Source organism: Bufo bufo, chromosome 3 (assembly GCF_905171765.1).
Source record: "Bufo bufo chromosome 3, aBufBuf1.1, whole genome shotgun sequence".
NCBI lineage: Eukaryota > Metazoa > Chordata > Amphibia > Anura > Bufonidae > Bufo > Bufo bufo.
The window spans coordinates 88,177,463-88,238,410 of record NC_053391.1 but is presented as its reverse complement, the minus strand read 5'-3'; the positions used below and the strand labels follow the sequence as shown (position 1 = coordinate 88,238,410).

At 44.6% G+C, this 60,948-nt stretch overlaps 1 long non-coding RNA gene across 1 annotated transcript; it reads left to right on the top strand.

The window, feature by feature from the left end:
• Positions 1–249: 249 nt before the first annotated feature.
• On the top strand, positions 250–16,567 carry LOC120993231. The gene is made up of 3 exons (XR_005777175.1): positions 250–353; positions 8,558–8,561; positions 16,557–16,567. It is a non-coding gene; the product is annotated as an uncharacterized LOC120993231 (long non-coding RNA).
• The last annotated feature ends 44,381 nt before the right edge of the window (positions 16,568–60,948 follow it).

Below are 60,948 nucleotides of genomic sequence, written 5' to 3'. Positions count from 1 at the left end.
ACCAAGCTGACCTTACCTGCTCCTCAGGAGGGCGTAACGTCACTCTTTGGTAACAAGTGACCATACGGCGTCTCGTGAGCTCGACATAGGTGACGTCAAGCAGGCACGAGGCGTGGTATTCGTCACACTAGGCCACGCCTAATTTCGCAACAATCATAATTACTGACTTTGCAGCAGCTGGGGATCGGTTAGGAAAGTATAAGTTCCTTTATTTTTTTTACAGCAAGTGGAGCTTCTGGGACAAATCTTTTCTTGCGCTTTAATATCCAGTTAAATATTAGCTCATAAATCATCGGATTATAGATATTTTAGGGTCCAAATTGCACCAAATAATGAAGTTATGGTCTAAGACAGTGCTGCCCAACCTACGGCCCACGGGCCAAATCCGGCCCGCGAGGCTATGTCACGCGGCCCGTGTGACTCCTTGGAAAAATTCTAAGGCGTACCAATACACCTTAGACTTTCCCCCACATTCATCAGCACAGCGAGCACGGTGAATGGCACAGGCAGCGAGGCGATGCTGCTTGTACCTCAAATATCCAATAACAAAGCTTATTACAGCAAGGAGCTTTGTTATTGGTTTGGTATTAGCGCGCGAGAGTGATACAGGTCGGATTAGGCAGGAAAAGCCGGTGGGAGCTGGAAGGAGGAGGGTCCAGCTCCTGGGGGTGGCTGTAGTAAGGAGAGTGGGGCGTGCTGCCCAAGGACCCCAAGAACCATGATAGGGCCACTGGAGAGGTAAGGAGCCACGGACTTGCGTGACTAATCTGAGAGAAGAGCTGTTCCAGGCCTGTGACCTATAGTCACCCTACAGGGAAGAAGCTGAACAGACTCCACCGACTATGATGGGATACATTCAGTTTCCATTCAGGATCCTGTCTTTTTACCAGACACAAAAGTGCTGCATACAAGGCTTTTTCGTCTGGTCTTTCAATAGAATCTGCAACAGAGGCTCCAAAAGCAGCCTCCAATGATTTGAAGGCCTACGTATTATGTATTTTAGTAATGCTCACATGTACCCCCTCACAGTGTTTGCATTTCTTTCTGGCAAAGCTACCTGGTTCTGTTCCGCAAAATTTATACCATGTCTAGTGCGGCCCTCAGACGAAAAATGGCTGGGCACCACTGGTCTAATATACAAGTAGAATCCATACAGATAGTTTAAAGAGAAGCAATTTAGTAAATTTAATAATGCACATTTATGCATTAATTCCCCAGGTCAAAAAGAGGGACAATTAAGGATCAAAGAGGGACTTGGGTCAAAAAAAGGGACAGTCCCTCCAAAAGAGGGACACTTGGGAGGCATGCTAAGGCTACCTTCACACTTGCGGCAGAGTGATCCGGCAAGCAGTTACGGCAAGCAGGAACTCCGGCAAAACGTATGCCAACTGATGGCATTAGTAAGACTGATCAGGATCATGATCAGTCTTAAAAATGCCTGATTAGTCAAAAAAATGCATTGAAATGCCGGATCCATTTTTCCGGTGTCATCCGGCATTTACTTTTATTTTTACCTTTTTTCGGTCTGCGCATGTGCAGACCGGAAGGACAGATCCGGCATTCAGGTATTTTGAATGCCGAATCCGGCACTAATACATTCCTATGGGAAAAAATGCCAGATCCGGCATTCAGGCAAGTCTTCCATTTTTTTTCGCCGGAGATAAAACCGTAGCATGCTACGGTTTTCTCTTTTGCCTGATCAGTCAAAATGACTGAACTGAAGACATCCTGATGCATCCTGAACGGATTACTCTCCATTCAGAATGCATGGGGATATGCCTGATCAGTTATTTTCCGGTATAGAGCCCCTAGGACGGAAGTCTATGCCGGAAAAGAAAAATGCTAGTGTGAAAGTACCCTAAGCCTTGTAACGTCCCCAAAAAATAAAATGGCATTCACAAAATGATCTAAACATGAAGTAGACATATGGGGAATGTAAAGTAATAACTATTTTTAGAGGTATTACTATCTATTATAAAAGTAGAGAAATTGAAATTTGGAAAATTGATAATTTTTCAAAATTATTGGTAAATGTTGAATTTTTTTATAAAACAAAATTAATTTCTTTGAATAAATTTTACCACTGTCATGAAGTACAATATGTGACGAGAAAACAATCTCAGAATGGCCTGGATAAGTAAAAGTGTTTTAAAGTTATCACAATATAAAATGACACATGTCAGATTTGCAAAAAATGGCCTGGTCCTTAAGGTGAAAAATGGCCTGGTCCTTAAGGGGTTAAAAGTGACTTTCACAGTAACCGCACCTTTAACAGTGACTTTCACAGTGACCTCCCCTTTAACAGTGACTTTCACAGTGACCGCCTCATTAACAGTGACCGCCCCTTTAACAGTGACTTTCCGTGGTCGCCCCTTTAACAGTGACTTTCACAGTGACCGCCCCTTTAACAGTGACTTTCACAGTGACCTCCCTTTTAAGAGTGACTTTCACAGTGACCGCCCCTTTAACAGTGACCGCCCCTTTAACAGTGACTTTCACAGTGACCGCCCCTTTAACAAAGACCGCCCCTTTAACAGTGACTTTCACAGTGGCCGCCCCTTTAACAGCGACTTTCACAGTGACCACTCCTTTAACAGCGACTTTCACAGTGACCTCCCTTTTAAGAGTGACTTTTACAGTGACCGCCCCTTTAACAGTGACCGCCCCTTTAACAGTGACTTTCACAGTGACCGCCCCTTTAACAAAGACCGCCCCTTTAACAGTGACTTTCACAGTGGCCGCCCCTTTAACAGCGACTTTCACAGTGACCGCTCCTTTAACAGCGACTTTCACAGTGACCGGCCCTTTAACAGGGACTTTCACAGTGACCGCCCCTTTAACTGTGACTTTCACAGTGACCTCCCCTTTAACAGTGACTTTCACAGTGTCTGCCCCTTTAAGCAGTAAAGAAAAATGGCTGGGTTTTTATGGGAACCTGGAGTAAAACTGTGTTTATGGCAGTTGAGATTTGAAGAGAAAGACTTGCAGGCTTGTATTGGCTAATGTGGGTCATTTTTTGGGAATATCTCAGAAACGGTATGTCCTAGAGAGCTGAGACCCGGTCTAAAACCTTCCCGGACACCTGATGTACCTGTGTGCCAAATTTGGTGAAGATCGGTCCAGTCGTTTGGTCGCGCATAAAGAACGTCCAGACAAACGTCTAGACAGACAGAAACACATTTTTATATATATATAAGAGATATATATATATATTATTATATATATACCTATGGGCAGCCACCCAATGGTTATGTTGAGTATTGAGTATATATAAACAATAAAAATCCACAGCACTCCTTGAAAGATGAAAAAATTTGCTATTTATTCACACATGTCCAAATAGTAAATTTTTTCATCTTTCAAGGAGTGCTGCAGATTTTTATTGTTTATTTAACGTCCTGAATCTAGGGATTGCCACGAGCACCCTTCTTTTCAACCTTCAAGGGAGTGCTGCCAGACCTTTTGTATGGATATATATATACACTGCGTGCAGAATTATTAGGCAAATGAGTATTTTGACCACATCATCCTCTTTATGCATGTTGTCTTACTCCAAGCTGTATAGGCTCGAAAGCCTACTACCAATTAAGCATATTAGGTGATGTGCATCTCTGTAATGAGAAGGGGTGTGGTCTAATGACATCAACACCCTATATTAGGTGTGCATAATTATTAGGCAACTTCCTTTCCTTTGGAAAAATGGGTCAAAAGAAGGACTTGACAGGCTCAGAAAAGTCAAAAATAGTAAGATATCTTGCAGAGGGATGCAGCACTCTTTAAATTGCAAAGCTTCTGAAGCGTGATCATCGAACAATCAAGCGTTTCATTCAAAATAGTCAACAGGGTCGCAAGAAGCGTGTGGAAAAACCAAGGTGCAAAATAACTGCCCATGAACTGAGAAAAGTCAAGCGTGCAGCTGCCAAGATGCCACTTGCCACCAGTTTGGCCATATTTCCGAGCTGCAACATCACTGGAGTGCCCAAAAGCACAAGGTGTGCAATACTCAGAGACATGGCCAAGGTAAGAAAGGCTGAAAGACGACCACCACTGAACAAGACACACAAGCTGAAACGTCAAGACTGGGCCAAGAAATATCTCAAGACTGATTTTTCTAAGGTTTTATGGACTGATGAAATGAGAGTGAGTCTTGATGGGCCAGATGGATGGGCCCGTGGCTGGATTGGTAAAGGGCAGAGAGCTCCAGTCCGACTCAGACGCCAGCAAGGTGGAGGTGGAGTACTGGTTTGGGCTGGTATCATCAAAGATGAGCTTGTGGGGCCTTTTCGGGTTGAGGATGGAGTCAAGCTCAACTCCCAGTCCTACTGCCAGTTTCTGGAAGACACCTTCTTCAAGCAGTGGTACAGGAAGAAGTCTGCATCCTTCAAGAAAAACATGATTTTCATGCAGGACAATGCTCCATCACACGCGTCCAAGTACTCCACAGCGTGGCTGGCAAGAAAGGGTATAAAAGAAGAAAATCTAATGACATGGCCTCCTTGTTCACCTGATCTGAACCCCATTGAGAACCTGTGGTCCATCATCAAATGTGAGATTTACAAGGATGGAAAACAGTACACCTCTCTGAACAGTGTCTGGGAGGCTGTGGTTGCTGCTGCACGCAATGTTGATGGTGAACAGATCAAAACACTGACAGAATCCATGGATGGCAGGCTTTTGAGTGTCCTTGCAAAGAAAGGTGGCTATATTGGTCGCTGATTTGTTTTTGTTTTGTTTTTGAATGTCAGAAATGTATATTTGTGAATGTTGAGATGTTATATTGGTTTCACTGGTAAAAATAAATAATTGAAATGGGTATATATTTGTTTTTTGTTAAGTTGCCTAATAATTATGCACAGTAATAGTCACCTGCACATACAGATATCCCCCTAAAATAGCTAAAACTAAAAACAAACTAAAAACTACTTCCAAAAATATTCAGCTTTGATATTAATGAGTTTTTTGGGTTCATTGAGAACATGGTTGTTGTTCAATAATAAAATTTATCCTCAAAAATACAACTTGCCTAATAATTCTGCACTCCCTGTATATATATATCTTATATACAGTATATTCTATCTATCTATCTATCTATCTATCTATCTCTATATATATATATATATATATATATATATATATATATAAAGAAGGACGTATATATATGTGTGTGTGTGTGTGTATGTATGTACGTATGTTCCGCAATCACTCAAAAACGCAACCATCGATTTCAACTAAACTTGGTATACACATCCCTTGCTACCTGGAAAGAAATGCATGGAGTTTGTATGCTCCAACTGTTTTTGCTACACACATATTGCTCTGTAACGCAAAAACTCATCGATTAATTTCTACTAAACTTGGTACACATATCACTTACTATCTAGGAAAGAATACTGTGGAGGTACACAATGAGTTTCCGTCTGTCCCAACGTCTGTCTGTTCTTTATGTGCGACCAAACGACTGGACAGATCTTCACTAAATTTGGAGCACATGTACATCAGGTGTCCGGGAAGGGTGTAGACCGGGTCTCAGTTCTTTAGGACATACCGTTCCTGAGATATTCCCCAAAAAAGACCTGCATTAGCCAATAGAATCCTGTAAGTCTTTCTCTTCATATCCCAACTGCCATACACACGGTCACATTTCCCTTATCAGCCAATAGAAGCTTGCAGGCCCTTAGTCTCCACATACACACAGTTTTACTCCAGGTTTCCATAACAACCCAGCCATTTTTCTTCACTGCTGTTGGTCAGCTTTAGGCTAGGGCTACACAACGACAAAAAGTTGCACGACACATAGGGCACAACTACAATGCTACATGTGCCGCGCGACATTGATGTTGCACCAATGTCACGCAACAATTTTTATAATGATAGTCTATGGTGTTGCACCGTGACATGCTGCAACTGCAACGCGACAGTCACAGAAAAATCCATCTTGGATGGATTTTTTGCGACTGTTGTGTCGCAGTCGCAACATGTCACATGTCGCAGTGCGACACTATAGCCTATCATTAGAAAAATTGTTGAGATAAAATGTTGCGCGACACATGTCGTCATGTAGCCCTAGTATTGAAGAAGGGGCGGGCACTGTGGAGGTCACTGTTAAAGAGGCGTTCACTGTGGATGTTACTGTTAAGGGGGCAGGCCGTTGTGGAGATCACTGTTAAGGGGGCAGGGGCCACTATTAAAGGGGCAACTGCTGTGGAGGTCACTGTTAAGGCAGCAGGGTACTGTGAGGTCACTGTTAAGGGGGCGGGGCACTGAGGAAGTCACTGTCAGGGGATTTGGGTGCTGTGAAACTCACTGTTAAAGGGGCAGGCTGCTGTCAAGGTCAAAGTTAAGGGGATGGGCTGCTGTGGAGGTCCCATTTTAAAGTGGTGGGGCACTGTGGGGAGGTCAGTATTAAGGGCTGTGGGACTCTGGAGCTCAATGTTAAAAGGCCGGGGTGCTGTAGAGGTCACTGTTATGGGGGATACTATCGATATCTTTTAACGACACACACAAACATTAAATGAAATAAATGAAATATACCCGGTAGCCGGGTCCTTCTGCTAGTATATATACAGTCAGGTCCGTAAATATTGGGACATCAACACAATTCTAACATTTTTGGCACTATACACCACCACAATGGATTTGAAATGAAACGAACAAGATGTGCTTTAACTGCAGACTGTCAGCTTTAATTTGAGGGTATTTACATCCAAATCAGGTGAACGGTGTAGAAATTACAACAGTTTGCATATGTGCCTCCCACTTGTTAAGGGACCAAAAGTAATGGGACAGAATAATAATCATAAATCAAACTTTCACTTTTTAATACTTGGTTGCAAATCCTTTGCAGTCAATTACAGCCTGAAGTCTGGAAAGCATAGACATCACCAGATGCTGGGTTTCATCCCTGGTGATGCTCTGCCAGGCCTCTACTGCAACTGTCTTCAGTTCCTGCTTGTTCTTGGGGCATTTTCCCTTCAGTTTTGTCTTCAGCAAGTGAAATGCATGCTCAATCGGATTCAGGTCAGGTGATTGACTTGGCCATTGCATAACATTCCACTTCTTTCCCTTAAAAAACTCTTTGGTTGCTTTTGCAGTATGCTTTGGGTCATTGTCCATCTGCACTGTGAAGCGCCGTCCAATGAGTTCTGAAGCATTTGGCTGAATATGAGCAGATAATATTGCCCGAAACACTTCAGAATTCATCCTGCTGCTTTTGTCAGCAGTCACATCATCAATAAATACAAGAGAACCAGTTCCATTGGTAGCCATACATGCCCACACCATGACACTACCACCACGATGCTTCACTGATGAGGTGGTATGCTCAGGATCATGAGCAGTTCCTTTTCTTCTCCATACTCTTCTCTTCCTATCACTCTGGTACAAGTTGATCTTGGTCTCATCTGTCCATAGGACAGAACTGTGAAGGCTTTTTTAGATGTCGTTTGGCAAACTCTAATCTGGCCTTCCTGTTTTTGAGGCTCACCAATGGTTTACATCTTGTGGTGAACCCTCTGTATTCACTCTGATGAAGTCTTCTCTTGATTGTTGACTTTGACACACATACACCTACCTCCTGGAGAGTGTTCTTGATCTGGCCAACTGTTGTGAAGGGTGTTTTCTTCACCAGGGAAAAAATTCTTCGGTCATCCACCACAGTTGTTTTCTGTGGCCTCCGGGTCTTTTGGTGTTGCTGAGCTCAGCGGTACGTTCCTTCTTTTTAAGAATGTTCCAAACAGTTGTTTTGGTCACGCCTAATGTTTTTGCTATCTCTCTGATGGGTTTGTTTTGTTTTTTCAGCCTAATGATGGCTTGCTTCACTGATAGTGACAGCTCTTTGGATCTCATCTTGAGAGTTGACAGCAACAGATTCCAAATGCAAATAGCACACTTGAAATGAACTCTGGACCTTTTATCTGCTCATTGTAATTGGGATAATGAGGGAATAACGCACACCTGGCGATGGAACAGCTGAGAAGCCAATTGTCTCATTACTTTTGGTCCCTTAACAAGTGGGAGGTACATATGCAAACTGTTGTAATTCCTACACCGTTCACCTGATTTGGATGTAAATAACCTCAAATTAAAGCTGACAGTCTGTAGTTAAAGCACGTCTTGTTCGTTTCATTTCAAATCCATTGTGGTGGTGTATAGAGCCAAAAATCTTAGAATTGTGTCGATGTCCCAATATTTATGGACCTGACTATATATTATATAAAGCTGAGTGTATGAATGTGTGTATGTATGTCCGCTAAAGGAATCCGCACCGTCGCATTTACAATCACAAAATTTGGCACACAGGTACATCAGGTGTCTGAGAAGGTTTTAGACTAGGTCTGAGCTCTTTAGGACATACTGTTCCTGAGATATTCCCAAAAAATGCATTAGCTAATAGAAGCCTGTTCACATGACCCTTTTGAGCCAATAGAACCTTGCAGGCCCTTAGTCTCCACATACACACAGTTTTACACCAGGCTTCCATAACAACCCAGCCATTTTCTTCACTGCTGTAGGTCAGCTTTAAAGGGGCAGGGCGCTGTGGATAACACTGTTAAGGGAGCAGAGTTCTGTGGAAATCACAGTTAAGGGGGCAGGTAGGGTGGCCATTCAGGCCACCCTCAAAAGACAGACTTAAAAACCCCACTCCCAGGTCCCGCTAAGCCGTGCCCCTGACTTGGTTAGGCCACACACCTTCCCACTCCACAGCTGACAGGGATTTTAAAAGAGTGAGCTGTTCAAAAGGACATCCCTGTGTCCGTTGAGGCCCTGTGCTGGACAAAGGACAGGGAGTCTGAAAGACAGACCTCTGGCCACCCTAGGGGCAGGCTGCTGTGGAGGTCACAGTTAAGGGGACGGTCCGCTATGGAGGTCAGTGTTAAAGGGCTTCTGTCACCCCACTAAACCTTTTTTTTTTTTTTGCTTACTTATAATCCCCACACTGCGATTTATGCCTACATAATCAAATTAATCATTTTGGTCCTGTAGATTTTGTTTAAAACATGCTTTTAAAATATGCATATTACCTTGCTACCAGCAAGTAGGGCGGCTACTTGCTGGTAGCAGCCGCATCCTCCGATCCTAAAGACGCCCCCTCCGCATTGTGATTGACAGGGCCAGGGAACGGAATCGTTTTCTGCTGGCCCTGCCTGTTAGCATTCAAAATCTGTCGCCTGCGCCGCGGCCGTACCTGTCTTCAATCGGCGCAGGCGCACTGAGAGGCGGCCGCTCCATCCTCAATGCGCCTGCGCCGGGTGTAGATGTGACGTCATCGGCGCAGGCGCATTGAGGATGGAGCGGCCGAGCGAGCCGGCGCCTCTCAGTGCGCCTGCGCCGATTGAAGAAAGGTACGGCCGCGGCGCAGGCGCCAGATTTTGAATGCTAACAGGCAGGGCCAGCAGAGAACGATTACGTTCCCTGGCCCTGTCAATCACAATGCGGAGGGGGCGTCATTAGGATCGGAGGATGCGGCTGCTACCAGCAAGTAGCCGCCCTACTTGCTGGTAGCAAGGTCATTTGCATTTTTTAAAATCATGTTTTAAACAAAATCTAAAGGACCAAAATGATTAATTTGATTATGTAGGCATAAATCGCAGTGTGGGGATTATAAGTAAGCAAAAAAAAAAAAAAAAGGTTTAGTGGGGTGACAGAAGCCCTTTAAGGGGCATATTGCTGTAGACGGTGGCGGATCTAGAGCCTGGTCTCAGGAGGGGCACTTCCAGATTGTTTTGTGATGGACAGAAAATAATGTGGTGCTTATAAAATAGACTGTTATTTAACCTATCGTACAGCTCTAACCTTATTTAAAAACAGTCACATTTGTCTTTCCAAATTACAGATTTTAAAAATTACAGACAAATAGGTGACATTTAACCACATATAACTTTATTATTTATCAGTTTTGGAGACATTTGGGGCATCAGTAGATGACTCTGTTATGGGGAAGGGGGACGAGGAGAGAAAAGATAAGAACTTGTGGAGGGGCCAGGGGTGTCCTGGATCGGCCAGGGGGTGTACTGGAGCTAGCCAGTCCCCTCTTCACACAGTATTTATTAACCGCTTTCAGCAGTCCCCCGAGGGGTTAATAACTACTGTAAATGGGGGACTGCTGAAAGGGGTTAATAACTACTGTGAAAGACCTTTCACAAGTTATTAACCCCTCTCAGCAGTCCCCCATTCACAGTATTTATTAACCCCTTTCAGCAATCCCTGACCAGTTAGTAGTACCTCATTTCCCCCCTACCCTAGTTATTACAGTCAGTCCCCCACTACTCCCCACATGAACAAACTTCCCCCCGGCCCTTTCAGTTTCAGCAATCCCCATTCCCTGGCCACAGCAAAGTCTTCAGTCTCAGTCTCAGACCAAGTTGACAGTGACACTACATCAGCGCAGCTGCTCTCCTGAGAGTCCTGAGACTGAGTCTGTTCCTCCTGCTTGGAGTTGCTCCTTCCTTCCACTTCCCGCCGGGCCGCGTGCCTGCAAACCAGAATTGACTGGTCTGGCGCTAATCTGCAGGCCGTGTGTGACGTCAGTGCGCTCTGCACTTGATTTGGATAATCGGATCATGTGAGTATATGGGAAGCCCTCTCTCTCACTATATTCTCGGGGAGGCAATTGACCCGTTGCCCCCCTCCAGGTCCGCCAGTGGCTGTAGAGATGGGGTACTGTGGAGGTCACTAATAAAGGGGCGGCCACTGTGGAGGTCACTGCTAAAGGGGAAGGCGGCTGTGGAGGTCACTGTTAAGGGGGGAATGCTGTAGAGGTCACTGTTAAAGAGGTGGGCGCTGTGGAGGTCACAGTTTAAGGGAACGGAGCTCTGTGGAGGTCACTGGGAGGGGGAGGGTTATTGTGGAAATCACTGTTAACGAGATGAGGTTCTGTGAGGGTCACTAATAATAGGGTGGCCGCTGTGGATGTTACTGTTAAGGGGGCAGGCCGCTGTGGAGGTCACTGTTAAAGGGGCGGAGTACAGTAGATGTCACTGTTATAGTGGATACTGTCATTATCTGTTAACGACACGCACAAACATTAAATTAAATAGATGAAATATACCCATGTGAAGCCGGGTCCTTCAGCTAGTATATATATATATATATATATATATATATATATATATTTAAAGAAGAAAAAGAAAGAAGCAGCACTCAAAGAATATATGCGGGTGCAAAAAGTCCTCCTTAAAAGACCTGTGACCAAGGTCCAATTGTGAACATACAGCAAAAACGAAGGCAGCACTCCAGGTTGTGAAAAGAAGTGGAAGGTTTATTCACCCAACCAGCAGCAACGTTTCAGCTCTCTCTATGGAGCCTTTGTCCAGCTGAGTAACATGTGCATAATGGCATACATAAATAGTGACAGTAATTAACATGATTACAAATCAATTCCAATAGTCATAGACATAAATAAGATGAATATAAAAATAACAATCATGTAAATGGTATAATTCATCCATACAACTAGTATATATATAGTGACAAATAGGTGCATATAAAAACATACATGGTGTAATTCATATTGGGTACAATATGCCCTAATCTTGCATAATTGGTGATTATTACAAATGTGAACAGATGTGTAAGTATATTGAAAAATTACTTAAAAACCTTTGAATGGGTAAGAGGCTGAAGCGGCATGGTGGAGACTGCTGGCGTCCGGAAACCGCAGCGGCGCATGCGCCGCACCGTATATTATCGCGAGACTTGTACCAAAACTGAGTGACGTTGCTGACCATAACAAAGATGGCCACAATGGAAACATGAAGTAAGGGCGCATGCGCCACAAGGCTGTGTCAAGCTGGATGGGCGTCAACGCCTTGTGGCGCATGCGCCCTTACTTCATGTTTCCATTGTGGCCATCTTTGTTATGGTCAGCAACGTCACTCAGTTTTGGTACAAGTCTCGCGATAATATACGGTGCGGCGCATGCGCCGCTGCGGTTTCCGGACGCCAGCAGTCTCCACCATGCCGCTTCAGCCTCTTACCCATTCAAAGGTTTTTAAGTAATTTTTCAATATACTTACACATCTGTTCACATTTGTAATAATCACCAATTATGCAAGATTAGGGCATATTGTACCCAATATGAATTACACCATGTATGTTTTTATATGCACCTATTTGTCACTATATATATACTAGTTGTATGGACGAATTATACCATTTACATGATTGTTATTTTTATATTCATCTTATTTATGTCTATGACTATTGGAATTGATTTGTAATCATGTTAATTACTGTCACTATTTATGTATGCCATTATGCACATGTTACTCAGCTGGACAAAGGCTCCATAGAGAGAGCTGAAACGTTGCTGCTGGTTGGGTGAATAAACCTTCCACTTCTTTTCACAACCTGGAGTGCTGCCTTCGTTTTTGCTGTATATATATATATTTATATATTAGAGATTATCATGAAATCAGGTTGTTTAGAAAAGCTGGTGGCACACATATCAGGACATGTCCAGCCAAGAGGAATGGTAATGCCGTACTGTAACTTGCTGCAGACTTCTATGGGATTTCAGCCTGATGCATCTGAGCTACAGGCACTGAGTATATGCAATGTTCTGTCCCACTTTGTCTCCAAAATATCATCTGCTCCACTTTTTATATAAATAACCCCAATGTCTCTAAATCTCATTTTCACTCACCTGACATAATGTGCAACTCAGTTTAAAAAGTTCCTTTAACTCGTGCTGGACTTTGGATTACAGATGGTCGCGTTTGGTCCCGTACCATAAAGTTGTTACTGAAGGCACCAGTGCTATTTGATGTCTGTGACACCAGAATCAGGGCATATGCAATATTGTCCCCCACTTCATCTATAGAATATTGTCCGCTCCACTTTTTTTTATATAAATGAACCTAATGTCTCCACATCTCTCCTTCACTCACCCCACAAAATCAGTTTAGACAGTTCCTTTAAGTCTTGCTGGACTTCAGTTTACAGATCTGGTCACATTTGGTCACGTACCATGAAGTTGTTACTGAAGGCACTGGTGCTATTTGATGTCCTGGACGCTGGAGTCGGGGCTGAGGACGTGTCCTGTTTATTCTATCTGACAAGCAGAGGCTATTTTTGTATGTCACTTCCTAACCCACATCTGAAAGGCATTTTGTGAATGGGAAAGTATGCACCATGGAGAAGCCCGTCTTACTGCTTCACATGGATTTTTTTTGGAACCTTAAAAAAATAATAAATAATAATTACCTATGTCGAGTAATAAATGTCATGTTTTGTGATCAGACCAGGCAGACCATCTGTCAATTTAAAGGGGCGTTCTGTATGCAAATTCTTGGTGTCTGCTATTGCCAAAGAGAATTGGAGTTGGCGGTGTCTAACCATTAGGATGCTCACTGGTCCCTAGAAGACACAGCAGTGACCTTCATCTTGCTACTAGCAATCATGGAGGTCCCAGTGGTCATGGTGCCACTGATGATTAAAGCTTACCTCCAGTAAAAAATAAAATAAATACTTGGCAGTGCTCTTAGAGTTTCATGTGCAGTGATTTTTTGAAACTTTTATCCTTTAAGAAGTCCTTATTATTGTCCCTCATCATGTTATAGATACGTTGGAGCTGCAGCCCGGTCACCGGTCACTCTATCTACAATTATGCTTACCACTACTCCCCTCGTCTTCCTCGCTTCTCCTCTCTTTCTCACTAGAGTATTGCAGATTATCATCCATGCACCATATTATGCTCAATTCACACGTCTGCAAGTGTTGTCCGCACCCGTTCCACAATTGTGCGGAACGGGTGCGGACCCATTCATTCTCTATGGGGACTGAATGGATGCAGAGAGCACACTATGTGCTCTCCGCATCTGCATTTCTGGAGCGCGGACCCGATCTTCCAGTACGCAGCTCCGGAAAAAAATAGAGCATTTCCTGTTCTTGTCCACAATTGCGGACAAGAATAGGTATTTCTATGGGGGTGTCGGCCGGCACTACGGACATGTGAATGGACCCTTAAAGTACGGTGGACTATTAACCCCTTGCTGACTGCCCATTGACTATATACTTTACTTCTGTGGTGGTTGACTTATATATCTGCACAGAGAAGGCAAGGATGTTTTTTCACCGTCCCTGCCTTCCCCGCTGCTCTATACACAGCACTGAACGAGTGCTGTGTATAAAGATCAGGAAGTGGCAATGGGGTTTCCTTCTCCGGTCTCAGCAATCTGCTGGAGGCTGGGAGTCAGCGCTGCATTGGGGTTGTGCAAGCTTGTACAACCTATCTGGGGGATGTATTTCCCCTGAAATCGGCAATAAAAAAAATGTCAAATGTCCACCAAAGGTCTTGTATGACTTTATGGAAGGAGGGGGCACTGAGTCTAAAATAAAATAAAAAGAGACAAAATAAAATAATAATAATACTAAAATAATAATAATGATAATAATAATCGCCACCACATGCCGCAAAGCAGCTTCTAGCCCAGCCCCCAGCCACTATAACCCATACATCCCATATATCAAACTGAACGTCATGGAAAGGGCAAACGATAAAAAAAGCATTTTAGTTGCACATTGTGCTATTAACAAAATGTGAAAAACAGGATATTTTTTTTTACCCTTTTATAACATTTTTCCTTTTTCTAAACAATAAAAACAAAATAATTCTAAGATACAAATGACATAAAAAATAAAGCTCTGTGCTTCACCGAATAAAAGGTGCAACCAAATGGGGGGGAAAAGTTATTCAAGCATGTATAAAGAAATTTGCCTGGTCAGGAATGAGTTAATCTTCAAAAGTGAACAACTAAGGGCTCATGCACACAACCGTATGCCCTCGGAGACATACGGTCCGTGAGCGGGCCATATGTCCCAGAGCGGCATACATCGTGCGCACGGGAGCACACAGCATCATAGGTTACTATTGTCCCGCACTCATATGATATTATAATACAATAGTCCCGCGGGCGGCCCGATGCACACAGCATCATAGTAATCTATGATGCTGTGCGCTCCCGTGCGCACGATGTATGCCGCTCTGGGACATATGGCCCGCTCACGGACCGTATGTCTCCGAGGGCATACGGTCGTGTGCATGAGCCCTAAGGTTAATGCTACTCAGAAAAAACTTGCTATGGCTGTGTGCAGATTCCCTTTCTCCCTTTCTGTTCTTTGACTGGTGGACAGATAAAGGTTAGCTTACCCCATTATGAGTAGCACCCCTTCCCAGGTGCCCCGTCATTCTTCTGAATGCACATATCTCTGCCTCCACAAAAATCTGGCAGAGTTTTGCAAACAGGAAAAGTGCTGATCAGGGGTCTGGCAATGGTCCGACGGATAATAATGCACAGGAAGGATGTTTTCAAACTGTCGTACACTCTTTAAATGAAACATTAATTAATTATCAAGTAATGTTCAATTATCTGTACAAAACAACCACAAGTTACACTCAAGGATGTCACAACCCGCGCTGATTGCTCTGTCGCCTGCTCTGCTGTGTCTTTCGCTACAATTGCTATGCTACACTTGCATCCTATATGTAGTTGCATCCTGTAGGTATGTTCTGGTCCTGGAACTTGAATTCAGAAAACTCTTTGTGCAGTGACCCAGTGGATTACTGCAAAAAAGGGGTTAAACATGTAGGATTTTTTATGACTGTGTTTTATATCAAACTGTTATACTACTATTTCACCTGAAGGCTGTGTTCATAGCATTATTTCTCATCGTGGTGACCTGCTCCCCTTGCGTCATGACATTTGGTCTTGTGGAGTGGAGTAGGTCACCGCTGCAGCCATGCGATTGGCTACAGCGGTCACACATGCCCACATTGACTCACATTGATCTCAAACTGGCAGGGAGTGGAGCGTTAGAAACCTAACCCAGTGGCAGGATTGGCCAGTCTGGGAGGTCTTACTCTTGGATAATCCCTTTAACCCCTTCAGGACACATTTTTTTGCAAATCTGACCAGTGTCACTTTAAGTGCTGATAACTTTAAAACGCTTTGACTTATCCAGGCCATTCTGAGAATGTTTATTCGTCACATATTGTACTTCATGACACTGGTAAAATAAAGTAAAAAAATATTCATTTTTATTTATAAAAAAATACCAAATTTACCAAATATTTGTAAAAAATTGCAAATTTCCAAGTTTCAATTTCTTTACTTCTATAATACATAGTAATACCTACAAAAATAGTTATTACTTTACATTCCCCATATGTCTACTTCATGTTTGGATCATTATGGGAATGATATTTTATTTTTTGGGGATGTTACAAAGCTTAGAAGTTTAGAAGCAAATCTTGAATTTTTTTTTTTTTAATTTTCAAAAACCCAATTTTTAGGGACCAGTTCAGGTCTGAAGTCACTTTGCGAGGGTTACATAATAGAAACCACCCAAAAATAAACTACACCCCTCAAGGTATTCAAAACTGATTTTACAAACGTCGTTAACCCTTTAGGTGTTCCACAAGAATTAATGGAAAATAGAGATACAATTTAAAAATTTCACTTTTTTGGCAGATTTTCCATTTTAATAATTTTTTTACAGTTACAAAGCAAGGGTTAACAGCCAAACCAAACTCAATATTTATGGCCCTGATTCTTTAGTTTACAGAAACACCCCATATGTGATCGTAAACTGCTGTACGGGCACACGGCAGGGCGCAGAAGGAAAGGAATGCCATACGGTTTTTGGAAGGCAGATTTTGCTGGACTGGTTTTTTTGACACCATGTCCCATTTGAAGCCCCCCTGATGCACCCCTAGAGTAGAAACTCCAAAAAAGTGACCCCATTTTAGAAACTACGGGATAGGGTGGCAGTATTGTTGGTACTAGTTTAGGGTACATATGATTTTTGGTTGCTCTACACTTTTTGTGAGGCAAGGTAACAAGAAATAGCTGTTTTGGCATCGTTTTTATTTTTTGTTATTTACAACATTCATCTGACAGGTTAGATCATGTGATATTTTTATAGACCAGGTTGTCACAGATGCGGCGATACCTAATATGTCTACTTTTTTTTATTTATGTAAGTTTTACACAATGATTTATTTTTTTAAACAAAAAAAAACATGTTTTAGTGTTTCCATAGTCTGAGAGCCCAAATTTTTTCAGTTTTTGGGCGATTACCTTGGGTAGGGTATGATTTTTGCGGGATGAGATGACGGTTTTATTGGCACTATTTTGGGGTGCATGTGACTTTTTGATCGCTTGCTATTACACTTTTTGTGATGTAAGGTGACAAAAAATTGCTTTTTTTACACCGTTTTTATTTTAAAAAATTTACGGTATTCACCTGACGGGTTAGGTCATGTGATATTTTTATAGAGCAAGTTATTACGGACGCTGCGATACCTAATATGTATACTTTTTTTTATTTATGTAATTTTTACACAATAATATCATTTTTGAGACAAAAAAAAATCATGTTTTAGTGTCTCCATATTCTGAGAGCCATAGTTTTTTCAGTTTTTGGGCGATTAGGTAGGGTCTAATTTTTTGCGGGATGAGATGACGGTTTGATTGGCACTATTTTGTGGTGCATATGACTTTTTGATCACTTGCCATTACACTTTTTGTGTTGTAAGGTGACAAAAAATCATTTATTTAGCACAGTTTTTATTTTTTATTTTTTACGGTGTTCATCTGAGGGGTTAGGTCATGTGATATTTTTATAAAGCCGGTCGATACGGACGCGGCGATATCTAATATGTATAGTTTTTTTTATTTATGTAATTTTTACACAATAATATCATTTTTGAGACAAAAAAAAATCATGCTTTAGTGTCTCCATATTCTGAGCCATAGTTTTTTTATTTTTTGGGCGATTGTCTCAGGTAGGGGCTCATTTTTTGCGGGATAAGGTGATGGTTAGAATGGTACTATTTTGGTGGGCAAACGCCTTTTTGATCGCATGCTGTTTTACTTTTTGTGATGTAAGGTGACAAAACAATTGTTTATTTAGCACAGTTTTAATTTTTAATTTTTTACGGTGTTCATCTGAGGGGTTAGGTCATGTGATATGTTTATAGAGCCGGTCTATACGGACGCGGCGATACCTAATATGTATACTTCCCCCCCTATTCTTTACCAATTTTTTGTTACTTTATTTGGGGAAAATGACGTTTTTGTTTATTTTTACTTGAAACTTTTAATTTTTGGGGGGGGGAACTTTATTTTTTCTACTTTTTTTTTCACTTTATTTTTTGTCCCACTTTGGGAATTGAACTTTTGGGGGTCTAATCCTTTACAATGCATTCCAATACTTCTGTATTGGAATGCATTGGCTGTATGAGTAATACTGTGTATTACTCATACAGCTTCTGGCCTGTGAGATCCAGGGGGCTGGATCTCACAGGCTCGTCACCGGAAAGCAGCGCGATGCCTTCCTTAGGCATCGCGCTGCCTTCCATGCCATCGGGTCCCCCCTACAGCCGCATGGGGACCCGATGGCACCGCCGATCGCCGCCGCAAACTGCAGGTAAAGCCGCAAACCGCAGGTCTGAATTGACCTGCGGTTTGCGCCGACACGGGGGGGGTTACGGGACCCGCCTGCGCATTTAGCCAAGGTGCCTACTCAATGATTTGAGCAGGCAGCGGGTTCCGATCACCGCCCGCCGGGCAGCGGTGATCGGAAATACCCAGGACGTACCCGTACGCCCTGGGCATATCGGTACGCCCTGTGTCCTGAAGAGGTTAAAGAGAACCTATTACCTCTGCTGCTAGAAGTTATGAATGAATTACTAGCAGTTTGCAATGAAGGTCCAGATGGGTGTTACCTGTTGGGGTGTATCCCAGCACATTCCAACACTGGCAGTCTTGATTGGATAGTGTCAGACGGTGCAGGGACACTCCTCCAACTGGTAACACGCATCTGGACCTGTATTGCAAACTGCTAGTAATTCATTTAGCAATTTCTAACTGGAATAACGACATAAATTAATAAAAGTAATGATACAATATAAAGTCATAAGAATAGATGCTCCTGAATTGTTATTACATGGGGAATGCGAATAGTTACTTGAAACAGACATGTCAGGAAAGGTGACAGCTCCTCTTAAATATGTAACATCTTTACTTCCTATGATGTAAAGTCACTGACAAGGGTAATACACACTGTCTTCTTGGTATGTGCATATTATTTCTATCTACTCAATCAGGGAGGCAGAATGGACGCCATCTGCCTATGCTTCTTATGGCTGTACATGTGTGTTAAGTTGATTGTAAATGTCACAACTAGTGTAAGAAGAGGAGCAGATACCTTTAAAACAAGATTACGTAACTGGACATCTCCATAAATCTACTTAGCCTTAGCTGCGACAGGATTACATATGGCAAGGATCTCTGAAAGGATGTGTGTCATTTATACAGCATTTACCATTATGCAATGCTAATCAGCAGACATAATAGAGACTAAGCATGGAGTAGTATCACAAACAGCTCTGCTACGTGTGTGCTTACCTGAATATTCAGCTGCTTACTGAGCTCCTACCTAGATGTTTCTATCCCAATATATACACAGTGGCGATAATGATTTGGATCATGTCATGTGCACAGCGTGTGAAAACTTCCGTAATATATAGCTAGCCAGCAGTATACATCTTGCAAAAACTGCATAGACATCAACACGGGCAATGAGCTACCCCCCATGGGCGATCTGGTCCCTGGGTTTAGGAATGCTGAGTCTTGATGTGGCCTTAATAGTTTGTGTCACAGTGCTCTTACCTGGATACAGTCGCTCCCTGGGTTTAAGCTCCATTGCAACAAAGGAGTTTTAGTTGGTAGAATATGTAGAGTCCAGATTTGGTGAAGTTTAAAGAGTAACTAAACTTTTTTCAATTTTTGATATGTCATAGGGACATATCTTTCTATTGAGTTAATCAACCGTCTCGCGCTCAGCAGCAAGGAGAGGCTGTGCTCAGCTGAGTGCTTCTGACCCCTTGTTTTAGCAATCAGAGGGGGTCTCAGAGCTGGGACCACCGCCGATCAGCACTTCTGATATGTCCCTATGACATATCAAAAATTGGAAAAAAAAAAGTGTCATTTTTTTATGGTTTTACAAGAATAAACTTGCAGTAAACTTGTGTCTACCAAATAATACTAGATCTTTCTCTTGGCTCCAGCAGGCTAAGGGTAAACTGGCAGGTAAACTTGAATACTTTGCTTTCCCTCTCTGCTGTTGTGCTACTCTTTGGTCTCAGGTTGGTTCCTATCGACTTCAGTTACTGTTTATTATGAGAGTGAGTATGGTGTCTTTGGCTCTGTTTTTCCTCTCAGCAGAACAAACTCCTTTTATATATCAGGAATGGGCTGCTCTCCGAGCTACTTTACCAATGCTCCTGCAGCAGTGAGGGTAAAACACTCCTACACCACACCATGCTGCTTCACTCTCTTGCTCCAACTCTCAATTCCTCTACAGCTTCATGCAAACCCCTGCTTGGTAGAAAGGACTAGCCTACTTCTGTCCAAAAGGGGGTAAAATGGAATGGTAAGTTCCATTCTATCTAAGGGAACTCTGCCAGATACACTGCCACCTGCTGGACAACCAGGCACACATGTAATAACAGTTTTGGCATATAACAAAATAATACTTCGCTGGTAGTGGTACAGTTTGTGGTGCAGACCAATACAATGGTAACAAACAGGCTAGCAGTAGGAATATAGGAGTGGTAGTGTCCTTTTGGGCCACTACATAAGCACTGCAACAATTCTCATAGAGAAGCAGGGGAAGCAGCCCCGACACCTTTCATTCATCCAATCAGGGTTGGAATGGCCCACCAGAGTACCAAAGGATGTTCCGGTGGGCCCAGGCTCTCACAATAATGAACCCTAAATAATACAGAGTCCTTAAGGTCCTATATACACAGAGGGCGGGCCCTCACAATCATTTCCGGCATCAGAGCTGCAAAACAGCTGATCGGTGAAAGGGCTGAGGTCGGACCCCTGCTAATCAAACAGTGATGGCCTATCCTGAGAAAATGCCATCAATATAAAAAAAAATCCTGGAAAACCTATGAAAGTAAATATGCAGTGGCTAGGTTTGGGATGGCCTCAAAGCTACACTGGGTTCCCCAGACACCGTCAAGGTGTCACCACGTGTTGCTGCTCTCCGGAGGGTATAGTAAGGCATGGTGCACCCCAATGAGAAATAAGTCCAGAGAGTCAGGGTCTGCAGTAAACCAGTGTGCTTCTTTACTGGAGGAACTCAAGTGAGGAACTCAAAACAATACAGGCGAGGTATAGGGTTGGCTTCTTTAGTCTGCTCCCTGTCCGAAGAAGGTTCTGCGCTGAGGAAAAGCCTAAGCTACTTGTCCCTCCCTCTCTCTCAGAAGGCTGCTACCCTGGCCAAAGGGGCTGGAGGCCCAGAGTCTGTGGTTTAGTCATCTGGTTGGTCCTCTGGTAAAAAGGCTGGTGATCTGGGGTCTGTGGCAGAGTATCCTCATCTCAGCATCTTCTTCTGGTCACTTGTGCAGTATGATATGGCAGGTGTACTACGCTTGGGCCGGGAGTGCATCTCTCACCTTCAGTCAGCCAAAGAGAGCCATGTCCACTGGTTCTAGTAACTGACTGGTGGTGAGAGAAGCCTCAGTCAGTCAAGCTCATGCTCAGATAGCACAATGCTGCTGTCTGAGCGTGAGCTAATGAAAAGGAGGACATCCCTGCGTTCATCCTGGCCCTGTGCTGGATGGAGGACAGGAAGCCAGGAAACCAGATTTTCCCGTCTAAAACCAGATGTCTGGCCATCTTACTGACAGAGTCTCTCCTACTACACACTGTTCCCTATCTGCAGACAGCTGGGGGCTCTGACTGCTCTCCTTATATACCGTTTCTAATTGAACTAGAACCTTCTAGGGTTGGAAAGGAGAAATATAGCCTAAACATAAACAATATTGAATTTCAGTCCATCATAGACTTCTATAGAGTTTCAATACAAGTCTATGGGAATGACTAAGCAGTTTTTCCAGAAATTAACTGGTCTTCAAACTTAAATAACAGTACCAAACAAGAGGGTCAAAAGATCTATGTGTCAGTTTTTTCCCCTCCATACCTTTTTATGGTCCCTTATAGTAACTTTGGAAGATTTCTAACTTCCCAGCGCATAAATAAGTCCAAAGTCTCTCAGTATTAGCTGGCTGTGCATTATCCCTTTCCACAGTGTAGTGCAGATATAGTACAAATGAACAAGATATATTTAAATAAACATATGAAATGCATTTCGACAGTATAAAACAGTATAAGTGTAAACAACGGTGTAAATCATAGTGCAAGTTAACCCTTCTAAGTTCACTAAACGTTGATGGCTTTGCGTAGTATCAATAGGGGTAGATGTGCCATGATAGACCTATCTATCATGATCAATGGCTGCACACTCTCCCCGGTCAACAAAGTCCGCTGCCTTGGAGTGACCTTGGATTCTGCACTTTCCTTCCAACCGCAAATCCAAGCTCTTTCCACCACCTGCCGCCTCCAACTCAAAAACATCTCCCGCATCCGTGCTTTCCTTAACTTTGAATCTGGGAAAATTCTTGTAAATGCCCTCATTATCTCCCGCCTAGACTACTGCAATATTCTCCTCTGTGGCCTTCCATCTAGCACTCTCGCACCCCTCCAATCTATCCTCAACTCTGCTGCCCGACTAATCCACCTCTCACCCTATTACTCCTCTGCCTCTCCCCTCTGCCAATCCCTTCACTGGCTCCCCATTGCCCAGCGAATTCACTTCAAAGTACTTACAAATACATACAAGGCCGTCCATAACCTGTCCCCTCCCTACATCTCTGAGCTACTTTCCCGATACATCCCCACACGCACTCTCCGATCCTCACAAGACCTCCTTCTCTCCTCTCCTCTTATCGCCTCTTCCCACAATCGACTCCAAGATTTCTCCCGTGCATCCCCCATACTCTGGAACTCGCTACCCCAACATATCAGACTCTCACCTACATTGGAATCCTTCAAAAGAAACCTGAAAACCCACCTCTTCAGACAAGCCTACAACCAGTGACCCTGCTGCCTCTATACCGCCATGACCAACTTAACTCGCACCTACTGTGTCCTTCTCCCATACCATGTAGATTGTAAGCCCTCACGGGCAGGGCCCTCTCTCCTTCTGTACCAGTTTGTAACTTGTCTTGTTTATGATTAGTGCAATTGTCTGTATTATGTATGTGCACCGCTTATCATATGTACAGCGCTATGGAATGAATGGCGCTTTCATAATAAATAATAATAATAATAATAATAATAATGTGCCCATACTCCAAAGTGCCCTTGCTTCAGGGCACAACAAACACAAAAGTCTTAACCTGTATAATAAGAGAAGACTTCTAATAATGTGTTTACAGACAAACCTCCTTTTTCTTCACCGAATATAAAAATGGGAGACACACAAAACATTATGATTCAGCCAGAAATGAAACCCTAGGCCTTCAGTCTTAGATTATGAAATAGGATAAGGCCTCTTTCACACGGGCGTGTCCGTATTAGGTCCGGATGCGTCCCGGGTGCATTGCGGCAAACCCGCGCGAGTAGGAACGCAATTGCAGTCAGTTTTGACTGCGATTGCATTCCGATGTTAATTTTTTATCGTGCGGGTGCAATGTGTTTTGCACACGCGTGATAAAAAACCGACTGTGGTACCCAGACACAAACTTCTTCACAGAAGTTCAGGTTTGGGTTAGTTGTAGTGTAGATTGTATTATTTCCCCTTATAACATGGTTATAAGGGAAAATAATAGCATTCTGAATACAAAATGCATAGTACAATAGGGCTGGAGGGGTTAAAATTTTTTTTTAAAAAATTAACTCACCTTAATCCACTTGTTCGCGCAGCCGGCATCTCTTCTGTCTTCATCTGTGAGCAATAGGACCTTTGATGACGTCACTGCGTTCATCACATGGTCCATCACGTGATCCATCACCATGGTGATTGATCATGTGATGAGCGTAGTGACGTCATCAAAGGTCCTATTGCTCACAGCACAGATGAAGACAGAAGAGATGCCGGCTGAGCGAACAAGTGGATTAAGGAGAGTTAAATTATTGTTATTATTTTTTTAACCCCTCCAGCCCTATTGTACTATGCATTCTGTATTCAGAATGCTATTATTTTCACCGCTCGTGTGCACAGCCCCATAGAAATGAATGGGTCAGGATTCAGTGCGGGTGCAATGCGTTCAACTCTCGCATCGCATCCGCGCAGAATACTCGCCCGTGTGAAAGGGGCCTAAGGCTGAGTTCACACGGGCGAGTATTCCGCGCGGGTGCAATGCGGGAGGTGAACGCATTGCACCCACACTGAATCTGGACCCATTCATTTCTATGGGGCTGTGCACATGAGCTGTGATTTTCATGCATCACTTGTGCGTTGCGTGAAAATCGCAGCATGCTCTATATTGTGCATTTTTCACACAACGCAGGCCCCATAGAAGTGAATGGGGCTGCGTGAAAATCACAAGCATCCGCAAGCAAGTGCGGATGCGGTGCGATTTTCACGCACGGTTGCTAGGAGACGATCGGGATGGAGACCCGATCATTATTATTTTCCCTTATAACATGGTTATAAGGGAAAATAATAGCATTCTGAATACAGAATGCATAGTAAAATAGGGCTGGAGGGGTTAAAATTATATTTTTTTATTCACCTTAATCCACTTGCTCGCGCAGCCGGCATCTCTTCTGTCTTCATCTTAGCTGTGTGCAGGAAAAGGACCTGTGGTGACGTCACTCCGGTCATCACATGATCCATCACCATGGTAAAAGATCATGTGACGGACCATGTGATGACCGGAGTGACGTCACCACAGGTCCTTTTCCTGCACACAGCTAAGATGAAGACAGAAGAGATGCCGGGCTGCGCGAGCAAGTGGATTAAGGTGAGTTAAATTATTTTATTTATTTTTTTAACCCCTCCAGCGCTATTTTACTATGCATTCTGTATTCAGAATGCTATTATTTTCCCTTATAACCATGTTATAAGGGAAAATAATACAATCTACAGAACACCGATCCCAAGCCCGAACTTCTGTGAAGAAGTTCGGGTTTGGGTACCTAACATGCCGATTTTTCTCATGCGCGGGCAAAACGCATTACAATGTTTTGCATTCGCGTGGAAAAATCGCGCATGTTCCCGCAACGCACCCGCACCTTTTCCCGCAACGCCCGTGTGAACTCAGCCTAAGTCTGCAGGAGGCACATACCATATGCCATTAAGCTTTATTGCCCTGTAAGGCCTCCTACAAGTGGTTGTATTAGGGCACCAAAACTGGTGCATGAGACCACATTGTAACACCATATGTGTATACAGGAGGCTACTGTCAATTGTTCCTCCATTAAAACATAGTATAACAATGATAGGTAAATACGCTAACATGGAGAGGTAAGCACCATTAGTCAGGTTTTCTTTTCCTCTTATTTATAAATCAGAGTAGTGCTCGTCACCTCATAATCCAATCTGCTTTACAGATTAAGTTGTTAATTGGGGACAGCACGTGCAGCAAAACCTGCATACCGTGTCTCCGTCTGGTCACTAATCGTCAGCATCTTATCTATGACTGTATGTTCCTTTTGTCTAAGGCTACATTCACATGAAAAAAAACGGATGCTAAAAATGGATACACTGTTAGTTTTTCATGGCCATTTTGCATCCATTTTTTGTCCGTCTATCCGTTTTTACTGTCTGTTTTGCATTAAAGGTGTATTCCCAAAAAAAAAAATCATTGAATTGCACATGAGGGAACACTTGCTCCACACTGGATGCACCAGGACTCCTGGTGTCTTCACATCACATCATCAGGTCCTGCTGCCTCTAGTGTGGAGCGAGTGTTCCCTCGAGTGCAAGTGGATAAGGTGAGTATTTTTTTTATACTGATCCCTAATAGGGCCTTTATTTACACAGTAGACCCATTTTATAACTCCCGTTATATGGCTGCACTGTCTGAATGGGTGTTAAAAAAGGGCCCATTTATTTTGACGGGGCTGAGAAAACATGTCCTATTTTTTGATGGCTACTATTGACTGACCTTAAAAAGAAAAAAAAAACACCATGTGAATAGCCCTATAGACTTTAATTGGTACTCAAAATGTCCGACAGCTGTTACAAAAACTGCCGTCACTCATGTGAATGAGCCCTAACGCTCCTGGTTTTAAGCAGATTGAAGCCTCAATTGTTATGTGCATATCGACAAGTGCAACAGTAGAAATGGAGTAAAGGAGTGAAGATTCATAGATTCCTCCCATGATACTCAGGGGATGCTTACAAATGAAGGGACCCCTGGTAGCTTCACAACATTGGCATTATGCATTGCCCATGGTACAAATATGTCCTGGAGAAGGTAATGGAGATGAATAGAAGATAAGGTGGTCACACGTAGAGATTATGCTGATAATTATACAAACTGCACTCACCTAAAGAATTATTAGGAACACCATACTAATACGGTGTTGGACCCCCTTTTGCCTTCAGAACTGCCTTAATTCTACGTGGCATTGATTCAACAAGGTGCTGATAGCATTCTTTAGAAATGTTGGCCCATATTGATAGGATAGTATCTTGCAGTTGATGGAGATTTGAGGGATGCACATCCAGGGCACGAAGCTCCCGTTCCACCACATCCCAAAGATGCTCTATTGGGTTGAGATCTGGTGACTGTGGGGGCCATTTTAGTACAGTGAACTCATTGTCATGTTCAAGAAACCAATTTGAAATGATTCGAGCTTTGTGACATGGTGCATTATCCTGCTGGAAGTAGCCATCAGAGGATGGGTACATGTTCTCATTCTGTTTATACCAAATTCGGACTCTACCATTTAAATGTCTCAACAGAAATTGAGACTCATCAGACCAGGCAACATTTTTCCAGTCTTCAACAGTCCAATTTTGGTGAACTTGTGCAAATTGTAGCCTCTTTTCCCTATTTGTAGTGGAGATGAGTGGTACCCGGTGGGGTCTTCTGCTGTTGTAGCCCATCCGCCTCAAGGTTGTGCGTGTTGTGGCTTCACAAATGCTGTGCTGCATACCTCGGTTGTAACGAGTGGTTATTTCAGTCAACGTTGCTCTTCTATCAGCTTGAATCAGTCGGCCCATTCTCCTCTGACCTCTAGCATCCACAAGGCATTTTTGCCCACAGGACTGCCGCATACTGGATGTTTTTCCCTTTTCACACCATTCTTTCTAAACCCTAGAAATGGTTGTGCATGAAAATCCCAGTAACTGAGCAGATTGTGAAATACTCAGACCGGCCCGTCGGGCACCAACAATCATGCCACGCTCAAAATTGCTTAAATCACCTTTCTTTCCCATTCTGACATTCAGTTTGTAGTTCAGGAGATTGTCTTGACCAGGACCACCCCCCTAAATGCATTGAAGCAACTGCCATGTGATTGGTTGACTAGATAATTGCATTCATGAGAAATAGAACAGGTGTTCCTAATAATTCTTTAGGTGAGTGTATATACAAAATGAAATTATCTACTGTAGAAACCAGCCTGATGGTGCCCATACACATTACAATAACGCCTCCCCACAGGACTGGCCAGAGTGTCAGCTCATTGGAGGAAAGAAAAATTGGACACGTTGAATTTTACTTGTCCATCTTTTTATTTTTCTCAGGGGAGATAAGCTTACCTCCAGAGGTGTCTGACAGCTCCTAACTCTTCATCTTCCATTCCAGAACACGTACAGCATGGACAAACATAGATAGTAGAGGGCCCATGTGCAAGACCAGTATGTGGGCCACTTCCGGTTTATTAACCAATTGATCAATCAAGAGTGCAGGGCTCATCATAGTCCTCCTTACCTCTTTCTAAGACACTGGTCATTCCTTCATCTGATGGATCAGGAATCTGGGTCCATTAATAAGTTGGAGCCAAAGGGAACCGTTATGCCCTTTTTTTTAATCTTGATTCCGCCTCCCTTTACCTAAATGGCAAGCTCTGATCAGTCCTTCATATGATGGAATAGAATCTATCAGTAGTTTGGAGCTAAGGGAACCTGGTATGGGCCCCCATTGCCTGAAGGGTTCCTCCAGCTATTGAAGGTGAATGGCCACCTCTAGGAATCATTCCTGTTGGAAGTTTTGCCCAGAAAAGTTTCTGTAGTACATTGGGATTTCTTGGAAACTGATTATAACTTCCCTGGAAGCCAACCGCGTTTTTGCACGTACGATTTTATATATATATATATATATATATATATATATATACACTCACCTAAAGAATTATTAGGAACACCTGTTCTATTTCTCATTAATGCAATTATCTAGTCAACCAATCACATGGCAGTTGCTTCAATGCATTTAGGAGTGTGGTCCTGGTCAATACAATCTCCTGAACTCCAAACTGAATGTCAGAATGGGAAAGAAAGGTGATTTAAGCAATTTTGAGCGTGGCATGGTTGTTGGTGCCAGACAGGCCGGTCTGAGTATTTCACAATCTGCTCAGTTACTGGGATTTTCATGCACAACCATTTCTAGAGTTTACAAAGAATTGTGTGAAAAGGGAAAAACATCCAGTATGCGGCAGTCCTGTGGGCAAAAATGCCTTGTGGATGCTAGAGGTCAGAGGAGAATGGGCCGACTGATTCAAGCTGATAGAAGAGCAACGTTGACTGAAATAACCACTCGTTACAACCGAGGTATGCAGCAAAGCATTTGTGAAGCCACAACACGCACAACCTTGAGGCGGATGGGCTACAACAGCAGAAGATCCCACCGGGTACCGCTCATCTCCACTACAAATAGGAAAAAGAGGCTACAATTTGCACGAGCTCACCAAAATTGGACTGTTGAAGACTGGAAAAATGTTGCCTGGTCTGATGAGTCTCGATTTCTGTTGAGACATTCAAATGGTAGAGTCCGAATTTGGTGTAAACAGAATGAGAATATGTATCCATCCTCTGATGGCTACTTCCAGCAGGATAATGCACCATGTCACAAAGCTCGAATCATTTCAATTTGGTTTCTTGAACATGACAATGAGTTCACTGTACTAAAATGTCCCCCACATTCACCAGATCTCAACCCAATAGAACATCTTTGGGATGTGGTGGAACGGGAGCTTCGTGCCCTGGATGTGCATCCCTCAAATCTCCATCTATCAATATGGGCCAACATTTCTAAAGAATGCTATCAGCACGTAGTTGAATCAATGCCATGTAGAATTAAGGCAGTTCTGAAGGCAAAAGAGGGTCCAGCACCGTATTAGTATGGTGTTCCTAATAATTCTTTAGGTGAGTGTATATACACTGCTCCAAAAAATAAAGGGAACACAAAAATAACACATCCTAGATCTGAATTAATTAAATATTCTTCTCAAATACTTTGTTTTTTGCATAGTTGAATGTGCTGACAAAAAAATCACACAAAAATTAAAAAATGGAAATAAAATTTTTCAACCCGTGGAGGTCTGGATTTGGAGTCACACTCAAAATTAAAGTGGAAAAACACACTACAGGCTGATCCAACTTTGATGTAATGTCCTTAAAACAAGTCAAAATGAGGCTCAGTAGTGTGTGTGGCCTCCACGTGCCTGTATGACCTCCCTACAACGCCTGTGCATGCTCCTGATGAGGTGGTGGACGGTCTCCTGAGGGATCTCCTCCCAGACCTGGACTAAAGCATCTGCCAACTCCTGGACAGTCTGTGGTGCAACGTGACTTTGGTGGATAGAGCGAGACATGATGTCCCAGATGTGCTCAATTGGATTCAGGTCTGGGGAACGGGCGGGCCAGTCTATAGCATCAATGCCTTCGTCTTGCAGGAACTGCTGACACACTCCAGCCACATGAGGTCTAGCATCGTCTTGCATTAGGAGGCACCCAGGGCCAACCGCACCAGCATATGGTCTCACAAGGGGTCTGAGGATCTCATCTCGGTACCTAATGGCAGTCAGGCTACCTCTGGCGAGCACATGGAGGGCTGTGCGGCCCTCCAAAGAAATGCCACCCCACACCATTACTGACCTAATGCCAAACCGGTCATGCTGGAGGATGTTGCAGGCAGCAGAACGTTCTCCACGGCGTCTCAAGACTCTGTCACGTCTGTCAAATGTGCTCAGTGTGAACCTGCTTTCATCTGTGAAGAGCACAGGGCACCAGTGGCGAATTTGCCGATCTTGGTGTTCTCTGGCAAATGCCAAACGTCCTGCACAGTGTTGGGCTGTAAGCACAACCCCCACCTGTGGACGTCGGGCCCTGATATCACCCTCATGGAGTCTGTTTCTGACCGTTTGAGCAGAAACATGCACATTTGTGGCCTGCTGGAGGTCATTTTGCAGGGCTCTGGCAGTTCTCCTCCTGTTGTAATGACCGGTGTCACGCACAGGGAGGGAAAAGGGAAAGCCCTGCCCAAGGGAGAGGGAAAGGTGGTGACCCCTGACTCACCTTGCGGCTGGCACCTGACTGCCCTGACGTCCCTAGACGGGTTCCTCACCCGTGCGGCGATCACGTGCCTAAACCCTGGTTTTCCCTAGAATGAGCCCTAGATAGTGAACGGGCCGGTGGGATCGCTAGTCCGCACCACTGACACTAAGAGGGAAACACCAGGGAGAGGACAGACAATACAGACAAACACATACACCCAGGTGGGCGACCACAGCAGACCACAAAGGTCCAACAGGGATCCGGAGGGTAACGTTCTGGACCAACAACCAGAGAACGCAGCTACACAGGGTCAGTGTAGCTGAGGGTCAGTATAGAAGTCCAGGCAGGAAGCTCTATATCTGGCAATCAGAGAAGTGTGAGAGGGGAATATAAGGAGGTTGGGAGTGCTGGACAAGGAACAGCTGAGGAGAAGGAGCTACGGATCCCTGAGTGAGCCAAAAATGGTTGCAAAGCAAACCCAGAAAGCTACCATAAGGAAACAGCCCTATCTTACATAGGGCGCGCAGCCAACCGCTGTGACTTCCTGACCCCGGGTATAACGGAGTCAGGCGTGGGTCTTGACACCCTCATGACAGTACCCCCCTCTCTACGAGGGGCCTCCGGACACTCAGGACTAGGTCTCTCAGGATGAGAGGCATGAAAAGCCCGAACTAGCCTGTCGGCGTTTACCTCAGACGCAGGAACCCACATTTATTCCTCGGGACTGTAACCTCTCCAATGCACCAGATATTGAAGAGAGTGGCGGACCCGACGAGAATTAACAATTTTGGATATCTGAAACTCTAGATTACCATCCACAACAACAGGAGGGGGTGGCAGCGGTGACGGTTCTAGAGGTGGAACATATTTTTTGAGTAACGACTTATGAAAGACGTTATGTATTTTAAAAGTCTGAGGTAGCTCCAGGCGAAAAGGCACGGGGTTGATGATGGCTACAATTTTGTAAAGGCCAATGAACCTAGGACCCAGTTTCCAAGAGGGAACCTTTAATTTAATATTCCTAGTAGACAACCACACATAGTCATTCACTCCTAGGTCTGGACCTGGCGACCGTCTCTTATCAGCCATGCATTTGTATTTACCTCCCATATTTTTCAAGTTAGCTTGCACCTTCTGCCATACCGATGAAAGAGATGACGAAAACTGTTCCTCTTCGGGAACCCCAGAAGACCCCCCCTCTTTGAAAGTACAGAATTGGGGATGAAAACCATATGCACCAAGAAATGGTGACTTGCCAGTGGATTCCTGACGACGATTATTTATGGCAAACTCAGCTAACGGTAAATATGATGACCACAACTCTTGGTTGTCAGACACAAAACATCTTAGATATGTCTCCAGGTTTTGGTTGGTACGCTCAGTCTGTCCATTCGACTGAGGATGGAAAGCTGAGGAAAAGGACAAGTGTACCCCCAAACGGGAACAAAAAGCTTTCCAAAATTTAGAAATAAACTGGGTACCCCGATCCGAAACAACATCGGAAGGGACCCCGTGAAGCTTCACGATTTCACTGACGAATACCTGAGCAAGAGTCTTAGCATTAGGTAGTGCGGGTAACGCAATGAAGTGTACCATTTTGCTAAACCTGTCCACTACTGCCAAAATAACTGCTTTACCCGCAGACAAAGGTAAGTCAGTGATAAAATCCATTGACAGATGTGTCCATGGTCTATTGGGAATGACGAGTGGTAATAGAGACCCTGCAGGACGTGTATGTGAAACTTTTGAGCGCACAGGTAGAACAAGAAGACACAAAATCCAATACATCCTGACGCAACCTTGGCCACCAAAAACTACAAGACAATAGCTCCAAGGTTGCTTTACTACCCAGGTGCCCAGCAAGTGCCGAATTATGATGTTCCTTTAATAGTTCGAAACGCAGGTTCAACGGTACAAACAATTTCTCTGAGGGGCAAGAGACTGGGGCGTCCCCCTGGGCCTCTAACACCTTCCCCTCCAGAGCAGAGTGTACCGCAGAAACAACCACTCCTTTTTGAAGAATGGGTACCGGATCACTCACATTACCCCCTCCAGGGAAACAACGAGATAGTGCATCAGCCTTGGTATTCTTTGCCCCAGGACAATAGGTAATAACAAAGTTAAACCTGGTAAAAAAATAGCGACCACCTAGCTTGTCTAGGGGTGAGACGCTTAGCTGATTCGAGGTACAGAAGATTTTTGTGGTCCGTAATCACAGTGACGGGGTGGACTGCCCCCTCTAAAAAGTGACGCCATTCTTCAAACGCTAGTTTAATAGCTAATAGTTCCCTATTGCCAATATCGTAGTTCTTTTCTGCTGTAGATAGTTTTTTAGAAAAGAAAGCACAAGGACGCCATTTGACAGGAGACGGACCCTGAGACAGCACTGCCCCCACTCCCACCTCTGACGCATCGACTTCAACAATAAAAGGCTGAGAGACATCAGGTTGGACTAGTACAGGTGCCGAGGTAAACCTCTCTTTTAGAGAGGAAAAAGCAACTTTAGCGGCGTCAGACCATTTAGAAAAATCAGTCCCCTTCCTAGTCATATCAGTAAGGGGTTTTACAATAACTGAATAATTTTTAATGAATTTCCTATAGAAATTCGCGAAGCCCAAGGACCGTTGCAGAGCTTTGAGGTTCTCAGGAAGATCCCAATCTAAAATTGCCTGGACCTTCCTAGGATCCATACGGAAACCTGACGAAGATAAAAAATAACATAGGAATTGTATCTCCTGAACGGCGAAGACACATTTTTCAATTTTAGCATATAATTCATTCGTCCGTAGCACCTGCAGTACTTGTCTGACATGCACCTCATGTGTTCTCAGATCAGACGAATAAATTAAAATATCATCTAGGTATATTACCACAAACCTGCCGATTAGATGACTAAAAATGTCATTAACGAAATGTTGAAAGACGGCAGGAGCATTGGTCAGACCGAAAGGCATAACTAGATTTTCATAATGCCCCTCAGGGGTGTTAAAAGCTGTCTTCCACTCATCCCCCTCCTTGATACGAATCAGATTGTAGGCCCCCCTAAGATGAAGTTTGGAGAACCACCTAGCACCCGCAATCTGGTTAAACAGGTCAGGAATGAGAGGAAGAGGGTATGGGTCTCGGATGGTTATCCGATTTAATTTGCGAAAATCTAGGCAAGGACGCAGGCCCCCATCTTTCTTTTTAACGAAGAAAAACCCTGCAGCAACGGGTGAAGAAGAGGGTCTGATGTGTTCTTAAAGCCAAGCTCTCGGAGATATAATCCTTCATGGCTTGTCTCTCTGGACCCGAAAGATTATATAACCTGGTCTTGGGTAATTTTGCGCCGGGAATAAGGTTAACCGGGCAATCATAAGGACGGTGAGGTGGTAACTTCTGACAACCCTTTTCAGAAAAAACGTCCTCAAAGTCCGAAATAAATGTAGGTAGGGTAGTTATGGAGGCGACTAAGCAATTGCTATTTAAGCAATTTTCTCTGCAATGCTCACTCCACTCCGATATCTCCCTGGCCTGCCAATCCACCACTGGATTGTGCGCTACCAACCAGGGAAGGCCCAGCACTACTGGAGTGGGAAGCCCCTCCAGAACATAACATGAAAGCATCTCGTTATGGTGGTCCCCTACCCGAAGGTGTAAATTATGAACAATGTGGGTGAGGTTTCTCTGAGACAGAGGAGTAGAATCAATAGCGAATATGGGAATAGGTCTCTGTAGCGTACAGAGAGACAAACCCATAGTGCGGGCAAAATGGGCATCTATCAAATTTACCCCTGCTCCACTGTCTAGAAAGAAAGAAATAGTCTCCGTCTTAACACCAAAAACAATAACTGCTGGCAACACAAATTGTGATGTACGTATGGAGGAAACATATACCCCCCGGCTGACATCCTCCACACAGCCTGGGGTTAGTAGTTTTCCGACGGTCTTTTGTTTCTGAGGAAAGAAGGACAGACATTAATGAAATGACCCCTATCCCCACAACAAAAAAAAAAAAAACACTCCTATGGCGAGCCTCAGGAGGATGGACCTGACGAGTAGTTCCTCCTAGCTGCATAGGCTCGTCTAAGTCTGTACAGACTAACTGCTGCTTGGGAGGGGTTACCAATTGCTCCGGTTTTTTCAACCTGTCCCTAAGGCGTCTATCTATTCGGATTGAAAGGGACATAACCGCATCAAGGGAAAAGGGGGTCTCATATAATGCAAGCGCATCCTTAACCCTTTTGGATAACCCAGAGCAAAACTGACTCCTGAGAGCTGGGTCGTTCCATTGGGTATCCGTAGCCCACCTACGGAAGTCAGAGCAATACTCCTTTACCGGCCGCTCTCCTTGTAGGAGTCTCCGTAAACTTGATTCAGCCAGTGCGACTCGGTCAGGGTCGTCATATATGAGACCCAAGGCCCCGAAAAACTCATCCACTGACCGAAGAGCCTGGGAATCAGTGGGTAAAGAGAATGCCCAGGACTGCGGGTCCCCCTGCAGCAGGGAAATAACAACCCCCACCCGCTGTTCTTCATTACCAGAGGAGTAAGGGCGCAGTTTAAAATATAATTTACAGGCCTCACGGAATGTCAAAAACTTGTCCCTTCCCCCAGAAAATCTGTCAGGGAGAGGGACCTTAGGTTCCGCAACAACCTGGTTACCAGTAGCAACCGCTGGGCTTGCGGTCAGTTGTAATTGCTGCTGTTGCTGGAGGACCGACGCCTTCAATCCTGCCACCTCCAAAGACAGGCCATGAAATAGTTTGGACAGAGCAGCAATTGGATCCATACTGGATTCTAAGTAGGTAAAAAAAAAAATGTATTTTTTTTATTTTTTTACCTACACAAAATAAGGGCCAGATATAATGTAATGACCGGCGTCACACACAGGGAGGGAAAAGGGAAAGCCCTGCCCAAGGGAGAGGGAAAGGTGGTGACCCCTGACTCACCTTGTGGCTGGCACCTGACTTCCCTGACGTCCCTAGACGGGTTCCTCACCCGTGCGGCGATCACGTGCCTAAACCCTGGCTTTCCCTAGAATGAGCCCTAGATAGTGAACGGGCCGGTGGGATCACTAGTCCGCACCACTGACATTAAGAGGGAAACACCAGGGAGAGGACAGACAATACAGGCAAACACATACACCCAGGTGGGCGACCACAGCAGACCACAAAGGTCCAACAGGGATCCGTAGGGTAACGTTCTGGACCAACAACCAGAGAATGAAGCAACACAGCTCCAGAGGGTCAGTATAGAAGTCCAGGCAGGAAGCTCTATATCTGGCAACCAGAGAAGTGTGAGAGGGGAATATAAGGAGGTTGGGAGTGCTGGACAAGGAACAGCTGAGGAGAAGGAGCTACGGATCCCTGAGTGAGCCAAAAAGGGTTGCAAAGCAAACCCAGAAAGCTACCATAAGGAAACAGCCCTATCTTACATAGAGCGCGCAGCCAACCGCTGTGACTTCCTGACCCCGGGTATAACGGAGTCAGGCGTGGGTCTTGACACCCTCGTGACACCTGTTCCTCCTTGCACAAAGGCGGAGGTCGCGGTCCTTCTGCTGGGTTGTTGCCCTCCTACGGCCTCCTCCACGTCTCCTGATGTACTGGCCTGTCTCCTGGTAGCGCCTCCATGCTCTGGACACTACGCTGACAGACACAGCAAACTTTCTTGCCACAGCTCGCATTGATGTGCCATCCTGGATAAGCTGCACTACCTGAGCCACTTGTGTGGGTTGTAGACTCCGTCTCATAATGTCACGGATGGTGTACAGGAAACAAGACAATGCAATGCAATTAATGACTCACTGGATCCACAACTAAGGAACAAAAGGGAGATTCCTACATGAGACCTGCCACTCTCCCTAATTGCTCAGCCTATGCGAACACCCCAAAGGTGGATGGGCGCATTTCCACGTACCTCGGCTATCTAATACCTGAAGACCCTACAATAGTGAGGGGACACGACCACCGGCTCCCTACACAAGACACGGAGGGAGTCAGGGTCACCTGAAAATCCAGCAGACAGAAAATCACAAATAAAGGAACAGCACTTATCTTGCAGAGGACTGGGGAATAGAAACAGCATGCACACACACTCCAGGAAGTTGTATAAGCCGCAACCTAATGCATCATGGGGAGGAACTTAAAGGGAAGCAATCAGTCCAACTGCATGACAGCTGAGATAGACTAACGAGATGAGGAACTTAACCAAAACAAAGAAACTCAAGGAGGAGGATCTGGAAAGCTCCTGTCAGAGCTTCTCAGCTGTCTAGTTGTGACAGTACCCCTCCCTCTACGAGTGGACTCCGGACACTCAGGGCCCACCTTCTCAAGATGGGACCTATGGAAAGCCCTGATGAGACGAGTGGCCTTAATGTCCGTCACTGGGACCCACATCCTCTCCTCAGGACCATAACCCTCCCAATGAACGAGGTACTGGAGGGAACCGCGGACAAGACGAGAATCCACAATCCTAGAGACCTGAAATTCAAGATTTCCATCAACCATAATAGGAGGAGGAGGCAAAAGCGAGGGTACAATAGGTTGAACATAAGGTTTCAATAAGGACTTATGAAAAACATTATGGATCTTCCAAGTCTGAGGAAGATCAAGACGGTAGGCAACAGGATTGATGACAGACAGGATCTTGTAAGGCCCTATAAACCTAGGACCCAACTTCCAGGAGGGAACCTTCAATTTGATATTCTTGGTAGACAACCACACCAGATCACCAACATTCAGGTCCGGACCAGGCACACGTCTCTTATCTGCCACACGCTTATATCTCTCACTCATGCTCTTTAGATTATCCTGAATCTTTTGCCAAATAGATGACAAAGACGAGGAGAATCTGTCCTCATCAGGTAAACCAGAAGACCCCTCTCCCGAGAAAGTCCCAAACTGCGGATGAAACCCATATGCACCAAAAAATGGTGACTTATCAGAGGACTCCTGACGACGGTTATTTAAAGCAAACTCAGCAAGGGGCAAAAAAGAACACCAATCCTCCTGATTCTCCGCCACAAAACAGCGCAGATATGTCTCCAGATTCTGATTCACGCGCTCTGTCTGGCCATTCGACTGCGGGTGGAAAGCAGAAGAGAATGACAACCGAACCCCCAAGCGAGAACAGAAAGCCTTCCAGAATCTGGAAACAAACTGCGTGCCCATATCAGAGACTATGTCTGAAGGAATACCATGCAATTTGACAATGTGGTCAATAAATGCCTGCGCCAGCGTCTTAGCATTGGGCAAACCAGGAAAAGGGATGAAATGCACCATTTTGCTAAAACGGTCCACCACCACCAGAATCACAGTCTTCCCCGAGGGACGAGGCAAGTCCGTTATGAAGTCCATGGACAGATGTGTCCAAGGACGGGAAGGAATGGGTAAGGGAAGGAGAGGACCTGATGGCCGTGAATGAGGGACTTTGGCACGAGCGCAAGTCTCGCAAGCTGCCACAAAACCCTCAACCGACTTACGAAGCGCAGGCCACCAAAATCTCCGAGCGATGAGATCCAGTGTGGCTCTTGCCCCCAGGTGCCCAGAAAGGACCGTATCGTGGTGTTCCTTAAAAATCTTGTGTCTCAAAGCGAGAGGCACAAACAACCTCCCAGGAGGACAAAGATCAGGAGCTTCTGACTGGGCTGCCTGCACCTCTGCCTCCAATTCAGGAAAAAGAGCAGAGACCACCACACCTTCAGCCAAAATGGGACCCGGGTCTTCAAAATTCCCACCTCCCGGAAAACAACGTGACAGGGCATCTGCCTTCACATTCTTAACCCCAGGGCGGAACGTGACAACAAAATTAAACCTTGAAAAGAACAAAGACCATCTGGCCTGTCTCGGGTTCAGACCCTTGGCTGACTCCAAGTAGGCGAGATTTTTATGGTCAGTAAACACGGTAATAGGGTGTCTGGCTCCCTCTAGCCAATGGCGCCATTCCTCAAAAGCCAACTTGATGGCCAACAATTCCCTATCTCCCACATCATAATTTCTCTCTGCGGAAGAGAGTTTCTTCGAGAAAAAGGCACATGGTTGCCATTTGGCAGGAGAGGAACCCTGAGACAAGACCGCACCCACCCCTACCTCAGAAGCATCAACCTCAACTATGAAGGGTAACGAAATATCAGGTTGTACCAGGATGGGAGCGGAAGCAAAACTCTCCTTGATATTAGAAAAGGCCTTACGCGCCTCTACCGACCAGGAAGAAAAATCTACCCCCTTTCTGGTCATATCAGTGAGTGGTTTAACAACAGAGGAATAATTCAAAATAAATTTCCTGTAATAATTGGCAAAGCCCAAAAAACGCATCAGCGCCTTCTGATTCTCAGGAAGCTGCCACTCAAGCACAGCGCGGACCTTCTCGGGGTCCATGCGAAAACCAGAAGCGGAGAGAAGAAACCCCAGAAATTGAATTTCTGGAACCGCAAACACACATTTTTCCAGTTTCGCGTATAATTTATTCTCCCGCAGGATGAGCAAGACCTGACGTAAGTGTTCCTTATGAGTCTTGAAATCAGGAGAAAAAATCTAAATGTCATCCAAATACACTAATACAAATTTTCCCATTAAATGATAAAAAATGCTGTTCACGAAATGCTGAAAAACGGCTGGGGCATTCATCAAACCAAAAGGCATAACCAAATTCTCAAAATGGCCCTCAGGGGTATTGAAAGCCGTCTTCCATTCGTCTCCTTCTCTGACCCTGACCAGGTTGTATGCCCCTCTTAGGTCTAATTTGGAAAAGACTTTAGCCCCAACAACCTGGTTAAACAGGTCCGGGATCAGAGGAAGCGGATAAGGGTCACGAATAGTGATACTGTTCAGCTCCCTGAAATCCAGACAAGGTCTTAAAGAACCATCTTTTTTCTTAACAAAGAAAAAACCAGCGGCAACAGGTGACTTCGAGGGTCGTATGTGTCCTTTTCTCAGACTCTCAGAGATATAAGCACGCATAGCGACCCTCTCAGGTTGGGAAAGATTGTATAAACGAGATTTAGGCAGTTTGGCGCCTGGGATGAGATTAATAGGGCAATCGTACTCCCTGTGCGGGGGCAAATCCTGAACTCCACTCTCAGAGAAGACATCCGAAAATTCAGAGAGGAAAGGTGGTACAGTCTTAGTAGAAACCTCAGAAACAGATGTCATGAGGCAATTCTCTCTGCAAAAGTCACTCCAACCATTTATTTGCCTCGCTTGCCAATCAATGGTGGGGTTATGTTTAGTGAGCCAGGGTAGCCCCAACACTAGAGGAGTAGGCAAACCGCTAAGGACGAAACATGACACATCCTCAACATGAGCATCACTCACAATTAAACGAATATTGTGAACTATGCCCTTTAATGATTTCTGAGAAAGTGGAGCGGAATCAATAGCAAAAACAGGAATATCCTTTCCCAAAGTGCATACCTGGAAACCATGAGTTATTGCAAATTGATTATCAATGAGATTGACAGCTGCTCCACTATCCACAAAAATCTCACAAAAAATGCTCTTGCTCTCTAGCGCCACCCTAGCAGGCAGGACAAAACGGGAACTACAAGCAAACGGAAAACCTTCAATTTCCGCCTCAACCCTGCCAACAGTAACAGACGGAACATTTTTAAAAGATTTTTTCCTTTTTGTTTCTTTATTACTCCCAGAAGACTGCCTGAATCTCCTAGAGGGACAAACATTTGCCAAATGATTTATACCTCCACAACAAAAACAAACCCTCCCATGCGGGCTGAATCTTCTATTGTCAGAGGCAATCAACCCCAGCTGCATGGGCTCCTGCTCAGAAGGGGCTGACAGCGACTGAGACCCCTGCGCACAGAAAGAGACCGCTGCACTGTCCCGGGACTAAGGAAGGAGAGATCTCTCCTCTCTCTCTAAGACGCCTGTCAATACGAACGGCCTGAGACATAGCAGAATTCAAGGAGGTAGGTCTCTCATGAAAGGCAAATGCATCTTTCAATCCCTCTGAAAGACCATGGCAAAATTGACTTCGGAGTGCAGCATCATTCCAACCAGTATCAGCTGCCCATCTCTGAAATTCTGAGCAGTATATCTCTGCGGATTGTTTACCCTGGCATAACAGACGTAATCTAGACTCAGCCAGAGCAATACGATCCGGATCATCATATATCTGACCCAGGGCTAAGGGTACTTTCACACTAGCGTTTTTCTTTTCCGGCGCTGAGTTCCGTCCTAGGGGCTCAAATCCGGAAAAGAACTGATCAGTTTTATCCCCATGCATTCTGAATGGAGAGTCAGTCCTTCAGGATGCATCAGGATGTCTTCAGTTCAGTCTTTTTGACTGATCAGGCTTTTCAGAAAAACGTAGCATGCTGTATTTTTACCTCCGGCCAAAAAGCCTGAACACTTTGACTGAACGCCGGATCAGGCCTTTTTCCCATTGACTTGCATTAACGCCGGATCTGGCACTGTGTGTTCAGTCAAAACGGATCCGGCTTTTGCATGTTAAACCCGAAAAATGTGAAAAAAAAGTTAAAGTCCATAAATGGCGGATCCGTTTTTTCCAATGCATTTTTTCATTGTGATCAAAATCCTGATCAGGATTCAAATGTAATCCGTTTTCACACGTTTTTCCGGATCCGGCGGGCAGTTCCGGTGTCGGAATTGAACGCCGGATTAAAACAACGCTAGTGTGAAAGTAGCCTAAAAAGAATTCATCCACTGAACGGAGGGGCCGTGCCCCCTCCTGCAGCGAAAAGGCCCAGGATTGAGCGTTACCCCTGAGCAGCGATATAATGATCCCCACCCTCCGTTCTTCATCACCAGAGGAATGGGGAAGAAGGCAAAAATGGAGTTTGCAAACCTCTCTAAAACGCACAAAATACTCACTACCCCCGGAGAACGTATCCGGGAGCGAGATCTTAGGCTCAGAACAAACTCCATGAATGCAAGCTGAACCGGTCACTTGAAACTGAGAAAAAGTCTTACGGAGATCAGCTACCTCCAATGAAAGACCCTGGAAGCGCTCAGCCAAAAGTGAAACCGGATCCAAGCTTGAGACGGTTTTGGGCGGCTTATAATGTCACGGATGGTTTACAGGAAACAAGACAATGCAATGCAATTAATGACTCACTGGATCCACAACTAAGGAACAAAAGGGAGACTCCTACATGAGACCTGCCACTCTCCCTAATTGCTCAGCCTATGCGAACACCCCAAAGGTGGATGGGCGCATATCCACGTACCTCGGCTATCTAATACCTGAAGACCCTACAATAGTGAGGGGACACGACCACCGGCTCCCTACACAAGACACGGAGGGAGTCAGGGTCACCTGAAAATCCAGCAGACAGAAAATCACAAATAAAGGAACAGCACTTATCTTGCAGAGGACTGGGGAATAGAAACAGCATGCACACACACTCACTCCAGGAAGTCTTATAAGCCGCAACCTAATGCATCATGGGGAGGAACTTAAAGGGAAGCAATCAGTCCAACTGCATGACAGCTGAGATAGACTAACGAGATGAGGAACTTAACCAAAACAAAGAAACTCAAGGAGGAGGATCTGGAAAGCTCCTGTCAGAGCTTCTCAGCTGTCTAGTTGTGACACATGCTACCACTAGAGTGAAAGCACCGCCAGCATTCAAAAGTGACCAAAACATCAGCCAGGAAGCATAGGAACTGAGAAGTAGTCTGTGGTCACCACCTGCATTACCAATCCTTTATTGGGGGTGTCTTGCTAATTGCCTATAATTTCCACCTGTTGTCTATCCCATTTGCACAACAGCATGTGAAATTGATTGTCACTCAGTGTTGCTTCCTAAGTTGACAGTTTGATTTCACCGAAGTGTGATTGACTTGGAGTTACATTGTGTTGTTTAAGTGTTCCCTTTATTTTTTTGAGCAGTGTATATAAATTTCAGTAAGTGTCAGTTTAGAATTTTGCACGAACGCACCATCTGCATACGTGCATTTTGCAACCACTGAGCACCGATCAGTAGTGTCCATTACTGATCGCGTCTGTTCAGTTTGCACAGCAAATTTTTTTTGTGCAGAAAAGACTTTTTTTTGTATAGAAAAAACTTTTTTTTTTTACAAATTTTTTTCTCCTTTTTTTTCTCCTAAATTTAATTTCAAATTTATTACAAGCCCCTTAACGTGTGAAAACACAACATACACACCCCTCACAATAAATAAAGGTTTCCACATTTCACACGTCACACCCCAATAAAATAAAAATGGCCCGTCCACTCCGAGTATACTCAGCTGAAGAGGCATACGCCATGCTTGCCTCCGATACTGAGTCTGCCAGTGAGGGAGAAGAGGATGCCACTTTCCTCTACTCCTCTACCCCCTCATCATCATCATCTGCTGATGAGGGACCCTCTAGAAGGCCCCCCAGAGTGAGCCCACAAGGATCCCACCCCCTGAGAATTATCAGCCCCAAATTCCTGAGTTTGTGGGCAACTCAGGAATTCAGATAGATTGTGCGGGCTTCACAGAAATAGATTTTTTAAAAATCTTTTTCTCTGAAGATTTTATAAATTTGATGGTAACCCAAACAAATTTATACGCCCTACAATTCATTGATCAGAACCCTACATCGGCATACACTAGACCCCAAGATTGGACCCCAGTAAGTGCAGCAGAGATGATGACATTTTGGGGGCTCTTGTTCCATATGGGCGTTATTAAAAAACCAAAGATTAATCAGTATTGGAGTGCGGATGTCTTTCACCACACTCCAATATACAGTAATACCATGGCCCGTAAATCGATTCCAATCAATACATTGTACAGATGGCGCTGTACAATGCATGCATGCTATTTAGATCTAGAGGCCAGACAAGAACATTCCTACAGTACAATTTCAAGAGGTGGTGAAAAAGACTCTAATTCTTTCAAACTAAGCAATGGAGGGCCCCAGTACTTCTGTAAGTTACGGTGCCTGAGTTGTACCAGGGCAACATTTCCCTGGTGAAGTCCCCCAAACAGCGAGGAAGGGAAGGGCCCAAAAAAGATGCAGGGTGTGTTTCAAAAGGGGGATAAGGAAAGACACCATTTACCATTGAGAAACCTGCCCTGAAAAACCTGGCCTGTGCATCAAGGATTGTTTTATAATCTAGCACTCATCCATGGAGTATTAATCTAATTTCATCCATGATGTACCCTGTAGTTTTAGCACCTTATATCTCTGATTTAGTCCACATAGCTTACATATCCACTTTTCACCAACCACTATATATTCAGTTCTGTGAAACACCTGTTAGGTCAAAAGTGCTCTTTCCACACCTTAAAATGTTCATACAGGGGTGCTATTTCCAAAATGGGTCACTTTTTGGGGGTTTTAATTTCTGGGGACCTTAGGAATTTTTTAACATGCAACATGGCACCTAAAATCCATGTCTGCCAATTCAGGCTTGCCAGCAAAATCCATATTTTGCTGTTTGCCTTCTGTGCGCCCATACAGCAGGCTACAAGCACATATGGGGTGTTTCCGGAATAGGAAGAAAATGGGGAACACAAAACACATACTGGGGTGCATTTTCTGTTTTGACCCCTTTTGAATATGAAAAATTGAGGTCTGCTAGTAATTTTTCATTTTCACAAATGTGTGCTTTGAAATCCTTTAACAAGTGTTTCTGCCTTCTGTGAGACACCTGTTTGCTGAAAAGTACCCTTTCCACCACTTAAAATGTTCGTACGGGGGTGCTCTTTACAAAATGGGGTCATGTCTTGGGGTTTTTCATTTCTGGGGACCTCAGGAATTTTTTAACATGTAACAAGGCACCTAAAATCCATGTCTGTTTATTCAAGCCTGCAAAAACCATATTTTGCACTTTGCCTCTAGAGCCCTGCTGTGCACCCATACAGCAGGCTACAAGCACATGTGGGGTGTTGCCGTATTCAGGGGGAAATGGGTAACAAAATGTGGGGTGCATTTTGTCCTGTTACCCCTTGCGAAAGTGAAAAATGTGGGTGTAAAGGTTTTTCTGGAAAAAAAAAATTCATTTTCATGGGCAAGTGTTTCCTAATTCTAGGAAACACCTTTGAGGTCAAAGTGCTCACTACACACCTTGAAATAGTCCTTGAGGGGTCTAGTTTCCGGAATGGGGTCACTTTTTGGGGGTTTTCACTGTAGGGCCACCTCACCTCAGCGTGTCTTCATATGCGACATAGCTCCCAAAAGCCAATCCTGCAAAATCTGTCCTCCAAAAGCCCTATGGTGCTCCTTCCCATTTGAACCCTGCCATACGCTCATACAACTGTTTTTGAGCACATTTTTGGGGGGTTTGTAAACTGGAGAATCAGGGTAATAAATAATGAGGTTTATTTTCCTTTTAACCTTTGCTATGTTACAGCAAAAATGGAAAATCTGAGAAAATTTTGAAATTTTACCTCAATTTCCTGTTAATTCTTCTGGAACACCTCAAGGGTTAACAAAGTTTGTAACATCAGTTTTGAATAACTTGAGGGGTGTAGTTTCGCAAATGAGGTCATTTATGGGTGGTTTCTATTACATAAGCCCCTGAAAATAACTTTATAACTGAATTGGTGCTTAAAAAATGGTTTGGGAAATTTTGTTGAAATTTTGAAAAATTGCATCTAAAATTGTAAGCCTTCTTACGTCCTAAATAAATGAAATGACATTTACAAAATGAAGCCAGAATAAAGAATACATAGGGAAAATGTAATGTAATAACTACTGTATTTTGTGAGGTATCCCTATCTGCCATAAAAGCAGAGAAATTCATATTTAGAAAATAGTGAATTTTTCCTAAATTTTTGTCATTTTTGGGCTTTTTAATTAAAAAAAAGGTGAAATATATCGACTGAAATTTACCACTGTCATGAAGTACAATGTGTCACTAGAAAACAATCTCAGAATGGCCTGGATAAGTAAAAGCGTTCCAAAGTTATTACCACATAAAGTGACACGTGTCAGATTTGCAAAAATCGGCCTGGGATTTAAGGTGAAAAGTGGCTCGGTAGTGAAGGGGTTAAGGTCCCATATACAAAGAAGGTGGGCCCTCAGAATCATTTCCTCTGGTAAGCACAAGGGACTTGTTGCCTTCATTATAAGGTTGGGGTCCTGTGAGATCCCGATAATCCAGCACTCACTATCCTGCAATAATTAAAAGGGTTGTCTCAATGTGAGAAAATTATCACAAGGCACTTACTAATGTATTGTGATTATCCATATTGCCTCTTTTGCTGGCTGGATTCATTTTTCCACATTATACACTGCTCATATCCATGGTTACAGACCACCCTGCAATCCAGCAATAGTTGCCGTGTTTACACTGTAGCAAAAAGCAGTCTCATGCTGTAATATATCGCCAAATGTAAAATAAATATGTATGAAAAATATAAAACGGATTTGATAATTCTCTACAAATCTAGTGTATGATTATTTGGAGTAAGGAACAACCGGAGGACTCATTCACCAGGATTCAACAAGAGTTATATAAAAAAAATTATATTGTGATTTATTTTCGGCCTTCATCAAAGTTTATTACTTACAAAAATAGTTTAGGAAAAGTCTTAGTCTATTGTCCATGAGTGAATATGAATGTCAATAAAGTCCATAAAGTATCATTGTTGAAGGTTAGGAATCTTCTTCTAAGGTTCCTTGTGTGTTGTCCATCTTCTTAGCAGCAAACACCCCCAACATAGTGAGTGTAAGAAGACGACCTCCTTGTCTGTCTCCGTCAGTCATTTATACCATAGATACAGGCGTGTCTGAACTAGAGTTGAGCGAACCCGAACTGTAAAGTTCGGGTTCGTACCGAACTTTAGGGTTTTCGGCACCCAGACCCAAACCCGAACATTTACGTAAAAGTTCGGGTTCGGTGTTCGGCGATTTTTATGCCGCTTTTTGAAAGGCTGCAAAGCAGCCAATCAACAAGCGTCATACTACTTGCCCCAAAAGGCCATCACAGCCATGCCTACTATTGGCATGGCTGTGATTGGCCAACTGCAGCATGTGACCCAGCCTCTATTTAAGCTGGAGTCATGTAGCGCCGCCCGTCACTCTGCTCGGATTAGTGTAGGGAGAGGCTGCAGCTGCTGTGAGGGAGAGATCAGGGAGAAATCTTATCAAGAACTGGTTAATGTACTCAGCGATCTACAGAAAAAGTGTTTTGTGGGTGCAGTGCACAATTTTTTTAAGCCTGCCCTGAGCCAACTACTGCTGAAAACTTTTTTTTCTTCAGTTAGTCAATATCAATACATGATCGGCAGCCATTTTATGCAACGATAGTGCACCAGCATAGGCTATATGCAAGTCCAGAAATACAGCTTTGGCATACTGGGGTGAAAAAACCCTCTAATATACTGCACATCTGGGATTAGACAAGCATAAGTGACTGTCACATTTAGGACAGAAATACAGCTTTTTGGTTAGGGTGAAAAAACCCTCTAATATACTGCACATCTGGGATTACACGTGCATAAGTCACTGTCACATTTAGGACAGAAATACAGCTTTTTGGTTATGGTGAAAAAACCCTCTAATATACTGCACATCTGGGATTATACATGCATAAGACACTGTCACATTTAGGACAGAAATACAGCTTTTTGGTTAGGGTGAAAAAACCCTCTAATATACTGCACATCTGTGATTACACGTGCATAAGTCACTGTCACATTTAGGACAGAAATACAGCTTTTTGGTTAGGGTGAAAAAACCCTCTAATATACTGCACATCTGGGATTAGACAAGCATAAGTCACTGTCACATTTAGGACAGAAATACAGCTTTTTGGTTACTGGGGTGAAAAAACCCTCTAATATACCGCACATCTGGGAGTACACATGCATAAGTCACTGTCACATTTAGGACAGAAATACAGCTTTTGGGTTACGGTGAAAAAACCCTCTAATATACTGCACATCTGTGATTACACATGCATAAGTCACTGTCACATTTAGGACAGAAATACAGCTTTTTGGTTAGGGTGAAAAAACCCTCTAATATACTGCACATCTGTGATTACACGTGCATAAGTCACTGTCACATTTAGGACAGAAATACAGCTTTTTGGTTAGGGTGAAAAAAACCTCTAATATACTGTACATCTGGGATTAGACAAGCATAAGTCACTGTCACATTTAGAACAGAAATACAGCTTTTTGGTTACTGGGGTGAAAAAAACCTCTAATATACTGCAAATCTGGGATTACAAGTGCATAAGTCACTGTCACATTTAGGACAGAAATACAGTTTTTTGGTTAGGGCGAAAAAACCCTCTAATATACTGCACATCTGGGATTAGACAAGCATAAGTCACTGTCACATTTAGGACAGAAATACAGCTTTTTGGTTACTGGGGTGAAAAAACCCTCTAATATACTGCACATCTGTGATTACACGTGCATAAGTCACTGTCACATTTAGGACAGAAATACAGCTTTTTGGTTACTGGGGTGAAAAACCCTCTAATATACTGCACATCTGTGATTACACGTGCATAAGTCACTGTCACATTTAGGCCATAAATACGGCTTTGGCATACTGGGGTGAAAAAAGCCTCTAATATACTGCACATCTGTGATTACACGTGCATAAGTCACTGTCACATTTAGGACAGAAATACAGCTTTTTGGTTACTGGGGTGAAAAAACCCTCTAATATACTGCACATCTGTGATTACACGTGCATAAGTCACTGTCACATTTAGGACAGAAATACAGCTTTTTGGTTAGGGTGAAAAAACCCTCTAATATACTGTACATCTGTGATTACACATGCATAAGTCACTGTCACATTTAGGCCATAAATACGGCTTTGGCATATTGGGGTGAAAAAACCCTCTGATATTCTGCACATCTGGGATAAGACGTGCATAAGTGAGTGTCACATTTAGGCCACAAATACCGCTGTCATATAGAGTAAAAAAAAAAAGAAATAGAGTGCAATACCCTTCATCAGGGTTTATATTCGCGGTTAATTATTTTTAACATACTTAACCACTTTTTACTTTGCTTTGTGAACGCTAACTATGAGGCAAACATCTAATAAGGGACGCGGTCATGGTCGTGGTGGTGGTGGAGCCTCTGGTGCAGGGAGAGGACGTGGCCGTTCTGCCACAGCTACACGTCCTACTGAACCTACTACCTCAGGTCCCAGTAGCCGCCAGAATCTACAGCGATATTTGGTCGGGCCTAATGCCATTCTAAGGATGGTAAGGCCTGAGCAAGTACAGGCGCTAGTCAATTGGGTGGCCGACAGTGGATCCAGCACGTTCACATTATCTCCCACCCAGTCTTCTGCAGAAAGCGCACAGGTGGTGCCTGAAACCCATGCCAATCAGTCTGTCACATCACCCCCGTGCATATCGGGGAACCTGTCTGAGCCTCAAGTCATGCAGCAGTCTCTTATGCTGTTTGAAGACTCTGCTGGCAGGGTTTCCCAAGGGCATCCACCTAGCCCTTCCCCAGGGGTGGAAGACATAGAATGCACTGACACACAACCACTTATGTTTCCTGATGAGGACATAGGAATACCACCTCAGCACCTCTTTGATGATGACGAAACACAGGTGCCAACTGCTGCGTCTTTCTGCAGTGTGCAGACCGAAAAGGAGGTCAGGGAGGAAGACTGGGTGGAAGACGATGCAGGGGACGATGAGGTCCTAGACCCATATGGAATGAAGGTCGTGCCACTGACTTTCAGAGTTCGGAGGAAGAGGCAGTGGTGAGATCGAGCCAACAGCGTAGCAAAAGCGGGAGCAGGGTGCAAAAGCAGAGCAGCCGTCGCGAAAACAGTTCGCCTGCTACTGGCCAGAGTCAACAGGGACCGAGCACACCAAAGGCAGCTTCAAGGAGTTCCCTGGCATGGCACTTCTTCACACAATGTGCTGACGACAAGACCCGAGTGGTTTGCACGCTGTGCCATCAGAGCCTGAAGCGAGGCATTAACGTTCTGAACCTTAGCACAACCTGCATGACCAGGCATCTACATGCGAGACACGAGCTGCAGTAAGCACCTTCAAAACCAAGAAAGGGCTCAGGCCCCTCCTGCTCCCTCTTCTGCTGCTGCCTCCGCCTCTTCCTCCGCCTCTGGAGGAACGTTGGCACCTGCCGCCCAGCAAACAGGGTATGTGCCACCAACAACACTACCTCCGTCACCAAGCATCTCCACCATGTCACACGGAAGCGTTCAGCTCTCAAACCTTTGAGAGAAAGCGTAAATTCCCACCTAGCCACCCTCGATCTCTTGCCCTGTATGCCAGCATTTCTAAACTGCTGGCCTTTGAAATGCTGTCATTCAGGGTGATGGAGACGGACAGCTTCAAACAGCTCATGTCGCTTGTTGTCCCACAGTCCGTCGTTCCCAGCCGCCACTACTTCTCCAGGAGTGCCGTGCCCTCCCTGCACAACCAAGTATCGGATAAAATCAAGTGTGCACTGCGCAACGCCATCTATGGCAAGGTCCACCTAACCACAGATACGTGGACCAGTAAGCACGGCCAGGGACGCTATATCTCCCTAACTGCACACTGGGTAAATGTAGTGGCGGCTGGGCCCCAGGCGGAGAGCTGTTTGGCGCACGTCCTTCCGCCGCCAAGGATCGCAGGGCATCATTCTTTGCCTCCTGTTGCCTTCTCTTCCTACTCGGCTTCTTCCTCCTCTTCTACCACCTCCTCATCCGGTCAGCGACAGACCTTCACAGCCCGGGGTAAACGTCAGCAGGCCATTCTGAAACTGATGTGTTTGGGGGACAGGCCCCACACCGCACAGGAGTTGTGGCGAGGTATAGAACAACTGACCGACGAGTGGTTGCTGCCAGTGAGCCTCAAGTCCGGCCTGGTGGTGTGCGATAATGGGCGAAATCTCGTTGCAGCTCTGGGACTAGCCGGTTTGACGCACATCCCTTGCCTGGCTCATGTGCTGAATTTGGAGGTGCAGAAATTCATTCACTACTACCCCGACATATCTGAGCTGCTGCATAAAGTGCGGGTCGTCTGTGCGCGCTTCTAGCGTTCTCATCCTGCCGCCGCTCGGCTGTCTGCTCTACAGCGTAACTTCGGCCTTCCCGCTCACCGCCTCATATGCGACGTGCCCATCAGGTGGAACTCCACCTTGCACATGCTGGAGAGACTGTGCGAGCAGCAGCAGGCCATAGTGGAGTTTCAGCTGCAGCACGCACGGGTGAGTCGCACTGCGGAACAGCACCACTTCACCACCAATGACTGGGCCTCCATGCGAGACCTGTGTGCCCTGTTGCGCTGTTTCGAGTACTCCACCAACATGGCCAGTGGCGATGACGCCGTTATCAGCGTTAGAATACCACTTCTATGTCTCCTTGAGAAAACACTTCAGGCGATGATGGAAGAGGATGTGGCCCAGGAGGAGGAAGAGGGGTCATCTCTAACACTTTCAGGCCAGTCTTTTAGAAGTGGCTCAGAAAGAGGATTTTTGCAACAGCAGAGGCCAGGTACAAACTTGGCCAGCCAGGGCCCACTACTGGAGGAGGAGGAGGAGGATGGGGATGAAGCATGTTCACAGCGGGGTGGTATCCAACGCAGCTCGGGCCCATCACTGGTGCGTGGCTGGGGGGATACGGAGGACGCAGACGATACGCCTCCCACAGAGGACAGCTTGTCCTTACCTCTGGGCAGCCTGGCACACATGAGCGACTACGTGCTGCAGTGCCTGCGCAACGACTGCAGAGTTGCCCACATTTTAACGTGTGCTGACTACTGGGTGGCCATCCTGCTGGATCCCCATTACAAAGACAATGTGCCGTCCTTAATTCCCTCACTGGAGCGTGATCAGAAGATGCGCGACTACAGGCGCACGCTGGTAGACGCGCTGCTGAAAGCATTCCCGACTGACGCCGGGGGACAAGTGGAAGCACAAGGCGAAGGCATTGGAGGAGGAAGAGGTCGCCCACACAGCTGTGTCAGCGCCAGCACCTCAGAAGGCAGGGTTAGCATGGCCGACATGTGGAAAAGCTTTGTCACCTCGCCGCAACAACCGGCCCCAACTGCTTATATGGAGCGTGTTAGCAGGAGGCAGCATTTGAACAACATTGTGGAACAGTACCTGTGCACATGCTTACACGTACTGACTGATGGTTCTTCCCCATTCAACTTCTAGGTCTCCAAATTGTCCACATGGCCAGAGCTTGCCCTGTATGCCTTGGAGGTGCTGGCCTGCCCTGCAGCCAGTGTACTCTCTGAACGTGTATTTAGCACGGCAGGAGACGTCATTACAGACAGACGCAGTCGCCTGTCCACAGCCAACGTGGACAAGCTCACGTTCATTAAAATGAACCAGGCTTGGATCCCACAAGACTTGTCTGTACCTTGTGCAGAATAGACATTTATACCACCATCAAACAAACATTCTTGTACTCAAGTCAAGTGCAATGATTCTTTGTTTTCTTTTTTTTTTATTTGTCCCAATATTTTGGGGGCTACCTACCCCAAAAAAAAAAAAAAACATTGTTGGCTACCTGTTCCTCCTCCATTGCTGCCTCCACCTACAACACCACATTCACCGCCTCCTCAACCTCCGACTCCATATCTACCTCCTTCTCTGAGTTGCAGGTTAATAATTTGTAATTTTTTGTTATTTTATTTCATTTTAAGTTATTTCCCTATCCACATTTGTTTGCAGAGCAGTTGCCATGCTCTTAAGCACATTTTACTGCCTTTTAAATCCCTCTAACCTTTTCAAGGACTATTTTAGAGCCATTTTAAGTGCTCTAAATTGAAAAAAATCTTATTTTCAATTGTCGGGTGACATTTTACCATTTTTGGCGTATACAAACCCCTCCTGTGCCTGTGTGACAGGGGCCTAAATCTCTCAAAATCCTCTGTTGTATTGCTGGGTGACATGAACCCCCTTTTGCAATGAATGAACCCCTGCTCTGCCTGGATGACAGGGGCCTAAATCTCTCAAAATCCTCTGTTGTATTGCTGGGTAACATGATCCCCCCTTTGCCGTGAATGAACCCCTGCTCTGCATTGCTGACAGGGGCCTAAATCTCTCAAAATCCTCTGTTGTATTGCTGGGTGACATGATCCCCCTTTTTCCGTGAATGAACCCCTGCTCTGCATTGCTGACATGGGCCTAAATCTCTCAAAATCCTCTGTTGTATTACTGGGTGACATGAACCCCCTTTTGCCGTGAATGAACCCCTGCTCTGCATTGCTGACAGGGGCCTAAATCTCTCAAAATCCTCTGTTCTATTGCTGGGTGACATGATCCCCCTTTTGCCGTGAATGAACCACTGCTGTGCCTGGGTGACAGGGGCCTAAATCTCTCAAAATCCTCTGTTGTATTGCTGGGTGACATGAACCCCCTTTTGCCGTGAATGAACCCCTGCTGTGCCTGGGTGACAGGGGCCTAAATCTCTCAAAATCCTCTGCTGTATTTCTGGGTGACATGATCCCCCTTTTGCCGTGAATGAACCCCTGCTCTGCATTGCTGACAGGTGCCTAAATCTCTCAAAATCCTCTGTTGTATTGCTGGGTGACATGATCCCCCTTTTTCCGTGAATGAACCCCTGCTCTGCATTTCTGACAGGGGCCTAAATCTCTCAAAATCCTCTGTTGTATTGCTGGGTGACATGATCCCCCTTTTGCCGTGAATGAACCCCTGCTGTGCCTGGGTGACAGGGGCTTAAATCTCTCAAAATCTTCTGTTGTATTGCTGGGTGACATGAACCCCCTTTTGCCGTGAATGAACCCCTGCTCTGCATTGCTGACAGGGGCCTAAATCTCTCAAAATCCTCTGTTCTATTGCTGGGTGATATGAACGTTGACATGAACCCCCTTTTGCCGTGAATGAACCCCTGCTCTGCATTGCTGACAGGGGCCTAAATCTCTCAAAATCCTCTGTTGTATTGCTGGGTGACATGATCCCCCTTTTGCCGTGAATGAACCGCTGCTGTGCCTGGGTGACAGGGGCCTAAATCTCTTAAAATCCTCTGTTGTATTGCTGGGTGACATGAACCCCCTTTTGCCGTGAATGAACCCCTGCTCTGCATTGCTGACAGGGGCCTAAATCTTTCAAAATCCTCTGTTGTATTGCTGGGGGACATGAACCCCCTTTTGCCGTGAATGAACCCCTGCTCTGCATTGCTGACAGGGGCCTAAATCTCTCAAAATCCTCTGTTCTATTGCTGGGCGACATGATCCCCCTTTTGCCGTGAATGAACCCCTGCTGTGCCTGGGTGACAGGGCCCTAAATCTCTCAAAATCCTCAGTTGTATTGCTGGGTGACATGAACCCCCTTTTGCCGTGAATGAACCCCTGCTCTGCATTGTTGACAGGGGCCTAAATCTAACAAAATCCTCTGTTGTATTGCTGGGTGACATGATCCCCCTTTTGCCGTGAATGAACCCCTGTTGTGCCTGGGTGACATGGGCCTAAATCTCTCAAAATCCTCTGTTGTATTGCTGGGTGACATGAACCCTCTTTTGCCGTGAATGAACCCCTGCTCTGCATTGCTAACAGGGGCCTAAATCTCTCAAAATCCTCTGTTCTATTGCTGGGTGACATGAACCCCCTTTTGCCGTGAATGAACCCCTGCTCTGCATTGCTGACAGGGGCCTAAATCTCTCAAAATCCTCTGTTGTATTGCTGGGTGACATGATCCCCCTTTTGCCGTGAATGAACCCCTGCTGTGCCTGGGTGACAGGAGCCTAAATCTCTCAAAATCCTCTGTTGTATTGCTGGGTGACATGAACCCCCTTTTGCCGTGAATGAACCCCTGCTCTGCATTGCTGGCAGGGAACTAAATTTAGTGAAAACATCTGTTACCAGTGGCGTACCGCCAATAGAGGCAGGGTACGCCACTGCTATGGGGCCCGCTGCACCGGGGGGCCCGAAGCGCTCGGAAGGCCCCGCCCCCTCCGTTTATTTTAGCTAAGTAGTAGTAAGCACTGCAGTACTAGTACAATTATGAAGAACACACTGGGCGGCGCAGGGATCGCGGCACTTGCCTTTGATCGGCGGGCCCCCTCCTCCCTCCTCCCCCCTCCCCCCTTCCCTATTAACCTGCTCATCATGCTGCCTCACTTGATTCTCCCGCCCGGCCAGCCTGCAGGTGTGTTCTAATTTTCACACTGGCCAATCAGCGCAAGTCAGCAGCACACAGAGGCAGCTGCTGATTGGCCAGTGTTTGTGGGTAGCAGGGACGGGCGCCGGACATACACTGCATCGATCCCAGCCCCAGACTGAAGGACTGCCTGCCCGCTCCTGACCGGACACCAGGAATGGGATGGATAGATAGGTTAATGCAGGCAGCAGCAAGATAACTCATAGGGAGGGGGGGCCCATAGAGAACAGTCTGCTTTCCTTCTACTCTGTCCTGTATGAGCCTCCCCCCCCCCCCCGAATCCTCTATGAGCCCCCTTAATGCCCCCATTACCCGAAAATGTCCAGGGGGGGAGGAGTAGGAGGAAAGCACACTGTCCTCTATGAGCCCCCCCCCCCTGAGTCCTCTATGAGCCCCCAACCCCTAATGCCTCCCAAAATGCCAGGGGGAGAGGAGTAGAAGGAAAGCACACTGTCCTGAGCATTTTGGGGGGCATTAAGGGTTTGGGGGGCTCATAGAGGACAGTCTGCTTCCCTCCTACTCTGTCCTGTATGAGCCCCCCCCCCTGAATCCTCTATGAGCCCCCCAATTACCCCAAGATGCCCAGGGGGAAGGAGGAGTAGGAGACAAGCACACTGTTCTGAGTCTCTCCGCCCCCCCTGAGTCCTCTATGAGCCTCCTGCCTCCCAACCCCTAATGCCCCCATTACGCCAAAATGCCCAGGGGAAGAGGAGTAGAAGGAAAGCACACTGTCCTGAGCATTTTGGTGGGCATTAAGGGTTTGGGGGGCTCATAGTGGACAGTGTGCTCTCCTACTCCTCCGCCCCGGGCATTTTGGGGGGCATTAGGGATTCTTTAATGGGGGTGTGGCATGGGAGGAGCCAGGACAGGAGGTGGGATGGGCCAGGGGTGGGTAGTGGGCGGGGTTATGGGGCCCAATTCAGATGCTTGCTATGGGGCCCAGTGATTTCTATGTACGCCCCTGTCTGTTACTGATCGGAAGATGCGCGACTACAAGCGCACGCTGAATATAGCATTCCCATCTGACAGCGGGGGCACAGTGGAAGCACAAGGCGAAGGCAGAGGAGGAGGAAGAGGTCGCCAATGTAGCTGGGGCACCACCAGCACCTGAGAAGGCAGGGTTAGCATGGCCAAAATGTGGAAAAGCTTTGTCAGCCTTGGAGGTGCTGACCTGCCCTGCAGCCAGTGTATAGTGTGAACGTGTGTTTAGTACGGCAGAGAGCATTATCACAGGCCGCAGCCAATGTGGACAAGCTTACGTTTATTAAAATGAACCAGGCATGGATCCCACAGGACTTGTCCGTACCTTGTGCAGAATAGACATTTATACCAGCCTCAACCATCCATTCTTGTACTCAAGTGCACTTATTCTTAGTTTTATTTTGTTATATGTCCCAATATTTTGGGGGATACCCCAATTTAAAAATAAAAAATAACACAAATCAGTGTTGGCTACCTATTCCTCCTTCACCGCCGCCTCCAGCTACACCGCCACGTCAACCTACACCGCCACATACACCCATTCACCGCCTCCTCAACCTCCTACTCCTAGATCCAGATTGTTATTTTTAATTTTTCTGTATTTTATGTTATTTTAAGTCATTTCCCTATCCACATTTGTTTGCAGAACAGTTGTCATGCTCTTAAGCACATTTTGATGCCTTTTGCAGCCCTCTAGCCCTTTCCAGGACTATTTGTGAGCCATTTTAGTGCCCAAAAGTTCAGGTCCCCATTGACTTCAATGGGGTTCGGGTTCGGGGTCAAGTTCGGGTCCCGAACCCGAACTTATTTTTCAAGTTCGGCCGAACCTGCCGAACCCGAACATACAGGTGTCCGCTCAACTCTAGTCTTAACCGTTTCTACCCCAGGCCAGTTTTCACCTTCCTGCCCAGGACATTTTTTGCAAATCTGACATGTTTCACTTTATGTGGTAATAACTTTAGAACACTTTTATTTATCCAAGCCATTCTGAAATTGTTTTCTTCTGACACATTGTACTTTATGGTAGTCATAAATTTGAGTCAATATATTTCACCTATACCTATGAAAAATCCCAAATTTACCAAAAGTTGTGAAAAATTTGCAATTTTCTAAATTTCTATTTCTCTGCTCTTAAAACAGAAAGTGATACCTCATAAAATATTTATTTATTAACAATCCCCATCTACTTTATGTTGGCATTATTTTTTCAATGTCATTTTATTTTTTTAGGAATTTTAGAAGCAATTCTTAAAATTTTTAAGAAAATTTCCAAAACCCACTTTTTAAGGACCAGTTCAGGTATGAAATCACTTTGTAGGGCTTACATAGTGGAAACCCCCCATAAATTACCCCATTTTAGAAATGACACCCCTCAAGCTACTAAAAAATTATTTTACAAACTTTGTTAACCCTTTAGGTGTTCCACAAAAATTAAAGAAAAAAATATTAATTTCACTTTTTGGGCAGATTTTAATTTTTTTTCCAATTTTTCTTTAACACATCGAGGGTTAACAGCCAAACAAAACTCAATATTTATTATCCCGATTCTGCGGTTTACAGAAACACCCCACATTCGTAAACTGATATAAGGGCACACGGTAAAGCACAGAAGGAAAGGAGCGCCGTATGGTTTTTGGAAGGCAGATTTTGCTGGACTGGTTTTTAGATGCCACGTCCCATTTTAAGCCCCCCTGATGCACCTTTACAGTAGAAACTCCCAAAAAGTGACCCCATTTTGGAAACTAGGGTATAAGGTGCCAGTTTTATTGGTACTATTTTGGAGTACATATGATTTTTAATTGCTCTATATTACGTTTTTTGTGAGGCAAGGTAAACAAAAATGGCTGTTTTGGCACCATTTTTATTTTTTACAACATTCATCTGACAGGGTCATGTGCTATTTTTATAGAGCAGATTGTTACGGACGCAATAATATCAAACATGTCTACTTTCTTTGTTTGTTTCAGTTTTACATAATAAAGCATTATTTAAAAAAAAGGATGTTTTTGTGTCTACATTTTCTGAACGCCATCATTTTTTTATTTTTCTGCCGATCGTCTTGTGCAGGGGCTGGTTTTTTGCAGGAAGAGTTGACGTTTTTATTGGTACCATTTTTGGGTACATATGATTTTTTGATCAATCATTATTATACTTTATGTAGAAAGGTTACCAAAAAATTGGTAATTTTGGCACAGTTTTTATTTATTTATTTTTCCAGCGTTCACCTGAGGGGTTAGGTCATGTGATGGTTTTATAGAGCAGATCGTTACGGATGTGGTAATATCTACAGGGATCTCAAGTCTCCCGGACGTTCAGGGAGTCTCCCGCTATTAGATAGCGGCTCCCTGACACCCGCATGTGAGACAATATATCCCGGAAAGGTTTACTGATAGCAGAGCAGAGAGATAAGAGAAGTGACAGGACACAGAGTTTAGATTACAGGTTGAATTAACCCTTTAGGGTCAAATTGGCTTCTCAAGGAGATATATATGTTAAAGGCATCCCTTCTTCTGTCTCATTCAGTAGCTACAGAACTATTGAGAGAGATGTATTTTTTTAAATACATTTACACATTTAACCCTCATTTTAATTATATTATTTACCCCAGTGTTAAATTCACCCCCCCCTGGATGCTTGTTTTTTCCTACAGTGGGGTAGATAATTACACACAGGGTTTTAAAGAATAAACTTCCTGACTCAGACCAAGAGTCGACTCTGCGAGTCAGCAAGTGAATCGAAGCATCCGCGCATGCGCATTGCGCAACCTAAGCTTCGGTTCACTTGCTTCTTGTCAGCTCAGCGAATGAACCGAAGATTCGATTCATGAATCGGTTCATTTGAATGAACTGATTCAAATTAACCGATTCATGTGAAAGATCTGAACTTCCCATCTCTAGTTTACTCGCAGTAAACCTTTCCGGCAACCTGTAGCAGTGTCCCCTTCTCGGCGCGGGCGCACAGTGCAAGAAGAAGCCGATGCCAGCAGTCTGCAACGGCACATCAGACTGAGCCTGTGCGCACGCGTGGGATCTCGAAGCGGGAGGAGGGGGAGGGAGGGAGAGGCGGCGCTGGGCACGAACGGTGATGCGTGCGGCCGGGCACCATGCATCCACAGACCTCCCCTGCTTGGGCACCTTAATTCAATGATTGACAGGTTAGTAAAACCTGTTTTTCCGCAGAATAAAGCCACAAATAGCTTTTATAAGGCCACCTTAGAAATCAGAATGCTACCCTGGACATGAGCAGATGTTTAGCTCACAGGGCTTATAGGTGGTGACAGAATCCCTTTAATCATATACATAAATATGATAATTTGGGGCAGGGTAATGAGCCCAGTCCTCCACACCATAGAGCAAAGTGTGCAGATACTGCATATGTTTGGAAAATGTAATAAAAAGTTCATAAAAAGAAAAAAAAAAAAGAAAACCTCCCTGAAATGAGAAGTGCACCTCCCTGAAATGAGTGTTTGCAGGTTGGGATGTCTGTATCTAAAATGTATACTTTTTCTTATTTATTCACGTTTTACACAATAATAGCATTTTTGAAACCAAAAAAATTATCTTTTAGTGTATCCATAGTCTGAGAGCCATAGCTTTCTTATTTTTTTGACCGATTGTCTTAGGTATGGTCTCCTTTTTTGCGGGATGAGGTGACGGTTTGATTGGTACTATTTGGGGGGGCATACTCCTTTTTTGTCGCTTGGTGTTGCAATTTATGGGATGTAAGGTGGCAAATATATATATTTTTTGCATTGTTTTTATTTGTATTTTTTACAATGCTCACCTGAGAGGTTAGGTCATGTGGTATTTTTATAGAGCAGGTTGTTACAGACGCAACAATACCTAATATGTCTACTTTTTTTATTTATTTCACTTTAACACAATAATAACAGTTTTGAAGAAAAAAATATCATATTTTAGTGTCTCCGTTGTCGGAGAGTGATAGCTTTTTTATTTTTTGACCAATTGTCTTAGGTAGAGCTCATTTTTTGTGGTATGAGGTCACGGTTTGATTGGTACATTTTTGGGGGGCATACGCCTTTTTGATCGCTTGGTGTTGCAATTTTTGTGATGTAAGGTGACAAAAATCACTTTTTTTTGATAGTTTTTATTTTTTACGGTGTTCACCTGAGGGGTTAGGTCATGTGAAATTTTTATAGAGCTGACTGTTATTTGAAACAAAATAAATGTTTTAGTGTCTCATGCTCTGAGAGCTATAGTTTTTTTATTTTTTGAGCGATTTTCTTATGTATGGGCTCATTTTTTGCAGGATAGGGTGATGGTTTTATTGGTATAATATGAGGGACATATGCCTTTTTGATCGCTTGGTGTTGCACTTTTTGTGATGTAAGGTGACAAAAATGGCTTTTTTTGACAGGTTTTATTTTATAGTGTTTATCCGACGGGGTGGATCATGTGATATATTTATAGAGCCGGTCGTTACAGATGGGGCGATACCTAATATGTGTGTGTTTTTTCTTTTTTTTCAATTTTTTATTATAAAATCAGGGGAAAAGGGGTGTTTTTCTTTTTTCACTTGAAACTTTATTTTTTTTATTAAAAACACTGTTTTTGACTTTTTATTTAAACTTTATTTCTGGGGGGGGGGGTCTGATCCCCTTTGCAATACATCTGTATTGTAATGCATTGCCTGTTCGTGTACTACAGTGAGTAATACACTAACAGGTTGCCTAGGAGACCGGGCCAGAGGCTGGATCTCCTGGGCACCTGTAGATCCCGATGCCGTGCAAGGCATTGGGCAGCCTGTGCATGGCATCGGGCTGCCTTGTCACCCATCGGGTCCCCGCCACAGCAGCGCGGGGACCCGATGTGCTCCCTCACCCGCAGAAAACGCCTTCTATGTTGCGTCAGCGCTGACCGTGGCATAGAAGGGGTTAATGCGCCGGAATCTGTGTTTTCACCGATATCGGCGCATACAGCAGGGGTCCAGCTAACGGGAACAGCCAGTCCCCTACAGTTGATCGGGCAGGCACAGCTCCTGCACCCGCCCGATCAGTAGGCCATAATAGTATGAGGCTGGCTGGCAAGTCAAGTCCTGCTGCGCCGTACTATTACAGCGCTGGTCGGGAAGGGGTTAATGTATGGCTTCTACATTGTCATATATGAAGACTTCAAATATAGGTCTTGACGTCCTCATACAGACCTCCCATTGCCCTTGTGTATTACTATAGATGGTGTCAGTGTGTAATTTTACGATTATCTTGGACTCTTCATTCTTCTTTATAAATGAATTGTCCTTAAAATATCTATTTAACAAAAAAATTAATATTTGCTGAACATATGGTAAACTGTGATTGAATACCAATGAAATAAATTTAGGAACTAATCTACTATTTTATTAGGCATCTTTTTCTCTTCATCATCTTCCTCTGGTCTCGTCATGATCTTGATACTGTAATTTCACTTATTCAACTTAAATTTGACTCACATAAAGTCTATGATAGATTGTTTGATAGAACTGTATGTAGATGTTGTGCACTCCTTAAATTGAATTGTATCATATTTTCCAATGATGTTCATGTACAAGATTTATCACCAACTTGTGGGAACACAGCTTTCCTGAGCACAGATTTTGACTTACATATCAGGAATTACTTGGTCTTGTTCAGAAGAGTCAT